We start from the raw sequence: 60,948 nt of genomic DNA on the forward strand, positions 1-60,948 counted from the left end.
TCTTTAATCATGACTTTGTCTGTGTTGTATTTGTCCATCACAGCCTGCTTGGCTGCTGGCTGGTGTGACTCAGAAGTCCCAAGGAAGGAATAGGATCAGAGCAAAAAGTTTGTGCCTAGGAGGTCTGGAGAGGATGGCTAGGGTGAGATGTGACAGGTGGAAAGACAACTTGTGGGAGGGTGGAGCTTCAAACCACACACACGGGTTTTTGGTCCAGGGAATCAGAATGCATCTTGTCCAAAATGGTGCAGCAGTGCCTACAACAGTTGCAGGGACCTAAGCACAGTTGAATTTAATCTCCTGATTTACTCCTATTTCACTGTATTCCTTGTTAGCAGGCAGTGCTCAAGCAAGATCTTAAATGTTTTCATTTTCAGGGAGCCAAGTGCACAAATATTTGCTTGCCTCTTATAAGCTGTTTTGAAGAAGTGCAAATCTAATGCACTGGACTTGATGCCAGAACCCAGGAAAACTGCAGGTCACTTTCTGCATAGCTCCCCGCCGACGTGATAATGTGAGAAAAAGCTTCCTGGTTTCCTGTACAAGCTGTGCCATGGCCAGAGAAGATGCGCTGACCTCAGGGTCAGGTATCTGGCAAACGTTAATGTTATTTAGCATTGTCTCTGCTGATCTTCATTTTCACCATTTTCAAAACAATGCTGGTTAAAATCAGGCTCTCGCCTTGCCAATGCTTTTGGAAAAAGTTTGTGCACAAATTCTACATGGGGAATCAAGTAATGATGGGTAAGAATCTGCTGGAATATTAGTGATTAGCAGCCATTTACTACAAGGTTGTATAGGAAAGTGCCATTTTAAGCACAGGAGTGAACTCGGTGAGTGGCGAATGCCCACATTTCAGTGGGCCTGCAGTGTAAGCTCCTCAACATGACTGCTCTATGTAACTAATAGAAAGATATATTTAGATTTAATGGTAGGTTAAATGATGATTATAATTTATTCCATCATTATTGTTATATTATTATATATTTTATATTGTACAACTTTTGCTTTAATCGAGGATTTGATAGTGAGCCAAAGCATCTTGAAAATTTTGCTTTATTGTGTTACGGACTTAAGAAATGGGAGTCGGAGTTGGCAGTAGCAGAAAATCCTAGAGATGTGTTTGTGCTGTTTTTCTGAAGGGAATCTTTTAGCAGGTAGAACATTCGTCTTGCACAATGCTCATCAGAGAAGACAGAACTTGAAAAAATTATACACAGAAAAAATAGCGTCTGATTGCATACAACATGTTCTGCCAGATATTCTGAGACAGCACCAGAAGGCACCACATTTCAAGTGGCAACAACATGTCATGGAAATATCTGAAAAGCCTCCTTTTCAGTAAAATATCTGTTTATCATGCACTTGTTAGCAAGGGGGCCTGTTTGTTTTTACCTTCATTTCCCCATTCTTCAGTTGGTAGGTAAATCTTCGTTTTTCAGACAGGTTCATATATTCAGTGATTTGAGAGCACAGAGAAAAGAATATAATTTCTTCTTTTTAAAACAAATTACAGATATATAAATATACAAAATTTAATTAATTTCTGCAGCAGATATGTTGATCTCCTTGATTCTTATTGATCCAGTTCCTTGTTTCATGTGTATGAGAAAATGATGATCTATTTCAACAGCTTCCTCACCTGTGTTGTTACTGGTGATGAATTAGTAGGCTGATTTCAAGGGAGATACAGAGTGTCTGAAGAAGGAGTAAGTAAAGGGCTTATATATGTTGCTTGTTACCCAGTATGGCTCATTTGACTGGTGTAGGCTTTCTGCATATCCTCAGGCATATTCCTTAGCATGTTTGTGCTTGAATGCCCTGTCTGCAAATGGGATAATAATATTTCTTATGTCTCTTTAGACAGTAATTTGCATGGGACAGAAACTGAGTCATGACATGTTGATACAGAATCCACTGGTGTGATCTACTAATACTGTTTCTTTAAATTGGTGGTAAAAACCAACTTGTACAAATAGGAAAAAATACATGTTAATTCCTCAGCTGAAGTCTTGGTACAAACTAATTTCACATACTTGAACATGTGTATTTTTTGTTGGAAATAGGCCCCACTGGTCAAAATATGATGGATTTGACAAAGTCTGCTGATATCACTTTTGAACCAAAAGTTCCAGTGCCTTTGGTACTAAATAGAAGGCTGAATAACAGGGTATTCTGCTATGTGTGTGGGGTGGCTTCCTGGAGGTATGTGGGTTGGGGCAGGAGGAAAATGAGAGGAGGAGGAATTACTGAAACTCTGAAACAGCCCATTCTCTCACCTGCAGCAATTCTTCCACTCTGATTTCCCCATACCTAAACCATGGCAAGCAGAAGACAACAATTTCACCTGGGCAGTGTATGTTGGTTGAGTTTTGGAGAAAACACTTTTCCAGGACTTCAAGCTGGCATTCAGCAGTACCTCAGAATGCCCCTGCCCTGAGAAGGGGCTCCTTTGCCTGTCAATGATAGCAAGAGGGTAGAAAGGGAGCTGACTTCATTGTTCATGTGAGACTGCTAGGCTGCAGTACTTAGAGGAACCTGAGGACAAGACCAGTAGAGATTGGTAGAGAGGGAGCTTGCCAATAGGGAGTTGCCCTCAGAAGAAAAAATGGGAAGAATGGTAGACAGGAGAAAAAGCCTGCATCTTACAGGATTTTTACACTGGCATCTTAATTCTCATGTCCAAAGCAAATGAACTGCTGAACCTTCTCCTGTTCACCCGCAGCTAACCCTTAAGTGATGAAATGACAGTGCTGAGGTAGATTGTTGCACCCTGAGAAAAGAGAGTTCTACTAAGTAACAGCAGTGATTTCAGCAAGCTGTGACATTTGAAAACAGACTAACCTGTCTGTTATTTAGAAGCAGTAGAGATGCCCTGTTATGTTTAATAGGCAACCATGGTCAGTACCTATGAGTCAACAAAAATAGTAAGGGAAGCTTCAGCTGTTGGAGCATCTTGGAAGAATGAAGAGATGTGGCACTTTGGTGATAAGATGCATGAAAAAGAGAGTGGGACAGGAAAAGTATCTCCTTAAAAGAAAATCATGTACCCAAGCAGCTTTTAGCCAGAGAAAGAATAACATTTATGTGTCTGTGAAACTCTATAGAGGCAGAACCTTGCTGTACAAACTTTTTTGCTAACAACAGTATTGTTTTAAGACACCACCTTGGTGAAGAATTCTTACTGCCCTATTTTTAGCACTGAAAATTTAAAAGATGATGTGAGTGTTTTTGAAGGACAGCTCTTCCAGCTGGATGCTGATCTTGCATTAGATGGATTTTCAGTCATTTTAGTCACCAGCAAGAGATCAGAATGTGACATGAAGAACCAAACTTTGGACAGCCAACAGAGGGAATTTTTCATACCACCAGACATTTCTGATGGTTCAAGGAAGAATGTCTGACATTTCATATCAATGAAGAGTAAACCTTTTACTATCCTGAGGGTGTACCTGTATTGCACAGGTAAGTGCACACTGTAGAAGAAGGGTGGGTAAACTAGTCTAGGCACAAAAAGTGTGGTTCTATGTATAAATGTGCTTGTTGAAATAGACTTCCAGTATCTCTATCCTATACTGCAATCTCAGTTGATTAAGACACTCTGAAGCACTGAATCTTTTAAATCTCATCATTTCATAGCCTCAGACATCTGGTAAATTCCATCTGTGCTATGGAACTATGTTATTTCAAGGTCATGCATTTCAGTAAATGATTCCTAGTGCATTTTGCTCCTGTGTGGATTCAGAGTTCTCAGAATTAACCAGACAGCACTCTGCATCCGGCTGCAGTACAGAAATTGTGGGAGAATGAATTCTAGAAAAATTGCATATGAAAATGAATCCATGGGAATGGGTCATGAAGGGTAAAAGTAAAAGAAATGAATCTGCAAGTGAGTGGCCTTACGAAAAGCGCGCTTACAGGAAATAACAGTTGGCAGTTTGCTAAAGAAATCGTATGAAGCACAAGCACACACTACCTGCGTACGAAAGGAGGGCAGGAGTTTTATTAAGACCAGAGTGCCTCAGTCATTAGCTCTTGTTTGATCTCAGTGTAAGAAGGAAACATGCAGAAAATAAAATGTAGGTCATCATAGTAAGAAGTTATACTGAAGTGGTGGTACAAGCCTTCATCATGGAAATTACACTGTAAGTTAGCAAATAAAGTAAAATGCAAGGAATGATATTTCTGAAAGTACGTAAGTAAGAAGAGGGAGTTCAAGCTCAAGTGTTGTATAATCAAGAAGCTAAGGAAAGCACTAGGGAAGGGAAAGGAACGGCTTGTTTGGTTTATTCCTTTTTATTTTTTCTTTTTTTTTTAATATACTTAACTGCAATCAAACAATTAACATTTTTTTTGCCTACACACAGAACAGTGCATTTGTTTTTGCTGAGTGACATTCCCTCTTTTTAGTACTTTTCTTTAATTCTTGTGGCCATTTGGAAGTCGTGTTTTCTCCCCCACCGTCCAGCCTCTGAAAATGTAGGACATGTGCTTTTTTGTTTCATCATCTGGGTTATTACTGAAATATTCAATAATATTAGATCAGATCAGGTCTTCTGCATAGATAGTTTTGTGGTACGATACTCGGTTTCATCAATGAATCTCTGTGTCCAGCGTTGCCACCTGCCCTGCTCCAGCTTCAGTGCTGCCATCTAACATGACACAGGGAACTAGCCTGTTTTTAGGCACATCATGAAAGACAGTATCACAAACTGTACTAAAATCAAGATATAGAATGCATACTGCTTCCTCCTACTCAAGTGTCTGTTAACGGATCATAGGAGAAAAATATTTTGATTTGATAAGATTTGTTCTTGGAGAAGAACATACAGGTGGTCAGTTACCTCCTTGTTTTCTTCCAGATTTTTACAGACAGTTTAATTATTTAGTACCTTTTACAGGAACTGAAATTAGAGTGATAGATTCATTATTCTCTACTCTTCTTTTTCTCCCTTTTAATTTATTTATCCTCTTCAGTCTTCTGTACTTCTCATCTGTCTTCTGTAAAACGCTGAGGATAACCACCAATGCCTCTAAGATTGCTCACCATGTGCATTATAAGAAATGTTGTCAGGCACAGCTGATTTAGTCCAACCTACCTAAGTAATTTTCTTGCCCTTTCTTTCTATTCAAGCCTAGCTATCACAATTAAGTGGACGTAGGAGAGCAGTACTGGTGTGGGAACTTTATGAGAGTAGTAGAAATAGGCTTTGACATTGCAGGTCTCTTGGCTGTGCTGTCTTCCCGACTCCAGGAAAGCAATAGAAGCCAACTATGATGTGCCCACAAACCCTCAGGTTTTTCACAAGGCAAAGGTTTACTGGTGCAGGTGGCAAAAGCTAACTGTCTCTTTCCATTTTGAGGCAGCAGGATCATGCAGGACTGAGAGGTGGGTGAAAATCTGGCTGTTCCCAACCTTGAGATTCGGAGGCTGGTTTGGATATCCACGTATTTCCTACACAAGAACTACCCGTTATCTTGCCTTTCTCTCATTGCTCTGTGGAAACATCATCAATGTAAGAAAGCAAATAGTCTTGTGAGTGTTAGGGGAAAATTAGAAGTTTCTTATATCCTGTACAAGAGGAAAGGAAACCAATAGTGTTTAGCCTTTTGGTAGTGAAGAATCAAACCCTCAGTTTCTGTGTCTTGCGTGGGGCAGAGGCTCTGGTCATACTGTGGTCCATAAAGTGGTTGTGTGCATTGATTAAGGTAGTTCATTTTCTGGCCAAGGAAATCCAGCTGTGGTTTGTGGAGGTGGTGGGCTCAGTGAATTTGGCTGCTTATCACCATCAGGCTGGAGGGGTCTCTCCCACAGCTTGACATGAGAGAGCAGAAGCTCGCTGGGGCATGAATGAGAGCCTGGCAGATTGTAAATTCCCCCAGGCTGCCTTCCTGGAGGTGCCATGTGCTGCCATTGAGCATGCACACTGAGACAAGCACAGGGACAGAGAGTTGCAGGTGTTAGCTCAGCTCTCAGCCTTAAACTCACTACTGGCAGGCTGATGGCAGCAAGTCAGGAGCTGCAGGGCTTGCTCAATAACTGCCTGCTCCTGAGAGATAGTGCTCAGTGTGCCCCCTGCATGGAGAAATTGTGAGCGTAGTTATCTACCAGGCAACAAGCACCATAACACAAGCTCCTCTGGGGTGCTGGAGGTCCCTGAGTCAGCAGCATCTGGCCTTGTCCTATCCCTCTGGCCCAGAGATAGGTCACAGAAGATGCCGTGAAGACCCTTGGTCTCAAGTAGCTCTCTTCAAGGGGCATGAACAGTGACTGAGGGCAGGTGTAGGACTCACCAGCCTCCGGGAATGCTCTGTTGTGGTCCTATACTGTGAGGAAGATGGAACACTGGTGACCAGAGTAGACAAAGAGATTTGTAGTGTAAGGGATTGAAGGTACCACACTTTAAGGTACACCATGGCCAACCTCACAGTAAAGAGCTTCTTTATATCTAACCTGAACTTTCCCTGTTTTAGTTTGAACCCATTACCCCTTCTCCTACGGTAACAATTAATAGAAATTGACAAGCCTATCTTACAAACTACAGCACAAAAAAGGGGGCACATAATATTTTCCTTCATAGATTAATTTCAAGCCTCAGAAAATGATGCATGTTGAAGTGTTTACTGTAGGCTATTTTACTGGAATAGGTAGATACAAAAATAGATGAACATTTATAAAAACTTACAGCTATTTGGGTGAAAATAGTTTTTCTTCTTACTCAGATAGAAACTGACAAGTGTGTCTGAGGAGAAATGGCTCATCTTTTCTAGTTTCTGGGTGCTCATTGTAAGTGTAATAATAGCTCACTTTTTTTTTTTTATACATAGGACCAATTATTGCCCATTTTATTTTGAATGTGGTCTTACATTCCTATCCCACAGAAAATCTGATTGTTTGTAACATTTCTCTCAAGCTTCTTGTTTAATGGCTTTGAGAAAGCTGTTTTCCTCCTATCTTCTTATGGTCAGTAGTAGTCCTTGGTGGGAATTGCAGCACATGGTCCTCCTTAGATCACAATATCCACACAGCACAGGGGTGGTGTTTAAGGCCTGCTTTAGCAAGGTAAATAAACAGCTGCAACCGTGAGGCACACATATAATCCTAAATTAGTGGAATAACTCAGGGTTAGTTACCTACTGTGCTGACTCATGTCCAAAGATTTTTGTAACTTTTTTTCTGTGATAAGGCTGTGAACAAGTTTTCTTTTAATTAAGTTATTATGTTCTCACACAGTGCTTTTTAGCTTTCAATATGTCACTTACTGCATATACATCCTCTAACCTTCCAAACCCACATCTTTGCCAGGCTGCCAATGTAAAATAAGGGTTATGGATCTTTCCCCCAAGCACTTCCTGAAATCTTTTTTTCCCTGTCATTATATAAAGCGCTATGGTGCTCTTTCTTTTAAGCTTGCCATCTGGATGTCATTCTTGATTTTGTCTCTTTTTAAATATGCATATTCAGGCTAGACCTGAAATGACACAGCTTCTTTCTATGTAATGGTTCTAAAAGCTGTACTTTCTTTCCCAGCCGCTTCATCAAAACTTTGTCATGTCTTCAGCATCTCCAGTCTTGGTATTTCAAGTTCTCCCTCTTTGTTATGAAACACTGCATTTTCTGCCTCCCTAGGGATATGCAAACTGGTGCTGCAAGATTTATTTTCCTGACTGCATAGATCATACACCCCCCCTTTTGAATCATCATTCCCCGCTACCTCCTGTCAGTCACAGGTTTCTTGTCTTCACCTTCTGGGTCCCCCACCACTCAGCCTTTCCCAGGTTAGCTGATCTTGAAATGAGAAATGAAACCTCCACTGTGTTGTACCCTCATCTCCATGTCTTTATTCACATATATGCCCCTTAGCTCCTGAAACCAGGGCTCATAGCAAGGGCTGCTTGTGCAGGAAAAAAAAATGCTGGGGTCTCTCCCAGAGTTTAGGTTGCAGGGAGTAGGGACTGGCACTTCTAGCGCTGGTTCGGCCCTGGCTGCCCGTGAACACTCCTCTGGAGGGTCCAGCTTCAGTATATTGACAGCAAGAGGAGCACAAGAAAACTGTTTCCGTGTATAAAATTACTATTAAGCATAGAGGTTGGAACACCCAAGCATTTGGTATTTGAGACTTTCTCCCTCTACCTATGTTTATACAGCAAAGAGAAAACTGTTCTTACTGGGATTTTGGATACAGTTATAAAACTACAAAAAAAAAAACCCAAAAAACCAAAAACCAACAACAAAAAAACCCAAACAACAAACCAAAAACAAAAACGCACAAAACCCCCAACCAACGAACCAACCAAAAAAAGCTGTTCGTTAATTGCTGTCCATGTCTTGCTTTTCTGCAATCACTATCTTGTGCTTTGCAATAATATCACTCTACTTATAAAACTGGATTTCATTACCAAAAATAAGAAATATAAAGAGTTTACCGGTAACAGTTTTTTTGCAGCAGTCTTTTTTAACATAATGTTTTTTAATCCTTTAACGTATCTGTCAGTGTTGTTTAAAACCCAAGATTTTCTTGTAGAATTCACAAGATTGGATAGCCACATCAGCAACAAGAGCTACTTGAAAGGATGTATAATGAAACCGAAACTTAAAAAAGAGAAGGGAAAACAGAAATGTTTGTTTTTCTGCCTGTCTTTAAATGAAGAAAACAGATGTTGCAGTCATTTGCATAGGGATTAGTGTGTCCTTAAAACTCACTTAAGATCTGCTTTTTGTGTCAACACCATTCCTGGCAGTGGAGTTGGCTGGTTATTGTACTAATAGCCAACTATGAGATCGTAATTTCACTTCATCATGGTCTGTACTTTTGTTTTTAATTAAGATAGAAATTATAATTGTGAACTGGGAGAAGGTCTTTCCTGCTGGCTTAATAGTCACACAGGTTCCTGATCTGACAGTGGCCAGTGAGTAAGCGATCCATAGGTGGGGGCACTACCTATGGTGGAGGACATGAGGAAAGTAACTTGGTCCTCATATCAAACCTTCAGGCTGCTAACCTTTTGTTTTCCACCGTCCCCTATGGCAGTAACTTCTGTTTGAAGAAGGTACTTCATATACCACTTCTTAAAGTGGTTTCTTCATACTGTCACTGGATGTCCTTTAGTTCTCCTATTTTGAGACTTTCCCTGTTCAACTTCTCTGCTGCTTAGGAATTTACAGACCTGTTATATCTCCCACACACTTATCTCTTTTCCAGACTGGAAAATGTTAGGCTATGTATTCTCTCCTCTGTGAGTTGTTCCTTATTTCTGATTAGCCAGGGCAATAAGGAAAAGTGTGAAAAAGTGGCTTATCAGGAGAATACTAAGCCAACAGGGTCTGCTTCCAAAATACAGTTGTGATCCTGGTGACAAAGTATCTCCCTGTCATACAGTTACCCCATCAAGTCAGAAGGTATCGGTTTGTTTCCCATGTGTCAAAACAGTCCTCCCCTCCACTGAGACAGAAGGGGTGTTGAAAGATGTTATTCATTGTGTTGGTTTTGGTTTTACAGTTCCGCTTTTTTAAGCAGAGAAATCCAGTGAAGGAATTGCAAAGTTCAGCATGACAAACTAGGACATGGTGGAATTAAGATTACGGCTACACCACTGATTTACCCCCATGTGTATATACAGTATCATGTTAGCTTGTAGTTAGCTCCACAGTAGGTTGTTTCTCTGTGGGTCTCCATTGGCCACTGAGTGAGGCAGTCAGTGCTGTAGTGGAAAGGAGGCTTCTACCTGTGGGCCCCTCACTTGGTGCAGATTTGAAATGTGTGTCGAATGCAGAAGGTCTGGGTTTCTTGGGCAAACAAGCAGCAGATTGCCTGGATTGCTGTTCCTGCCCCCCACCCCCCACCCCCCCCCCCCCAACAGCTCCAGTGTTATACAGGGCAAGTCCTTTCAGTAGAGCTTTCATAACATGGATGCTACTTCTGGTTTTGTTATTTTCTAGGTAAGAGGAACGTGTCTATGTTACAGACTTGTTGGTGTGACTACACTGTTCAGGTACATGGTAACAACGAACTGTCACTCTGTGCTGGTAAAAGGCTGTATGTTATGTATATATGTGTATGTAAAATCATATGTATCATATTTTATTGCCATATAGCTCTTCAAAAGGGGAGAGGGAGAGCAGGGGAAGAAGGAATTACCTGAAAATAGGTGTACTAGCAAAAAATTGTGCTTCGCTGTAGTATGCACAGTGGCTACCTGCCTGGTCTTTTGGATGTCCAGAAACATACTGGACAGTAAATTATTACTGAAATGGGCCAGTTATCACTAACATCAGTAGGCTGACCCCCGCCGAGGTGGCAGAGATCTAAAGGACGAAGGTGCATATACCTCTGACTCCAACCAGCGTGCTCTGTCCAGAAAAGGATGAGTAGGGGCTGTGACACCTGGCTGTGGGTGACATATGGAGGAGAGGCTGGTCTTCATCAGAACAGCCTAGATGCGTGGGAAACCCATTCGCGTGCATGGTCACAAGAATTCCTGCTGAAGTGTGGGGAACGGTTCAAGTCTCTGTGACTTTTTTACCCCCTTTCCCCTCCTGGCCCTATTAACAACGCTTTGGCTTTAAACCAAGCTGTACGTAGGGGGCAATACGACCTCCTTCCCCACTCGTGGGTATTCAGAGAGGCTCGCTAATAGCGATGCAGCACCCGGAGGCGGGACGGGAGTAGCAGGAAAGCCCGGGAGGAAATCGGTGATTCCCACTCGCTCCGTTTGGAGAGAGTGCGGAAGAGCGGGGCTGCCCCAGCCGGCCCGTTCCAAACGCAGAGCTGCGCGCCGAGCAGCCGGCCCCAGGCACTCTGCCGCCGGGCCGGGCTGGGCCGCGCTGCCCTTAGGGGCGGGGCGACCAGGGTCAGGCCCCGCCTCGCGGCGGCCATTTGTAGCGCGGCGCCCGGGCTGCGGGGTGGGCGGTGCTCGCTGGGCTTGGCGTTGCCGCTCCGCACGGCGGGGCTGTGGCTGCTCAGCACCGGCCGGGGAGGAGAAGGGAGGAGGGGGCAGCGGGAGGAAGAGCTCGCCGGACCCGGCGGCGCTGCCGCGATCGGCCCCGCTCGGCTTCCCCCATGGCCGCGGGCTGCAGGGACGGCCCGGGGCAGGAGAAGTACCGGCTGGTGGTGGTGGGCGGTGGCGGCGTGGGCAAGTCGGCGCTCACCATCCAGTTCATCCAGGTGAGGGGCCACGGAGCCCTGTGGGGGGGAAGTGCTGCGCTCCGCCCGGCCCGGCTCGGCTCGGCGCCGGGGCCTGGGCGCTGCCCGGCGCGCAGCGCGGGGGGGCCGGGGCCGTGGCGGCGGGCGGCAGCTCCCGGTGGCGCCGCAGGCTACCGGCGGTGGCGGCGGCGGGGCTCGCCGCTCTGCCGGGCGGGGAAGCGGAAAGTCAGGGGCGGGAAGGGAGGTGGCGGCGTGACCTTGAGGGGCCCTGGGCCGGGGGTGGGGTGCGACGCCCCGGGGCGGTGTGAGCCCCCCGGGAAGATTCTGGAGCCCGCTGGGAGCCTCCGTCGCGCCTCCGGGGTGGGGTGGTCGCGGCGTGGGGACCGGCGGCCTCCCGGTGGCGCGGGCGCGGTCCGGCCCCGCGCTCCGTTCGGGAGGTGGCAGCCGCGGTAAGGAGCCGGGGTCGGGGCAGCGGTGACACTTGGCGTCCGGCTCCGAAATAGCTGCCCCCGGCCGAGTCTGCCCCTCCTGTGCCGGCCCGGCGCGGGGCGAGGAAGCTCTTGCAGCCCTCCGGGAGAGGAGCGGGGTCTGCTGGGGCGAGCTGGCGGTGCCAGGTCTGAGGCGGCATCGCCCGAAGCCCCCTGAGCTCCTGCGATGAAGGCTTCAACTTCCAGACAATTGTAGTTTTCTATTCGTTTTCAGTGAAAAACATGTCAGAATAGGTCATGTAAAGTGGGTGTATCAGCCTCATGAGGAATAGCCCTTTTCCGCCCCTATTTTAGCCATACCCCTTCATTTTCATCTTCTGCCCTGTTGCTTTTAGCGTTTCTACTGCTGTCACTCATCTACCTCTGTGTGTTTAGGGTGGAAGGAGACTACTTGTGTTTTGCTTGCTGGTGTTGCTGATGACAGATCAGCAGATCAGGAGAGAATGACTTGTTCATTTCTTTAATTCCACTGAGAAAAGGCCATAATACCTATCTCTAAGATTGGCTGTTTGATAGCAAGGCAAGCTTGGTTTTTAATGTTCAGGGCAATGATCTCGAAGTAATGTTTCATTAGAACAGGTGATCTGATAGCAAATAGGCTATTTATTTTTTCAAAGTTTCTTCGCTAATGCACGCATCCATGTGATTTTAACTGTCATATTCTGGTGAGAATGTAACCTCTGCTTCATAGACGTAAGTAACCACATAGCAAACAGCACTTTCAAAATCTGGGTAAGTACTGGATACTTAAATGTTTAGAAGATCCAGTATTGTACAGGACATGAAAATTAGCTGATGCTTTAGGGGAATCAGTTATTTGCAAATCAGTTCGAATGATGCCTTTGAGATGGAATAGCAATACATGTTGTACAGGTACCTTGTGTGTTGGAGGCATGCATAGCTGGTCAGATACTGGCAAGATGCTGACTTCCTGGTCTGTTTGAAGGTGATGGGGCTGCAGTAACTGCAGTCCTCTCACTGTGTTGATGGAATTCCTTGCTACTTGTATATGGAGATAATTACTGGGGTCAACTGAAGCCAGTTTAGAGTGCCATTCACCCAAACATGGCACTGCTGCTTTAGATGGTATTGCCCAAGTCTTTCTGTGGACATCTAAACTGGCTGTGACAAAAGTGTGTGCAGCTGTGCATGGCTTCAGTTCTGAGATGCTGCTGTCTTGGAAAATGTTGCTGAATGGATTTCTGGAGTCCCTGGTGGTGTTAGAGGCTTTTGGATAATTTTAACTTCACAAAAAGAAAAAAAAAAAAAGGCTGGATTTTCTATTAAAGACATAAGGAGAAAAAAAGTGAAGTGCACACTTGATACCTTGGTATGTCCATTTATTTTAATAGCAGTATGGTTCTGTTGAGCACTGGGTAACTTCACTATTTGAGTGCTGGTGGAAATTGATTCTTTAAACTAAAAGCTTGAGATACACCCCTATGGAAATAAGAGTTTTGCCTCAAGTGCTGTGACTGACACTTGCCTTTCAGCAAATATGTGCAGAAGAGGAACCTGCATTTGCTTTGTCACATATAAGGATCTCTTCAAATTAATAGTAGAAAAAGAAATAGTTTACTTTGAAAGAGTCTTGAGGGAACAGCACTATGGTATTAAGCTGACATGTTGAGTGTAAATTTTTCATAACAAGTTATTGTCAGTTTGTATTAAGTTATCTACATCTTTTTGCCCTCTCAGCTGCTTTATCTTGAGATGAAATCTTGCCACCACAAAGTGGTGTTCAGCAGAAAATTCAGTCTTCTGAAAAATATGAGAAATAGCTGGGAAATACAGATTTTCTGAGTAGAACCTCAGGTACCTTGAAGAGTTTTGTATTGTTTCCGTACTTGCTGGGTGCTTATGAACTATAATAGATGAGGCTTGGTGTATTATTTTTATACCACAGTATTTTCCCGAGCTCTTAAAACTATGATGTTATCAAGTGGGTTGCAATGCCATGCAGCCACTTGTGTAGTTTCTGTATGGCAAGTACATTGCCAAGTGTGCTGTTTTTCTCTTAAGGCTGCGTAGAAACTGCTCCAAAATGTTTTAAAATTGATTGCAAGTGAGTCACATGCTTCATTTTTGGAATTGCTCAGGATTAAGTGACAAACTTGTAGTTGCCTTCACTAAAACATGGATCTTCCTAGCTTGCGCCACATGACAAATTGTGATGTCAGTGAAGCATTTGAATTATCTTTTGCTTCTTCGTTGCTTGTGTGTCACCAACTCAGTTTTGAAGCTTAAAAAGGCAAGTTTCTTCTTACTGATACTAGCAAATATTTCCACACTTGGTCTTGCTTTCCTATAATCCTCTATTTAATTTTCAGTAAATCAGTACTAACGTGCAGTTATTCTTGGTTTTTCTTCAGTGCTACTCATTATTTTCCAGTAAATGGGACTGTTGTGGTGATAGGATAACATGGGGGGAAGCATGTGCTGTGATTTACATTCTATCTTTGAAAGATGAAATGGGATTTGTATTAGAAAATGGGAAAACCCTTCATTTTAGATGAAATAAATGAAAACATAAGATTCTGAGGATGTAAAGAAGAACCAGTTCATCTTCTTTCTTTTGCCAGTTTTCTGGGCTTTGTGCACAACGAATCCTCTACAGCCTTGTTTAGGTGTTGGTGGGGAAACAAAGAGTTTTCATTCTTACAAGAGTTGTAATTGGCTGTGGTTGGACTCCTTATGGTAGTGCTCAGCGCGTAGTGCACTCCTGTGCATGCTGTTCTGTGTGAGAAATTATTGGGAAGATTGTTGTGCCTCCATCTGAGCTGAGACAACAATGTTTCTGTAAGGAGGCTGTGTGAGCAAACCCATGTCATACAATGAAAGCTCTTTTACATACTGGGTTCAGCATCGTTGTGCTGGTTAGCACAGTGCAGTAGGACTGGTCTGAGAGATCTAACTGGTCAAATGTTAGTGATCTTGGGCTCACTTTTCAGAATTTCATCTAACACTTCAGAGAAACTTTAGAGTACAGATTAACAGATCAAAGCTTTTAGTGGTTAGATAGCTGCTGTGTTCCTCAAAATTCTTCCTCTGGGGAAATAAACAGAGCTTGATATTGCTGTTGGTGGGCCAGGATTTCATCCTGGAAATACCAGATAATTTCCTTTAAATCAGGATATGATATATGAACTTAGTGCTGTCGAGTCAGTGCACTGTTAAGACAGGAAGTGAAGACGTTTTAATTGTAGAGGAGAGTTGATGGGCTCTGTCGCAGCTATAAACTTCAGGAAAGCAGCAGTGGATGATAGTTCAATGTTATGCCATGGTATTCTGTAAAACTGCAAGTGATAGAACTAAACATTCCTTCTGTTATTTAAAACATACACAAGTAATCCATCATGCTCAAATCCCAAGAGGCAGAAGACTTTAAAAATGCATTGCAGCCAGCTAACTGGCCTCTTAGCAGGCTGAGGTATTTGAGAGTCTGAGCTGTGCAGAGCACACAGCTGTTGCCACAATAGCTTTTCTCCAGCTGTCATGCAGAGGTCTGTCACAAAATACCCCACATTCCCTTCTAACTCAGCCTTTTGTAATATTCAGGTTTCCTTGCTCAAAGGGAGTAAAGCCTAGCCAATACCTCGTCACCCTCTGCATTTTTCTATCCTGCAGTTGCCATTTACTTCATACTTTTTTTTTTTGTTAAATTGAACAATGTGTGGCTAGTTTTAGCAGTATACAGCAAGAAAGCCACTAATGTTTTATTCTTTCAAATCTGCTCCACAAAATAGTGAATGACTTTGATCAGAATTGTTAACATTATTTGTTGTACTGGTTTTCCTCTTCATAAAACTATGGCTTTTGGTTTGTGACAGTGGTGTGTATTTTTGCATACTGAGTAGAGTTTGGTGACTTACAAGACTGTGTTGGTTAAGAATGGATGTAGGGGTTCAGTATTTGTTTTTGTTTGTTTACTGATTTCATGATTTACAAGCTTAATACTCGCTGTCAAATCTGTAAAATAAAATATTTTCCTACTGCTCTTAAACTGCCAGTAACAAGTTGTAATTCGAGCTAAGGTTACTGTTCTACTAAGTAGGGAGTAAAATGAGTTGGATGTCGACTGTTTGACTCTTTAATGTTGATATCAGAGACTTGTCTGAAAGCAAGCATATATGACTTGCTGATGGGTGGTGAGCAGCTGTTCAGACTTTTTTTTACCCTTTTTTCCTTTTGTTTTCCAAGCTACTACTTTCTCAAGACTGTTAGTTCTCATTAACTAGCAATAAAGCTAAAGGTGGGTTATCTCAAAGTATCGTTTATCTCTGATATAGCTGCTCAACAAGAAAATAGCTTGCTCTGAATTTGGTGGTAAAGCTCTAACATAGAGTAGTAAAGCAGATTGAAAAGCAACAACTGAAAATGCAGCTGGTGTTGGAGCTGGCATGCTGGATGTTTGACAGACCCCAATGTCTTAGTGTACCACTTTTGTATGCTAGGCTTGGGGCATGTGCAAATCCCTCGGCAGTTTCTAGGTATTCTGACTAACTGTTGCTGACCATCAGAAAAAAAGTTCTTCAAGTAAGCTCATAAGAAAATCAAAGGAATTAAATGCCATGAATTCCAGGCCATGGATTCATGCAGGGCTATGCTGGGGCTGGTATGCTTACATTTTGATAAAGCATGGGGCCTACTTATGGTAAGTAGTACAATGTAATTGAAGGTAGCAAAATACGGTTTAGGAGAGTGAGCAACTGATTGTTGGCATCTGTTGAGGTTAAAGGTGGGAAATAAAAATCCTAATAAAAACAAAGCACTTGTGATGCGCTCACCTGGAATAATAAGGGCTGCTTGTTTCACTTCTTGTGAAACTCGAGCTGCTTGGCTCCTTGCTTCCTAGAGCACTGCTGCCAAACAAAAGATTTGTCTCACTCCAGTTAGTTGTACATCTACAGCCTGAGAAATGTAGTAGGTGACTTCAAGCTTAAATTGCAGGCAAGAGGGAAGCACTGGTTTGCATGTTACTGTTCTGTATAGCCAGCAATGTTGTAATGCGTCGTAACTTAGCCCGCAGGGACACTGTGTATTAATGTGCGTATAGCTGAATGAACTGAGCTGGGTTCAAAAGCTGGCATAAATTTGGAGTAGTGCTTAAATTTTGAGATACTTATCATTCTGGTTTTGAGGAATTTACAGTCCTTTCCCAAAGTGAAATTCCTTTGGGATAAGTTAAACCACACTGCAGTCAGGAGGTACCTTTCCATGTGTTAACCCCTAGCAGCAGTTGCTTATACAGTGGGTAAATATTGACGTACCTTTTGGTTATCAGGTTGTCTTCTCCTGCCACTTGCACAAGAAGTACTGGCACAGCTTCCCGAATTCCTGGCTGGTATGCCCTTTGCACTCTTGGGGATGAATAGGCAGCCGCTGGCCTGTAACCCTGTTCCTCCTTCCCGTGCTGGAGGGAGAGGCTTCTAGTTTTGACTGGAGCTCCAAATTCCAGTATTCAGTAGTGGTGGTAGAGGGTGGCTCATGTAGGTAGAGCCCATATAATCAGAGAATTTTGAAGAACCTGAATGTCTCATGTTTGTATACCTTACGCAACCTGTCTGCATTTACTGAGTTACTAGCACTGAAAACGGTGTGGCCGAGCTCCTTTGATGTACCCCTAGATAAATAACAGCTTCATGAAGTGAAATGTAACAGTCTTCTGATTAGCTGCTAGGAAGATAGTTTTATTTTTTTTTGCAGACCTTCCTAACCTGTTCATTCTTCAGGTCTAGGCTGGTATGATGCAAGTGGGTAACTTCTGCGTTGGTTCTGACAATTCAGGTGGCTTACCTGCCCTGGTTTGGTAGTCTTGTCTTCAGTTATAGCCGTAAGCACCATTAAAGGAAAATGTAACATCCAGGTAAATGCACCAGTTGCTGTGAATGTGTTCTATTTCAAGAAATATGTAAACTGAGCATTAAATCTGAATTCTGGATGTATCTTTGTTCAACCAAAACAAACTTATACTGAAAGGGGTAGAGTGAACTGGGTCCCCATTGAAAAGCTTAACTGCAAGTAATACTGGTAGGCAGTTTTTGTCTGAAAAATGGTTTGCTTTACCAAGTTGCTGGAGTTTTATTTTGAAATGCTGACAAAAGGTAGTGCTAGACTTTTGCTACAAATGTAGAGTTGAGTTGGATCCTGAGTGAATGCAGTGAGTGAGGCCTTTCCTTCCAATTTGCCTTGAACTGTAGGTTGCTTTACTCAGAGAGATAAGTCCTGTAATTTTGAACAGCTTTTTCTTTATTATTTTTTCCCCTTGGCTTTTTATTTATTTTTTTCCCCCTTTTGTTCTTTGTCATTTTAATGTTCTCTCTTGCAGCTTAAGTATGGCTGCAGCTTGAGTCCAGGGTAGCCTGTATGGCACTTTGTGGAAGAAGGTAACACAAAAGAAAAGATTTCTTTCCGCTTTTTGTAACGTAATTACTTGGAGTAGATAGCAGACAAAAAGGGTGTTTACTTAATCTGTTTGCTTTGCCTTTTCTTGCTTATTCTCCTCCTCCAACACACAGTGCCTATACTTAAGCTAGTCACATCCCGATGTGTAAACTGCCTGATATGCAGCACTGCTTCTAGGTGGAACTTCAATGAGGTTAAAATGACTTTTTTTTGTTTGTTTGTTTGTAGGTTGCTTCTCTCACTAGGTTTCTTCTAAGAGGGCTGGCTGGAATGCAGTGCATGGGCTGTTTGTGATTAAGTTAAAGAAGGTCACGTATTCACATCTGAAGTGCTTGATCTTGCAACTAATCAAGCATTGTACACAATGGCTGCCTGTAATTAAAGTGAGGTCAGGGATTCTTAACTGCCACTGGAAAGGGAAAGGCTGGAGAACCTGGGCTTTAACTGCCCCTAAGGATACACAGGGCCTCAAACCTGAGCTGGGGCGGGGGGGGGGGGGTTACTGGGGAGGACTGCAGTGCATGTGTCAAGTTAGGTGGGGAAGTGCCATAAGCTCTACTTACAGGTGAAGATTCTGTTGGATGATTTAAGTTCTGTGGTGAATTTTGTTATTTGTACAAATGTGCTTGCACAGAAGCTCACAAAAGACTGTAAAGGAGAAGGTGCCTCTGGAAGAGGCTTGTGTGGAGTTCCGCAAAACCAGGCTGGAAAGTGAGGGCCATGCTGAAGCTGTCTGATCAGTGTGCTGGTGCAGCTGGAGAAACTGAAGTGAAGGCAAGTTGATCCTTTGTTTGCTTTTGAGAAGGGACCACCAGTGGGAAGACATAAGGCTAGGGAAATGTTTTTACTCTTCAAGCCTGAAAAAACAGGGCTTTGCTGTAATTGAAGGTTTAATTTGATAAACTTAGTAGTACTGTAAGGAAAAATGCTCAGAAAGTCCCCACATTGCCCCAGCAATTCACCACTATAGCTATTTACTCCATCTAGTTCACTGAAACTCCACAAGGGATCAGAGTTAAAAATAACCAGGGAATGTTTTTACCCAGGATCAGTTACCCTGTCTGGTTCGCTGTGCAGCTCAGCAAACAACTTCATCTGGCAGTCATGCTCATTTAACCAGACCTGCACCAGCTTCTCAGCTGTGCCCAGAAAGCAAACTGTAGTTTCTGGTGAATATGGGCAGGAGTGAGTTCAGACAGTAGGAATGTACGCAGAAGGGCACTCTTAAAGACAGCATGAAGTACTAGCTGCTAGGACCAGCTTGCATTAATAATTAACTGGATGTTAGCACTGACACAGAAAAATGGAAGTGTAACACTACTAACCAAAGTACTCTGCAAAGATCTTTATGCAGAAGACCTGTGAGGAGTGTTATTTCTCAGCAGATTAATCCTAGGTACACATATTCATAGCTGTCATGTGTGTCACTTTTCTAAAGTCTTTTAAGCCAGAAAATAAACTTGAGCTTCTGCACAACTTACAAGCAAATTATTTTTCCAGTCCTGTTCTGAGTTTCTTGTAACTGTAGTGACATAACTTGTTGAGTCACGAATTATATTTGCTAGGAAAAGTAGAAACTTTAAAATCACTGCAGTTACTGTTTTGAGTTTTTCTGCCAAAACTAGCTTGCTCTGCTCATATCACAGAGCATCTTCAGCATTCCTCATTTAAGCAGACAGAAATCTACGAACTTGCAAGCAAATCTGAATATTTTGCTTTTTATGTGGCAAGTAGACCATGAAATAGTAGGATGCCAGTGATTAATCTGTGAAAAATCTGGCATCTTTGGGTAGACAAGTGATCTGCTAAATTTCTTCTGTCATTAGACTTATTCTGTGTGAGGGAAGTAAGTGGGATTACAGTAACATGTACTGCATGAGGCAGGCCATTTCTAAATTGAGTGTTCCTGATAGGATTTCTGTGTTTATCTTTCTTTTTATGAAGGTCCTTTATAATTGCGTGTAAAAAGTAGTTATTGATAATATACTTGCGTATGTGCTGCCAACTCTACCACTTAAGAACAAGATCCTCTTAAAAATGTGTACAATGTTTTCCTCTATTAGCGAAGAAGTGGAAGTCTTCATTAGCAAAACTTGGTAAAAGTAGGTAGCTGTGGTGTAATTAAATGGATTCTGTCTTTGCATGACCCAGTGTTACTAAGAATGTAATAATGAGTGTATTTTAACTTTGTCTTGCAACTTTAGTCGCTGCTTAGATGTTTTTTTCACTAGCACTTTGAAGTGCTTCGGAAACATACTACCCTTGCACTTGCACCTTTATTCCACTGCCTCCCCACAGGCCTCAAACAGTGCTATGTGAATCTCAATCACATGTCCTGGTTGAGATTTCCAAGATGCAAATACACATGCTGTTTCATTCTGAGTTCCCGTACTTTGACTTTATCAGATGTTGTCCCTCCCTGTGAACCGCACACTCACCCTGCTAGGGATTATCAACTTGGGATCCTGCTTGGGGTCTTAAAGTATCATGGATGGGGGCAATATCTTCCCATGCTCAGCAGCACTCTTGTAGTGGTGCAGTGAATGCTGAAAACTTTGGTGGCAGGTTATATGCCATTATAAATAATTTCCAGACCTTCCAGTTTGAAAGTAAACCTGTGACACACACTTTACCCATACAAAGCCAGAAATGAGATGCATCTCTACATCTTAAAACTTCTCATTTAACTATTCTCAAACAGCAAGGCTTATAGAGATCTTTTACTTTGCTTACGTGTTAGGAAGTATTTTGGCCTCACAGGTTTACTTTCAAACTGGAGGGTCTGGAAAAATACTTCCTAACATGTAAGCAAGGTAAAAGAACTCTATAAGCCTTGCTGCCTGAGATTAGTTAAATGAGAAGTTTTAAAATGTGGAGATGCATCTCCTTTCTGGCTTTGTATGAGTAAAGTGTGTGTGAGTGGTGGTGTTTTGTTTGTTTTGTGGTGTGGTTATTAGTTTGTTTGTTTGTTTTGTTTCTAGAAATGAAGTGTTCTGCTTGTGACATCCTGTGGAGAGAGGGCTTTGAATAGCCTGCCTTGCTACATTTAGTGCTGGCTCTTAACAGGTTGTCACCAACCAACAGGGCTGTTGACTGCTTAGCTTTGGTTTGGATGCTTGTGCTTCCAGCTCTTTAAAGTCCAGAAGTCTCTTCCCATAAACTAAAGGAAAAAAAACATACTAAACCACTGTACAATCTTGTGTATCGTTTAATTGCTTCTCTAGCTTTCATTGCAATGTTACTTTATTTTATATGAGTGATACTAGCAACTGCTGAAGCACAGAGCCTTAAAACTCTCATCTGGTTTGATTGCTGCAATAATTAAACATATAAACTGTATACCATGCCTGGATTATGGGAAAATGAATCACCTGGAGGCGTGAATCATGAATCATGAAGTAATCATCAGAAGGGAATTGGGCTGCTCACTGTAACTTTTTGGGCACAGTTTTAGCATTAAATGTTACAGGTCTTCAGCAGGAAAGATAATTTAAGATGCTTCTCTTCTAGGAGAGCATAACTTGCTCTGTTGCATCACTTCAGCTGTTGGGGATGATGCTACAAAAATGATGACATAAACTCAGGTAATGTGGACTAACACAGTTACGCAGGTGCCTGTGTGCAGGCAGAGTGAATGAGGGACGGATGGGACAGGCAGCAGCTTCTGCAGCAGGTTAATTTAGAGCGACGGGGGGGAGTGATGGGACAGGCAGCAGCTTCTGCAGTAGGTTAACCACTGAAGAAGACGTGTGTACAACAGCATGAAGCTCTCTGCAGCAGGGGGGAAGTTAACCTGTTCCAGCTCCGCTCAAGTGGAGAATGAGACTGAAGAGTGGTTGCTGTTATCGTGTAGAGTGAGCACAAGAAGAGTTGCAAAACGCCTCCTGTGTATGATATTGATGAGTGAGTCCTGTTATCTGATCTAGAGGATGTTCAGCTGAAGCCTCTGACTTCAGACTGTATCAGGTCAGCTCATCGAGCAAGAGGTTTGATTTCTTTCTGGTTCATCTGGAAACGTCAAGGCGGCTCTGAGGCTTCAAGCTGTTGTTGTCTTCTGGCTAGTCTACAGCAGATGCCTGTACGTTTCTGAGGCTGCTATGGCTGAAAGTTAGTTTACTGCCTGTCAGTAAACTGGGTTGGCTCTTTGATCCCCTTGGGTATTAGCTCTAAGAGCAATACTTCGTGTGAGGAGACTTTGTTAAACTGAGTGTTTTATTTTATCAGGGATGTTTAAAACCTGAAAAATTTCTTGGTTTCTGTATCTGTGGCCTAAATCTAATAACTATAGAAAATGTTTCATCTCCTACAGAGTCTCTGCTTTCTTTCTATCTTGCTGGAAAGGTACACTCAAATATATTGCTGCATACACCTCAACTTCTTTGAAATTAAAGACACTTCAAAGCTCAGCTTTTGAAGTAGTTAAAGACACTTTTTTGCTGTCTAGAAGGTTTTACACCCATTGGAATGGATATAGTCTATATCAGGTAACCAAAGGACTTGATAGTTTGTGTGTGTGGAACTAATTTTTAGTCATGTATGTTCTACAAAGGTTAATGAAATTCACTAATATTTGTAAATTTGAAATTGGCCAGTATCTATGTTGGTGGGACTTCATGGGCAAAGAGCCTCAGATCTGAAGTAGCTGCCTTCTTTGTCCCAGTATTATCTGCCTTCTTCCAAGTAGGTTACATTCCACACATTTTTTAATAGTGGCTTCCCCTCCTCCATAGCTGCTTTGACTTGTTTTGTGGGAGGACTTGAATATTTTGACTGACACACAGAAGTCTTCTCCCAAAAAAGGAAACTGATAGTAGAATTATTAACTTTGAGCAGAATTTGAAAATAATGCGATCTGTGCTGACTGGATATTTGCTCAGTGGAACTGTGACCCGGGGTTTTAAAATCCCAGTGAGTTAGGGATTTTGCTCAAGGTTTAAGAGTTCGGCATCTTTGCTATTTTAAGAGCTAAAATTACACCTTGGAATTCTGTGCTCTGTGCATTCCTTCGATTTGCAAATATTCTGAAGAAAATAAACAAAAGCCCTGCATCTCTAGATGTGATCTCCTGAAAAAAGATGCTGGCTGCCTCCCTGCATAAGGGAAGGTGGTGATCTGGAAGAATTTGTTCAGGATGATTGCAGAAGATGAATAATTTAAGTTGCAGCCTCTTGCTTCGGACTAGATAATTGAGACTGAGTTTCCTAACAGCTGAACAGCTTATGTTAAAATATTTCCTGCAGTGCATGTACTTTAGGTAGCTGTTCTGCACATGAGGACTTCCATGCCAATTGAGTAGCCCCAAAAATTTAAAAGCTTTTCCCTGATGCTAGTCGTTACGAGATGCTACTGTGATAGTTTAACAGTACTCAGCTAGGTCTGAATCGTCTTTGTGTAACTTTTCCCAGAATGGATTATGATCCTTCTGGTCTCTCCTGAATCTAGAAACTACATGAAGTGTAGTTAATGAAAGGGACTGTGATTCTCCTGGGGAAAACCCCATGTCTGTGCTAGTTCTGTGGTTGCTGACTGAACATCTCTGAATTGGAGCACTGACTTTTTGCCAGCTTCCGTGCTAATACTTTTGTGTGCTAATACTTGAGTGTGTGTTGTTGCAAACCAGTGGCTGCCTGCTCTCCTGGCAGTGGGCTACCATAGCAATTCATAGGAAGATAACGTTTAGATTCGTTTTATGTCTTATCTTCAGGATCTGAGAATCATTTCCTAAACCTGAAGCATGTAGGCTGTCAGTGCCAAAATGTATTTGAAAACAATTTTGGTGTAACTCATCTTGCTTTCTAAAAAAAGCCCCCAAACCAACAACACATTAGTACAGTCTTGATTTTGTTCAGCAAGTTTGTAGTGCATATGGCCCATTTTACCAGTTTTGAGTTTTGGTCTTTACGAAAGATGGTTTTTAACACATGCACAGGAAATGAGTCTAGAAAACTTTAGAATACATTATAATGCTGGAAGAAAGCTCAAAAGAGAAACTACTTGTCTTTTCTTGGCAGCATCTGCCCTGTCCTTGTAAATAACATTAGCTTAGCTATATGTTAAAAGCTTGCAGAGCTGTGTTCAGAGGTGCATTCACATTTGGCTACGTGCAACTTAATGAATAAGATAAGGTGTTCTGTAGAGTTTCTGCTTGTCATAGTGATGTACTGCCTGTCCAGAGATGTCACCTGTGATTACTGGAATTCTGAATAGCACCAAGTAGTCCATTATTCTAAGTATGATGAAAGTTGAAGAACCTGTTTCTAATCTATACAAATGAGAGAAACTAACGTGCTTTCCTGTGGTTTCTGTGTAGAAGGCTGCCTGCCTGTGAATTCCACGCTCTGTTTTCTCTTCACTGAAGGCCTTTACCACAAGATCGCTACTTGGTAGAATATGGGAGCAGAAATAGCAGTAGGTTTCTCAAAAAAACCAACAAAACCCCCTCTGATCAAACCCCGTGCATTCTAAAACCTTCTTCTGAAGTAAACAAATTGAAGGTCTTTGTACACTGCTCACACATTTAAAGATAGTTTTCACTGCACTGCTACCTCCTTACACCTTTAAACAAAATGTTTGCATAAGTTCTTTGCTCAAGAAAACAATCAAATAATGATCATCTCTACTTATTTAAAGTCATACTTCATTGTGTGTGCCTGTTGGACCGGGGAATAATATTGCTCATTACAATTTGAATTTAGAAGTTGCGTTTTTAGAAGTTTTTTACTGAAAATGAATGCTTTTGGGTGATGGAGTATGTTCTTTCCTTCAGGACAAGATGTCTGCAGCTGTCTTCCCTACTAGTTGTATGATATTGCCACTTTTTCAAGTGTTCCTAACCTGTTAAAGTACTAAATGGCTATGGCATGCAATAAGTTTGGGTAGTTTGGTATGACTTCTTCATGTCTGTACATGTTTAGTAATTGGGCCCGGGTAATTTATCAGTTGCTCAGTTTCTATCAATGTGTATTTGCTAGCAGAGAGGAGAACTTGAACTTGTTTTGTTTCTGTTGGTTTTGTTTGGGGATTTTATAATTGCTCTGTATCATTCTGTCGAAACAACTGGGTTGTTTTCTTCTTGCACTTAGCATGTGATAGTTACCCTCCTCCCTTCCTCCCCTGCTTCCCCAGGTGTCCCTCTGTAATAGGTTTGAGGCCCTGGATCTTGAAGGAGAGGTAGGTGAGGATGTGGTGCAAGGCCTGCCTACAAGGCCACTAGGAAAAGGAGGTCGACTTCGCACCTCAAGACTGCCTCTGATAAGAAAGAGAGAAGGGTCATTGTAGTAGGTGATTCCCTTCTGAGAGGAACAGAGGGCCCGATATGCAGAGTTGACCCTCATCACAGGGAAGTGTGTAGTCTGCCTGGAGCCTGGATCAGAGCTATCACTAGAGTGCTCCCCAACCTGGTGCACCCGACAGACTACTACCCGCTGCTGGTCTTCCAGACCGGTGAGGGGGAAGTTGCTTCCTGCAGACTGAGGGGGATGAAGAAAGACTACAGGGCCTTGGGGTGGATGGTGAAAGACTCTGGGGCTCAAGTGATCTTCTCCTCACTCCTTCCATCTTCCACTGATGATGTGGGACTGAATGGGAAAACTCAGTCCATAAACAATTGGCTTCGAGACTGCTGCAGGCAGGGCTTTGGATTCTTTGATAACGGCTGGTTTTATAGGGCACCAGTCTGGACATTGGCATGTGGGAAAGGTTTATCGCACAGAGGCAAAAGGATGCTGGGGCACGAATTATGAGGGCTCATTTGGAGAGCTTTAAACTAGATTTGAAGGGGATGGGGTTGTAGCTGGGCTTGCCCCAGTGGGGCAGCACTCCAGAATTGATGAAGACTGGGAGGCCTTCTGTAATCCTAGGGTGAAATCGGTGTGCTCAGGTCGCTCCCTGAAATGTCTGTACACCAATGCGCGCAGCATGGGAAATAAGCAGGAGGAGTTAGAAACCTGTGTTAAGTCAAGAGATTATGACCGGGTGGCAATTACAGAGACGTGGTGGGACAGCTCACATGACTGGAATATAGTCATGGAGGGCTATGTCCTTTTCAGGAAAGACAGGCCAGCCAGGCGGGGTGGGGGGGTTGCTCTTTATGTGCGAGAGCAGCTACAATGCACGGAGTTCTGTCCAGGGACAGATGACAAGTGAGTTGAGAGTCTGTGGGTAAGAATTAAGGGGCAGGCTGGCAGGGGTGATACTGTTGTGGGGGTCTGTTACAGGCCACCGGATCAGGGTGAGGAAGTTGACGAGGCCTTCTATAGGCAGCTGAGAGCAGCCTCACAGTCACAGGCTGTGGTCGTCGTGGGGGATTTTAACTTCCCTGATGTTTGCTGGAAGGACTACTCGGCAACCCAGCCGCAGTCCAGGAGGTTCCTCTAGTGTATGGATGATAACTTCCTCATGCAAATGGTGGACGAGCCAACCAGGAGAGGTGCGCTGCTGGATCTCATCCTCACTAACAAGGAGGGTCTGGTTGAAGGAGTGAAGGTTGAGGGCTGCCTTGGTTGCAGCGACCACGAGATGGTGGAATTCAGGATCTTGTGTGGTAGGACCAGTAGAATAGCAAGTAGAATTGCAACCCTGGACTTTAGCAGGGCAAACTTTGGCCTTTTCAAGCAATTGCTAGGGGAAATCCCATGGGCAAGGCTGCTTGAAGGTAAAGGGGCCCAAGATAGTTGGTTGACATTCAAGGACTGCTTTTTCCGAGCTCAAGATCAGAGCATTCCAACACGCAGAAAGTCAAAGAAGAGGGCCAGGAGACCTGCGTGGCTAAATAGGGAATTGCTGGGTATGCTAAAGTGGAAGAGGAGAGTTTACAGGTCATGGAAGGAGGGGCTGGCCACTTGGGAGGAATATAAGGCTGCTGCTAGAGGATGTAGGAAGGCAGCTAGGATGACTAAGGCCTCCTTGGAATTAAAGCTGGCGAGAGGGGTCAAGGACAGCAGAAAGAGCTTTTTCAAATACATGGCAGATAAAACTAACACCAGAGGCAATGTAGGCCCGCTGATGAACGGGACGGGTGCCCTGGTGACAGAAGATACAGAGATGGCAGAGTTACTAAATGCCTTCTTTGTCTCTGTCTACTCTGCTGGAGGCAGTCCTGAAGAGCCCTGTACCTCTGAGACCTCAGATGAAGTCAGGTCAATGGAGCGCTTTTGTCTTAGTCGATGAGGAATGGGTTAGAGACCAGTTGAGCAATCTGGACATCCATAAATCCATGGGTCCAGATGGGATGCACCCGCGGGTGCTGAGGGAACTGGCGGAGGTCATTGCTAGACCGCTCTCCATCATCTTTACCAAGTCTTGGGAAACGGGAGAGGTGCCTGAGGAGTGGAGGAAAGCAAATGTCACTCCTGTCTTCAAAAAGGGCAAGAAGGAGGACCCGGGTAACTATAGACCAGTCAGCCTCACCTCCATCCCTGGGAAAGTGATGGAACACCTTATCCTTGGTGCCATCTTAAGGCATATCAAGGATAAGAGGGTTATGAGGGGCAGTCAACATGGCTTCACCGAGGGGAAGTCATGCTTGACCAATCTCATAGCCTTTCATGAGGAAATAACACAGTGGATGGATGATGGCAGAGCGGTGGATGTGGTCTACCTTGACTTCAGCAAAGCGTTTGACAGAGTCTCCCACAGCATCCTCGCAGCTAAATTGAGGAAGTGTAGTCTGGATGATCGCGTAGTGAGGTGGACTGTGAACTGGCTGAAGGAGAGAAGCCAGAGAGTTGTAGTCTATGGGTCGGAGTCTAGTTGAAGGCCTGTATCTAGTGGAGCGCCTCAAGGGTTAGTACTGGGACCACTATTATTTAATATATTCATCAATGATTTAGATGAGGGAATTGAGTGTACTATCAGCAAGTCTGCTGATGACACTAAGCTGGGAGGAGTGGCTGACACGCCAGAAGGCTGTGCTGCCATCCAGAGAGACCCGGACAGGCTGGGGAGTTGGGCAGGTAGTAACTTGATGAAATATAACAAGGGAAAGTGTAGAGTCCTGCATCTGGGCAGGAACAACCCCAGGTTCCAGTATAGGCTGGGGAACGACCTGTTAGAGAGCAGTGTAGGGGACAGGGACCTGGGGGTCCTAGTGGACAGCAGGATGACCATGAGCCAACACTGTGCCCTTGTGGCCAAGAAGGCCAATGGCATCCTGGGGTGTATTAGAAGGGGGGTGGTTAGTAGGTCAAGAGAGGTCCTCCTTCCCCTCTACTCTGCCCTCCTGAGACCTCATCTAGAATATTGTGTCCAGTTCTGGGCCCCTCAGTTCAAGAAGGACAGGGACCTGCTGGAGAGAGTCCAGCGCAGGGCAACTAAGATGATTAAGGGAGTGGAGCATCTCCCTTATGAGGAGAGACTGAGGGAGCTGGGTCCTCTATAGTTTGGAGAAGAGGAGACTGAGGGGTGACCTTATTAGTGTATATAAATATATAAAGGGGGAGTGTCACGAGGATGGAGCCAGGCTCTTCTCAGTGGCAAACAATGATAGGACAAGGGACAATGGGTACAAACTGGAACACAAGAGGTTCCACTTAAACTTGAGAAGAAACTTCTTCTCAGTGAGGGTGACAGAACACTGGAACAGGCTGCCCAGGGAGGTTGTGGAGTCTCCTTCTCTGGAGACATTCAAAACCTGCCTGGATGCATTCCTGTGTAACCTTATCTAGGTGTCCTGCTCCAGCAGGGGGATTGGACTAGATGATCTTTTGAGGTCCCTTCTAATCTCTAGCATACTGTGATCCTGTGATAGCTAATTCTTCTGGTGCTGTGCCTACTGCACTATAATACCAGCCTCCTCTTGGATTATGGTCTCCAGAAATTAGGTGAGGAATGGATGGATTGCTTTGGAGAAGTCCAAAAGGAAGCTGCAAGCACCAAAGTTACATTTCAGTAATGGCTTCCCTCCTGGAAAACTTTAAACTAGCATAGTGCAAACGATTATGGCATTTGGTAGTGGAAGTACAACTTCTCACTTTAAGATGATTAAGCAAAAAGGATCTGTCGTGTAAATTGCTAATAGCCTATGTGGAAATCTAAAACTTTCTGTGCTTTTTGCTGGATTCATACCGGTATCCTCTTTCTGAGCATCTTATCTGCTCTAAGAATATTGGTATAAGTAATTTTTTTTGTTGTTTTTTAAAGGTAAAATATGTTAGTAGTGAACAAATTACTGAGTTGCTTTTGTGGCAGTGTCTGTTCACAGAATCTGTCTTGAGGAAGGTAGCTTACTTTGCTGAAGGTGTGTTACAAGTTAGTGTTCGTAAAATCAGAGAGTGGCCTGTAGTAGAACCAACTTGTCTAAAATGGAGAAATATGACTAGCATGATTGAGTTATTTTTCATCAGCCCTTGTCCTCACTTTGATCATACTTGTACATGGTTTAGATAACCTGTTTACCAACGCTTTCCATGACCTATATTAATCTCATGCACCTGTGTTTTCCAGATAGTGGTACTTTTTGAACCAATGTCTGTAGAGGAATATTATATAGAGAAGTCAACATATATCCTCTAATGCAGGTGAAGTCAATCATGTGATCTGTCTGCTCTGTGCAGGCTGGCAGGAACTCGTAAGTTTAGAAAACAAGTTTATTTGAGAATTTATGTAAATTCCTTGTAAGAATGAGAGCACCCAGGGGACAGAAGGGAAATCACCTTGCTGGAAACCCCCACAGCGAATCTTGACTACATGCTGTTACTAAGCTTAAAAGTCTTTAGGTTTGAAGATCACACCTTTAATGAACCTAAAAATCCAAAAGCCTGCCAGTCTTGAGGATGGGATGATGAACTAGTCAACATGAGTACGTGTAGGAGAATGACATGCTTGAAATTTTTAGTGGTGTGTCCCCTCCTTATTTTCCCTTAAAAGTTGAAAGCCTCCTAAAATACAAGATTGTGCTTTACTGAAATTGGGAGTAGCAGGAGAGAGAGAGACTAATTTAATTTATCAAGGAAATTTATCAATAAAATTTATCAAATGAAATTTGATAAAGAGCTGTCCTTTAGGCTTTGCATGGATGTACACGGATGGCTCTGAAGGTTTAGCTGTGCTCCTCTTCGTAACAAATGCCAACAGAAAATAGGGCTCAAATGTGTTCAGATAAACATAGAAAAATGCAATTTTGAAGAAGAATGAGGTTAACATTTTGCTTAAGTGGATTGAGCTGAGTTCTGTTGTATGTGAACTGATAGTGTTCTGCCCTCTTGTAGGTGGGATGGGGTATTTCCCTGAAGTGAAGCATGTGAAAGAATAAGGTACCATCAACAAATGGGATTCTAAGGTCTACGTGGCTCTAGCAAATGCTTCTGGCTCAAACTGTGAATTCCCTGAACAAGGGATTGCCTGTGGATGTAGCGTTTAATGCAAATAATGTTTTTTAATCTATTATTTAGAAGCGGTTCCACCATGGGAGGTGATGCTGCTTGGTGTAAAACTGCTGCAGTTTTTCATTTGCCTTCTTTACTGCTACCATAAAGCCATACTGTAAAAACATTTGTTGACTGCATGTGGTGTTTGATTATGTAGCTGAATGTTTGCTTGCAGTTCCTTGATGTGGTTCGTAATAGATGTCAGAGTAGGTATTTGCACACAAAACTGTAGTTTGTGGCGCTGTTTGTGAAGCTGATCTTAACAGGAGACCAAGTCTGCTAATGCTTGTCTTTAGCATACCTTGTTTCTGGATTTTGATAATTGAAGGAGGGTGGTGCCTTTCAGGACACGCTTTTGTTTTTTGCCTTAGTTATAACAGAGCTGGGTTTGGGAGTAATTATAATCTCACTGAGATGAAACGGTCCTTGTGGTTGAGGTAATATATTCTCTAAAAGTATAAAGAACAGGATTAACACTTAACTGCTCAGGTCCTCTAGTTCAAAGATCATGTGAAATATTAATCTAACTTTATTAATGATGTAGATGATAAATTGTGTTGGTTATATCTATCTCTCTATTCCAAGCTCTGAGTTTCCTGTATTGTTTCCCTGCCCTGTGGTTTGGGGCGATGCTGACTCAGAGTGGTGCTACTCCTGCAGGTGCAGAGACAAAGGGGAAGAAACACTATGGTTAGTTTTATTATAACCAAATATTTTCTGGTAAATATCCTTTTTTTTTTTTTAAAGATGGTAATTGATGCTTGCTTAAAAGTGTAGACTGAATAATGAAGGGAAAAGCATTTTTAAAGAAACTTGAACATAAGCATGTTTTCATTGATACTCGCTCTCTTCGCTTTAGATTTTAAAATTGCTGAGGCTGAAATTCTAGAATTTCTTAAGAGCATTTGAATTGTGCTTACTGGGGCTTTAGGATATCTTCCTTTTCCCTTTGGATCAGCTACCAAGCTAATTTTAGCAAGACAGTGCTTGTAACCAGTTCTGCGCTATGAAATCTTGCTCACATGTCAGGATTAGCAACTGTAAAACAAGTCAGTAAGTTTCTGGTTCGTGGAATTTGAGTCTGTACACATTTCCCTGTGTGTAAGTTGTGACAGTGTTGGTCATGTTGCGCTTTTGAAGTCTCCCTTAATTGGGATGATAATGCCATTCAAGAACGTGCTTCTGTCAACCTCCCTAGTAAACATTCCTGTTGTGAATGATTTGTCTTCATGACTGCCCTGCTGCTGGGGTGTGCCTGTGTGCAGCCACTTCCTTGGTGAGAGAAAGGGGGGGCCATGCATGCATCCTCTGACTGGAAAACATCTCACTCTTGTTTGTTGTGTGATTCTGATGTTGATACAACTTCATGCACACTACAAAAAATAATTTGGGTAAAATAGGTACTGCCCAGTTTGATACCCTTCAGCTAAGAGTAAACAACTATTGTTTGGGGGTGAGGTGCACAGAAATTGTTAGGTTGTACAGAAACTTCAGGTGCTAGTCTGCAAATTCGCTGGTTTAAAAGTGAATTAATTGATTCTGAGCAACTCTGTGCTGCTGAGGCATGGATGTAAGTGTAGCACAGGCATGGGCGCAGACCTCAAAACAGAGAAATAAAGCATGGAGGCTGGAGCTACTGCAGAACAGTATGCTTGGGTTGGCTTGTGGAACGCATTGATGCCAGACAAAGTAGTAACTTCTAAGCCTTCCCAATCATGTGGCTGGTGGTTGTTGATGGGGGTTTTTTTTGGGTGGGGGGATTTTGTTGGTGTTTTTGTTTGTTTGTTTGGTGGGTTTTCTTTTTGGCTTCTATTTTGGATAAAGTTTTCTCTAAAGTTTTCTGTATTTCTTCTAGGAACTTAAGCTATCTGTCTCTGATGTCAAAGTTCCAATACACATGGCTTTGCTTCTGAAAGGTCAGAAATGAAATACTACATTTCCTATTGTAAACAATCCCCATTCACTATGCACTGTACTGCAGCTTATGACTTGATGAGAAAACCAGTCTGAATTACAGTGTTGTCAGATGTGAAGGAGCCATAACCTTTGATCTTGAAATCTGCTGCTCGTAGTAGTAGGAGAGACTTATGAACACATTCTCCAAGGACATTAAGATTTAACTTCTCTGTAAACACTGATTAGGCTGGAGGGAAAAGCATTGTACTCTACTGGTATCTGTAATGGAAAATACTCAGTATTACTTCTTTCAAAGTGGCTTGTCCAGCTGAAGCTGTGTTTCAGTTACACAAGTCCATGCTGCAGGTTCCTTGAATTCCAAATATTGGATTTCTTATCTTTTGTTCTTACAGAAACATGGAGTTTTTGAAAATAGTGATATTAATTTGAACCACTACTTAGGAAGCAGGAGTGTCTACTTAAGTAAGACTAGCCTCTGTTTAAAATACTTGTGCTTTTTGACAGGCATCATTACCTCATCACAATTTCAGGCCAACCTGCATCACTGAAATCTGTGTCAGGTATTTCTGCTTAGATACGGGCTAGGATTTCTCTGTCTTGCTTTGAGGGTGGAATAACTTACCACATTGTCCTGCTACGTTTTGTTGACAATGACCAAGTCTGCTCTTTTTTCCTTCCCTTTTGTCAGAATGGGATCTGTTGAATGCCGTGCCAAGCAGTGAAATGAAACAAAGGGACTGCTTGTGTGCAAGGAAGATCTGAACACAATCCCTGGAATGAAAAGGCTTACATAGCCTGCTGTACCTTGGAAGGGATCCCCTTCCCTCCTTTCTGTTCTCACAAATAAGTGGTTTAACTTGATACCTTAGGTTAGATACAAGGCAAAAAAATAGTCTTTTAAAGCTTTTTGTTGCTTGGCTCTAAATCCCAAAGTGAGGTTATGAGTACTTGATGTGTCTGGGTTAAAAACCTGATGCTGAAATGTCAATCTCTTGAAAAGCTTCTTTGCAGAGGGCACATTAAGGTTATGGAGCTTGTTGCTGGACTCAGGAGTGACTGGCATGTAGGTGTTCTCTTCTCCCTGGTCCCTGTGGGAGCCTATGTGCAGGTTCTGTCTGGAACTGCAAAATCTAAAAGTCAGATCGCATGGAAAAAACACTTGTTGGCCAGTACAAATTCTCCCCCTATCTGAGGTTTTACTGTTTAGCCACAAACTTCTGAGAAATGGTTCCGGGAGGCAGAAAACACATTTTCATCTAGAATACGGTGTGATGGCTGATACAGATGTACAAAAATGCTTGGTGTTGGTGTAGGTACTCCTAATTGCTGAGCTGCCATGGCTGATGGGACTGCAGCATGGAGCTCTCATGCGTTGAGTCGATCAGCATGGTTTGGTGCAGCCTTCATGCCACGTCTGTTGTGGTATAAAGACAACTTAAGAAATGCCTTGTTAAAAGTTTACATTTAGCATGTTATTACAATTTAGCATGAACTTCTTGTTGATAGCTTGCCACCTGCAAGCTGTTTAGATACTTTTTTTTCTAAGGAGAAGTTGCCTAGTATCTTGTAACTTTGAGTTTGCTACACATTTTAACATTATACGTGCATCATGCAGCTTCAGATGCTGGCACTCTTAAATGGCTTCAAGTCCATTATTTCATAGGTAGGCAACTAATTCTTTCATTATCATTTAAAATTTTCATGTCTCAAAAGATTATTGCTTTACGCATTTTACTTAGTTGAGTGAGGATTTGGGGAAAAAGCTAGTAATAATTAGCCTTTCTAATGAAAATAGGTGGCTAAACACAGCTGCCATTGCAGCATTGTTGGCACTTCTGGTTATGGCACTTTGAAAAATTAAATATAATAATTGTCTGTAGTCTGCAAAATGAGTCTAGACAGTCTAATCTCAGGCTAAAAGGTTGAATAAATACGTAATTTAGCCAAATAAAGCTATTAGAACTGTGTTTATCTTCTGACACAATAGTTCTTATTAGATATAACTGCTATTTTGTAGCTTTTCCTAAATAATTAGCTTCTAATAATCAGTCAATAAATCTTTGAAAAATAAAGTACTTCAGACTTTGCTAATGAAGCTGAATGTTTTTATGTTGGATGTTGTCCAAGGTGGTGTTCAAAAATTCCATGGAATCAGCCATGGCAATAGAAATCACCAAACAACAGCGTAATTATAGGACAGGAACTAGTGTATTGCTGTCTATGACCACAATGAACTTTCAGTATAAATGAGATGTATTAGCAGCTCTGAAAGTGTCATCTGAACTTTTAATTACCTGGGTGCTACTGATTCTGTGTCGTCTTCTTTTCTGACATAATGAATGGTATGATGAAATCTTCAGGAAGCTTTTAGTCTTTTGCTTCAGTTCCTGTTTGGCACTTTACATACATACATACATAAACCTATATGTAAGAAAAAAATTTATTTTATTTTATTTTTTATGTATATGTATTAGAGCTGGGGGGAAAAGGTGTCTTTTAGTGATATGCTGTGAGCTTTCCTAAAGTGGTTGGACATACAAAGGTGGTTTGCAGTTGGCAGTTTTTAGCAGGAAATATGAACTTGCTGGTCTCCTAATTGTGTTGCAGGCAGCAGGGATCCTTGGTGGAAGATCAGGAATGGGGATGACAAAACCTCTTTCTTCCACTAGTAGGAAGTTGCTAATGTAGTTTAATTGTATTTTGAAATACTACTGCAAATACTTAATCCAAACTTCAATCATTCTAGAGAACTATATGCTCTGGGCTTAATGTACTAGTTAACCTGGTTGTATCTCCATGTTAAACAAATGTTTTGAGAGCAAGAACATCGAGAACTTATCTTCCCTCAGGCTTTTTACCTGGCTGTTTCTGATGAACTGTGGTCCAAGCCGACATCTACTTCCCAGCTCTTGCAAACCTACGCAACTGGCAATAGTGCCTGTCTATATAGAGAACTGAAATGTAATGGCAAATGTAGGAAAAGGCTCTCGCTACTTAAAACGGATCTTTACTTCCTACTTTTAGAATTAAGGGTATTGACTTCATAAATTTTTGACCTTAGCTTGCTGTGGAGTCCCAGGGCTCAACCATTTTCAGGTACTTAAAAAAGTGAAGTAGGAGTTACCACTACTAAAATGCACTAGCTTTTCTGAAGAGAGGCTTTGTTTTACTGGCTTGTTTGGGCTAGAAAAACTTCTTACTGATTAATATAAAAGTATGGGTCCAAATGTCCATAACCTTTGCTGGACAAGCGAAACAGGCCGATTAACAAGCAATTTGTTTGCAGCTTGAACCTATTTTAAAGGTTCTGATTCGATGTGAATACCTGCACTCTCCTCAGGAGGTTTTGGGTTTTTTTGCCATGGAATTAACTTTTCCAATTTGCATTTCAATTCTTCCGGTATGTTCCTCAAGGAGCTGTGAAATGGCTTCTTTATAGGCTGTAAATGCGCTGAACATGGGCTTTTTTCATAGTCTCTAACCTGAAGTCTGTTACTGTGTTTTAGGTTTAAGTTACTGAAGTAAAGAGCTGTTTTCATTGATTGTAAGTCTTACTCTGTTACTATACTTACATTTTTAAATCAAAAGTTCTTACGTTGCATCATGTACCTTGAGGTATTCTAATGATTTCATTTGTATGTGAAAAGATATTCCAATGACTTCTGCCCCACCAGGGGATTTTTCGAGTAATCTTTCTTACTTTCTTTTCACTAATAGTTATAGTCTCCGTTATCTGGTTACACACATATCCTAAAATCAGATATGTACTTCTAAAAACACATCATAGGCTTCTTGAGGTAAAAACCTGAGTTCATCCTAAGAGCTTGTGGGAGCTGCTATGCTGAAAACTGTTTGAACCTGATAAAATTTTGTGATGAAAAGACAGTATGTAGTGAATATTTTAAACATTCCTTGAATTGCAAGTAGCCAAGACCAGGAAGATTAAGCACTTGGTGTGTTCATAGTTCTTGCACGTAGCATCTTGCACATTTTTTGCTTCATGTACTTACTGTGAAGCAAAAATGAAATTAAATGAAATAAAGACTCATCTATGCTTGCAGTATAGAGTACATTTTACAGTCAGACATGTTTCGACTTGAGAAATTACCTAGCTACCTTCAAAGAATTTTGTAGGTGCTTACTGGCCTTAAAAGGCATTAATTCAAGGCATTACAAAGAAGTCTTAACAGACAGTGAAAGGGTATGTTCTCTGATCTGCATCACCGGGAAGTAAGTATTCAAAAGGCCAAATTTTAATGCATGTATTACCTAAAACAGGTCTCTGTGAGTGTACTTGGTGTTTGGTGTGGTTTGGTTTTGAGCAATTTGAGAATTAGAAATTGGAAGCAAATATGCACAGGCTGGTGAGCTGCTAATAGAGTTGATGTACAGTGTGGAGAGCTTTAAGTGAGTAACGAAAGGAGAGGTAAGCATAGTGCAGATTCAGTTTGAATTTAAAAGATGAAAGCTGTTTTAAAACCAGTATCAGTCTGCTGGTTTTTAAAGAAGGTAGTGTTTTAAAAGGTGTTCACATGTTACGTGTATGTAACTAGCACCCACTCTATCTATAATTAGTCAGAAAATCGTAGAATCATTTAGTTTGGAAAAGACCTTTAGCATTATCAAGTTTGTGTTGAGGCCTGCACTAATGCTTTGCAAGTTAGACAACACTATGTTTAAGCTTGGCAGGGTGTTAGCAGAAAGGCATGTAAGTTTTCAACAAAGTAGCTGTAACGGTTATCCCTTAAACAGTCTGTGAACTGAGAGCCTGACATAGTTATGTTTCAAGGACACTCTCTCCAGGGAAATGTGCTGGGGGGATTCTTAGGTTTTTTCACAGAATCTTGTAATTATCTGCCCAGCAGTTAAACTCTCCAGATTTCTATGTGTAAGCCTGAGCCGTTTTGCAAGTAAAAAGAAGGGAGGTTCTTTCCTGTGCTGCTGCAACCCATGCAGGGTTGGAAAAGGTAAGCTGCTTTATTCTAAGTCGCATTTAGGGGAAGGCCAAAAAGTGTCAGGTAGTTTTTCAGGAGTGTTGAAAGGTGTAAAGATCAGATGGATGTCCCCTTTCAGAGCACAAAAGTCAGTTTCATTTTAGTCTCATCTTCCTGAGTCCTAGTCCACTGTGTGACCTGCACAATAAGTTGATCCCTCAGAACCAACTGTTAAATCCCTAAAGCGAGTTAATCCTGCTGAATTGTGGATAATATCTGTGGAATTTATTATTCTATGGATATCTAGAGAAACATCATGGAAGTGAGTGTTTTTATGGTTACAAAGTTCAAGTGTTCAATTAGGAAATATGAAAATTAAAGGTGTGTAGACAGGACTCAGGTATGTGCATTTGTCTGAAGATAGTTTATCCTCTGTGCCCTTTCTCCCCTTGCTCTCCCTACCCTAACTCATGTTTCCCAACACTTGTGAGGGAAGCAAAGTTAGTTTTGCTTTTAGGCATTTCTGGTAGTGACCACAACAAAGGCCATAAAGAAAAAAGCTGTGTTATATTTGGATACATGCGGTAAATATGCCTTTGCACTGAGCACGGATTTCTTAATAGTTTTCTGCATCTGATGTGCTCATACAGGGATCACTGTATATATGAAAGGGCAGGGAGTGGAAAGAGGAAGAGAGGAGAGTATGTGGTCACATAATAGGGCTAACTTACGTTTTGTTTAGTGTTTCCAGACCAGGCACAAGGTCTTTACAACCCATGCATTGCATAAAAAGGTTAAGGGGAAGACTTGCCTAAACTTAAGTCGGATGTTGATTTTTGCATCTTACCATATCTTAGAATTTAAGATCTGTATCTCTCCTGTCCTCAAACAGTGTGTTGGGGGGGGGTAATCTGATGGATGCACTCTGAGGCCACAAGGGGTTGTTCAAAAATATTACATTCTCTGTTGTGATTTTATTCTTTAACAGAACTACTAAGATGTGATGAAGCAGGTACTTAATAATAAATATCAGTGTTACATGTATGTGTAATGCTAGTTCTTCAGGAACAAATAAAAGAACTTTTCAACTTGTATATGAATTTCCAAAGGGTTTAATTTGTATAGGGCTCATGTCATCTGTTTTTTGCTATAACTTTCTCCATTTTAATCTTCTCCTGTCTTTGTGTCTCAGTTTTTGCTGTTCATGAAATTGTCGAGTGTTTCACATCACTGGATACTTGCAGTAACTGTAGTTACAAGTTACTATTTCCCTGGATAGCCATGACAATGCTGGCAATATACATTGGAACAGTGGGAAATAGTGTAAATGGAGGGAAGCATCAATTATTTACACATGCTGCTGTCTTAATTTATATTTTTTGGAAGAAAGGAACAGGTGCTCTTAACTGTAATTAAAATAAAGTAACTTTTAAAGGTTTGTATGAATATGGGATAATTGGAGTGGGATATACCTGGCCTTCTCTAGCATGATCCAGTGCTTTATTCAGTATCTCTGCAGTCTGGTCTTCTATCAGCATAATTCTAGGCCTTTGGTCCCCACTCTCCCCGCTGTTCAACACCAGATTACTTCCCCTTGTTCTACAAAGTGTGACTGTTTATGTCAGCAAAGCCTGTTCATTGCTGTCTCAGGTACTTCTGTTTAAAACAGTGCTGTGTTGCTGTGGGTAGCTCCTGCAGCCTTCGTGGTGTGGTTTTGTGCAGTGTCCAAGCCCTTTGCAGAGGTGGCACTGCCTGTTGACAACCCCAGGAGCATTAATCTCCTGCTCCCCCAACACCAACCAATTAGGCATGCCTGGAAACATGAGGTCCTAGTGAACCACCTGCTTTGGGGAGGTATATATTGGGTATTTAACAAGCTGGTCAAAGGCTATCTTATCAGTGGTGAGGGGGGGGTTGTGTTTGTTTTCCTGTGACCCAAGTACATGGGGCTCTGCAAAATACTAAATTTGTATGTTTTGCTGTTTCTGTTCCTTTATTTTGGAATGCATTCTGGGTTTAATTTTGCTTCAAGAAGTAAGTACAGTTTTTTCCTGCATGTTTTCCAGCCAGGCAACTCAAATATTTCAAAAGGAATTACTTGAGGGACCTCCTTTGCGGTGTAAAAGGAGGTTCTTTGATTATTCTCTTAAGGTGCTGATGCCCTAGTGCTGCTTTACTTAATTACCAGTTCTTCTGGGTGGGTTGGTTCGGGACATGGGCCAGGGTGATGCTTGAGCAAGATGGCAGGTTACTGCCACCCATTCTCTAAGAAAATGTCTGTGATGATATTGAACGTTTGAATCTCTAGTAACAGGGATGGACATGTAGATTAAAACTCCTTGGAATGGTCTCTAATCTCTCTGAAGCCTGGAGAAGGGTGCAGTATGACACTGTGGTCACGTTAGTATGGACTTGTCTCTCATGACATTCTTTCTAGGTAGAAGAGCTGAAGATGGAGGCTGTAAGATTTCCATGGGTGGCAAAGCAGTGAAGCTTTCAAACTGATTTATGCAGTCAATCATTTACATCTTAATTCATGGTCTGAGAAAACTTCTGTGGTGTACCAAGTACCTCAGACAGAAAGGTGTCCATTTATGGCCCTACTAACTGGCCAGGACACTGGAGTCTTACACTAAGGCACTGACTTTTTCTGTGACTTGGAACAAATGCCAGAAATACTCATTTAAATGAAGAAAGCTGTTTAGAACAGAACTTGGTCTGGTTTCTGTCTTTTTCTGGGTGAAATATTTCTAATCTGGTCAATGTGGTGTGTGATAGAGCTGCAGCTGGTATGGTTATTTGTTCCATACCCGTGGTGAGGACATGCCACTACAGATCATGAATTGAACTTTGTCTGTTGAGTGGGACAGCAGCAGAGAAATGTTCTTGGTGAAGCGCAGAGGAAACAAGGAAAAACGTAGAGAAAAAACGATAGTGTTAGAGATAGCCTAAAGAGAAACTGCCAAAAGAAATACTCTGTCAAGTAGCACTTACAGCCTCGGAAATGTCTTGAGATCATGCATTTTGGGTATTTGGGAACGTACTCTAGTCTAAAGCCGAAGCTTTGGCGTGTAACATTCACCAGCGTGTTTGGTTTAAGTTCTAACTTAGAAATTATAGCTAGGAAGTATTTTGAGCTATTTGCAATGCTGAAATTGTGGATGCTATTTAAATCTGGTCTGTAACTTCAGCTTGGAGGAAACCCTTCTATTTCTTTACCCTCACTTGGTTGAAACCAAAAATTTAAACATGTGGAAAAAATTTAAATAAGCAACTAGTGGCTCTTGGAAATATTAAGTATACATTTAGTAAATACAAATGAAGATTATAGACACAGGAAGGATGAATATGTATTTTGGCATGTACCACTACTTTAACTTACTCATAGTGGTGTGCTTTCATTGTGCTGGGTTGCCTTTTGTTGCACGGTCTTAAAGCTCTGTGTAAAGATAAAAGGAAGCACATTATGCAACCTCTGGACTGCAGCTTATTGCAGTTCCCTGTTGATAGTGTCTGACTTCTTTCTTGCCTTAAAACTTCAATTTTGGCACAGAAGAAATTAATGCAGTGTTTTTTCAGCTTGTGGACTGTTGATGACCTTAAAAGGCTAAATGAGAAAAGCTGCATAAAACTTGTGAAACTGGATTGTGGTTCTCCATCTTTTAATGTAAGATGTCTTTAGTTAGGTAGTTGTTTTTATTAATTTATGGAGTGGGACTCCTGAGCTTGTAAATGAGTCCAGCTAATGGAAGAATTCCCTTATGTGTATTGAAAGCAGCATAACAAAGGGGGAAGATGGTAAACTGAAAGCAGGTTTTCACATGTTCTCTTTGCCAAAAGACTTGAGTGATTGAAACAATGATTTAAGGATTACCATTACCTTAAATGGAGAAAGACTGCTAAAGCAGTGTTCAGTGTAGTAATGTCATCTGCCGAAAGTAGAAACTCCTGCTAAGGTCAGGAGACTGCGTTTGAAATGAATTTTAAGATGACAAGTATGTATATAGGAAGGGATTTTGGTGGTAGGTTGCCCAGTTGCAAGTGGTGTATGGTGTGGGGATGAGCTTTTTGGTGCTGTTGTGATTTTGTTTCGATTTTCCCCTTTTGCAAAACGGCTTGCATCCTTGGCCGGCTTTCCCATCTCTGGACTTGATTGTCTCAGCAGTCTTAGAAAGAGGAAACCTGGAAAACGTGTTGCATAATGTTTTGGGTAAATTGAATGGTTGATGAGACTACTGGGCTCAGCTTCTTGTTTCTTTTCTTGGAGGTGGGTGGAAAAGAGCCTTGATTCCATTAGTGATTAAGGGAGTGGTGTAACAGAAGAACGTGTTCAAATTACTATCTTCATAGAAGAAATTTAGTTTCTTCTAATTATTTCCTGCAGGCGATATCCAGCTGCAGTGGAGCCAACAAATTGTGACTTGGCTCCTATGATTCATCATAGAAACTCAGCTGCTCCAGGAAGAGCAGATCTGATAAACTGGCCTGTAAGGGATCACCCTAGAGTGGTGCGATGTCCATCTGAGATACCTGCTGTAGGTTTCTGGAGTTTAGTGTTTTAGCAGGGCAACTGCCTTGAAGTGTTGGGACTTGCACATACCGCTTTCATGAAGGAGACAGCAGCAGGGAAGCCTGAGTATTCACACGCTGTCGTGCATGTGTGTGCTCTTCCAATTTATCTGGACTCAGCATCAGTTTAAAACCAGTAGGTTGGCATTCATTTGCATCTGCTGGAATTTCGTTCCTGTTAGTCTTCTAAGCAGCTTTGCTGCAAACTGCTTGACCTTTACAAAGTTATGTATGCAGGTATATAGTCCTGGGCTTGTTGGGTGTGCAGGCACCTTCCTGCCGTTGCATTCAGAAGTAAAGGTATCACAGTATCACACAGTATCACAGTAGGTTAGAGATTGGAAGGGACCTCAAAAGATCATCTAGTCCAATCCCCCTGCCGGAGCAGGAACACCTAGATAAGGTTACACAGGAACGTGTCCAGGCGGGTCTTGAATGTCTCCAAAGAAGGAGATTAAAGGTACAGCCTTCTGAAGTGCTTCAGTTCTTCTATCACTGTCTTTACAGCAGTAAAGTCCGTTCCTGCTCAGACTGATAAATACTGTATCTGCTGCATCTAATTTTTGTAAATCAACCCTGACTGAATGAGGCCTGTAAGCTATGGTTGACATGCTCCCTGTGGCAAATAGTCCCAGTGCAATTTGGAAAGACTCCTTCAAAACCAGCAGCTGTTGCAGGCACATTAGTTTTGTCCAGTGCCTGGAGGTAAAACCACAGTGCTAATTGCCTTGCAAACCTCTCCTGGAGTGGCTGTGACACCAGATTTGGAAGTGCAGCTCCATGGGAGGGAAGAAATTGCACATAAGTGGCCTGTTAAATTGGGGAGCTCTGGCATCTGCTCATCCTGAATTTGAGATGTGGCTGATGCTGGATCAGGACATCTTACTCCTGTTCCATTTTTTGAGGGAGGAACCCTGTTCCATGTCTCTACAGCTAGTTTGGCATTCTCACTTTGTGTGTAGCTTCCTTTTGTTAAACAAGCAAACAAAAAACTAAACCAAAAAGGGTGGAGGGAATCACAGAAATTCCTTGGAGATTACAGAACATGCTGCAGTTCTTGACCCTTGGACAAATAATAAGGAAAATATGAAGAATTCCTCTGAGATTATTACGGTTTTCTTCTTCTGACCTCTCTCAGTGAAAAGTATTGACCTTCTTGCATAGAAACTTGCTGCTTTAGGTTGTCTACTAATACTAATTCATGAGAGTGAAGTAAATTGATTCCAAATTCTTCCTTTTATTTAAAACTTGGCACACTTTACCACTTTATGCATGTGAAGGGAGTAACTTCCGAGTGTGTGCTTTATCTTCCAGATCACAACCCTGAATTTCTAGATACACCATGTTACCTCATGGATTGGTTTGTTTTGGTTTTTTGTTTGTTTTTTTTTTTTTTTTTAATAAATGCCCCTTTCTGTTTCCTTAATGAAACATAAGACTTAAATTCCCTTTCTTGTGATCATTCCATCTAAAGTCAGATTTTGTAAATTATTTTATTTGCGTGTTCGCATAAGTGGATACCTCTTCCGTCTTTCAAAGACTGTTAAAGGCTGCAGAAGACTTGAGACCTAATTTATAGTTTATGAATAAATTAATTCCTAAAAAAATCTGTTATTAAGTTTTGGGGTTTGTTGGGTATTTTGTTTCTTTTGTGAGGGTAGGGTTTTGGGAAGGGTTGGAGGGGAGAGATTGCTTATCCTGGTGAATGTTTTAAACAAGGAGTATTTCGTATCCAGAAATGACCACATTGACTTACATGTTATTAAAGGAGTGAATTGCAACATCTCATGTGTCACAGGTATCTCTGGTGGGACAGATTGCTAAGATTTTATACTTCTTGGAGGGGAACATGGTTGTGTTTTAGTGTTATTATTAGCTAAGGGTAGCTGGTTCCACAGTAGTGCTGTTGATGCAGAGTGACTAAAACTACTGTGTAGGTGTATCCTGAGAGGAGTCTACCTAAAATGCAAAGGAGATGTGCAGAGCTGTTCAGTGTCTCTGTTCTAGGGGTCAGCAGTTTTTCAGTATGGGGCCAGATAGAATCATAGAATCCTAGAATCCTAGAATAATTAGGGTTGGAAAGGACCTTAACATCATCTAGTTCCATCCCCCCTGCCATGGGCAGGGACACCTCACACTAAACCATGTCACCCAAGGCTCTGTCCAACCTGGCCTTGAACACCGCCAGGGATGGAGCATTCACAACTTCCCTGGGCAACCCATTCCAGTGCCTCACCACCCTTACAGTAAAGAACTTCTTCCTTATATCCAATCTAAACTTCCCCTGTTTAAGTTTTAACCCATTACCTCTTGTCCTGTCACTACAGTCCCTAATGAAGAGTCCTTCCCCAGCATCCCTATATGCCCCCTTCGGATGCTGGAAGGCTGCTATGAGGTCTCCACGCAGCCTTCTCTTCTCCAGGCTGAACAGCCCCAACTTTCTCAGCCTGTCTTCATATGGGAGGTGCTCCAGTCCCCTGATCATTCTCATGGCCCTCCTCTGGACTTGTTCCAACAGTTCCATGTCCTGTTTATGTTGAGGACACCAGAACTGTACACAATACTTGTAAGTGAGGTCTTACGAGAGCAGAGTAGAGGGGCAGGGTCACCTCCTTTGACCTGCTGGCCACACTCCTTTTGATGCAGCCCAGGATACGGTTGGCTTTCTGGGCTGCAAGTGCACGCTGCCGGCTCATGTTCATTTTCTCATCGACCAGCACCCTGGATCTCAATGAAGAGATCAACAGCAACTTGTACATAGTCCTCCTGTAGCCAACTGTGTGACATTGAGTTTGTGGTATATGAGTATGGATTATGTATAGTATACATAGCTGGTGAAGTGTGCTACAACTGGTGATGTGTTCCTCCCAGTAAGGCAGCTGCAGCTGGATTGATGAGCTTTGCGGAGGAACCCATGTCCACACTGTTAGACAAGAAACCAGTGCAGATGTGCCCAAATGGTGGGAGTCAGGTGAGTGCAGTCAGGGCAGAGCACTGCAGCCAGCCCCCATGGGCAACTCCAAATTGAAACTGGACAAGAACAAATACATCTGTACTGGTAAAACTATATCTGCAAGAACTGAGTTCACTCTGTTCTGTACTGGCCGTGATGTGTCTGGAGAAGGTTAGCGGGCTAGTGCTGTATTGCGCACTTTCTTTATCTCCCCACAAGTTCACACTTGTGAACTTGACTTTGGTAAGTTTAGAGGAACAGAGTAGTGTCTTGTTGGTATCTTTGAATTTGTGTGATGGGAAAGACACTTCAGAGAGAGCTCTTAATTCTGACACGGGTGTGGAAATGCACCCTGTTTTTGGTGATGTCTTCTTAATACAAGAGCAACACCCCCTTATTTTTGCTTCCTAGGAGCCATTATGTAGTTTTAAAGCATTTCTATTTCCTTATTGGCTTACAGGACTGAGTAATGTACTCAGATAGTATGCCTTCAGTTACAGTGACGTTCATCTGGGTGTGTGCATACCCAGTGTGCTTGATTTCTGAACTGTCAGGGTATGCATATCACCAGTGCCTGCTTCATTGGGCACAAAGGGGAGGAACTTGATCCGAATTCAGTTTTGTTATGCTAACATGCTTTAGATTTGGGTGAAAATAACTTTGCTGTAGCTGCATGTGAGCTAAAATGTCATCCTTTGAAATCTAACCTTGTTGTCCTCAGATAGTATTGTTACTCCAGTATTTGATACTGGTTCACCCAGTCTGTAGAAAGATGTACCAGGATGTGCTTTGCTCTGCAGTTTGGGTGATAAACAACAGGCTGGCAGTATCTGGTAGAGCCTTGTGCTGAGGGAATGAGTGACACAGGCATTCCATGGCTTTTTCTGCTTTCAGGAGTTTTCTTTTTGAAGGGGGTGTGTGCTTAGTCATCTAAACCAGGAGAGAAATCCTGGGAACAGGAATAATCCACTAAACTTTATTCACCTTAAAAAACAAGTGCTGTTTGTGCTGTGGGGAGCTGTTGCTAGAAATTGTTATAAAATGCTAGGGAATCCCAAGAGCAGCTGGGAAAATCCTGTCACTTAGAAATTACTGGCTCTGGGAGCAGGAGAGGAAATCCTGGAAACTTTTGAGAATTCCCAGAAATTCAAAACCTTATCAGAAGTTCAGAGAAACTTAGCAGTTACTAGAGACCTAAAAAGCCACTAGAAACTGAAAGTTCTAGGAGTTACCAGAAGTCTCTAGAAAATAATACAAATTCTGTGGGAATCCAGTAAGTTCAGTGGCTCTACTAGTAATACCTACAGTTTATGGGCATTTGCTAGGAATACGGAAGCTGTTAACTGTAACTTTTGGGGTAACGTGGCAAACAGTTGTACATTGGTAAAACCTGCTCATCTTCCTGAAGCTGCCAAGCGTACGGTTTTAGCATCTTACTCTGTAAGTGTCCTATATGTGCTTGTCTTACACACAAACTTGTTTTATTTTCTGCAGTCCTATTTTGTTACGGATTATGATCCAACAATTGAAGACTCCTACACCAAGCAATGTGTGATAGATGAGAGAGCTGCGCGCTTGGACAGTAAGTAGCCTTGCTAAAGCGTGGTACTGACAGCCTGTAGCTGTTGGTGCCTGTGTTTACATCTGTATGCATAAACTGTAGCGCAGGTAAACAACTGTGCAGCATGTGGGGTTTATGTAAGTGTATGGCTTATAAAAGCTACCTACCTCTGTTTTATTAGTAAGATACCCTGGATCTGAAGTGCTTATGCCTTAAGTATGTGTGTCTATCTTTAAAGCAAATTGGACATTGTTTGAAGAATTATTCCCAAATCTGTAGTGTCTACAAAATTAGGAGCATTTATGTGACTCCTGGCAGCTACCTGGGTGGTGGAGTGAAAAGCACATCACTTGACTGTTGTGTGCAGTCTCGTCCAAGTGCAATATAAATGCTTTGCTTTAAAAGTTTCAATTCTCCCTTGCCAGTGATTTCTTTAAGGACAAATCAGCACCTCACCCAAGTCTCTATAAGCATTTTCCAGCTGTTTCAGCTGGTTGTGAATTGACCAAAGTCCACCAAGCTTTGTTATTCAGTTTGTTTGGTAGGTCTTGAATTGTTCAGTCAGTCCAAGAACTTGTTGGAGTTTTAGCAAAAATCTAATAGAATCTGTGAAAGGTGATTTCTGCTTAGTTATGATGGACAGGAGAGGCTATAGTCCTATTAGAAAGGATTTTTTTTCTTAGTCTGTACTCTTAAGAGCATTAACTATAGTAATCAGTGTTTTGCTTATGTTCAGTTCTGGATACAGCAGGACAAGAAGAATTTGGAGCTATGCGTGAACAGTACATGAGGACAGGGGAAGGTTTCCTGCTTGTTTTCTCAGTCACTGACAGAGGAAGGTAAGCCTGATGTCAAATTATTAAACAAATTGTAGTTAATCTTAAATTATTATCCTTTATAATCCTAGTGGTTATCCTTTATTGATAATCTCAAAGACAAACATTGAGTATGCGCTCACTTTTAGATTCCATGGTGTGACACTCAGCACTGATGAAAACCCATTTTAAACCAGTCACTTATTGAAAGTATCGGTCTCTTGGAATAGAGGACTTGAAAGCATACACACGTGCACAAAAAAAAAAGGCTATTCTATTCAAGCACTTCATTACAGTCCAGAATTCCGGCTTCCTGGGAGCGGCAGAAATTTAAACTAGATGTCTGATCAGTTCTTAGACATATTCCCTTGCTGTGTGCTTATCAATGTCAGGTGTCTGGCTCTGGATTTTTGAACAGGTTATCCAGTTCAGAATGTGTCTCTGCACTCTTTCGCAGTCAGTGCTCACTCTCATTCCCCTGAATTGACCAGAAGCTGCATAGCTGTTTGACTGTGGAGTTGAGATGAAACATCTTTTTAGAAGCTCACAGAGATTGGTCAGGAAGCTCCTGGTCATTGTAAGAGTAGGAAACTTCCATGTATATACAGACAATCACTTAATGTTTTGGTTGTGATCTTCCTCCATTGAGCTTACCAGATACATAGTAATAAAGAAGTGCTCAGGGATCTGTCCTTCTACTTGTTTCAAGCTGCAACAGGAGAGCAAGAAAATGATAAAAAAAGTGTCTATGATTTCCTCCCTCTTCCCTCACTTACAGATTCAGTCTAGGCTCTAATATGTTACTTCTGATCTTACTAACAGTTCTGTCAATGAGAATTAAGATAAATATTCTATGGAGCATGAGCATGTTTCCATTGAATGTGTATCTTACACTTAATGCTGCTAAATGTATAAATTTATCTTGATGTGCTATCCAGAAGAGACTGGGTCTGTGGATTTAGGACATACTGAGCACTTGTGTTAGCATAAATATTTTTGTTACAGAGAACTGTAGGGTTTTTTGAAGTCGTCTTGTAAACTCCTGGTTTGTGTGAAAATCTTAAGTTTTTGTTTGCTCTTCTGGCTAAAGGTCTGCCTTGATTTTAAGCAGGTCTTGACACATTAAACTTGCATATCGTTCTCCTCTCTGAAATCCTGCAGAGTTTTCATTTTTGTTTTGATATCCATTTGATTCGAGACTTTCCTTTCCTGTCAATGAAGTATCTGCTAGCAGTGTCTGTTCTGCTTGTGTGATGGAAAATAATTCTGAAGCAAGAAGAAACCTAGAGGACTTAGTTGGTAACTTTCAGCTCTCTCGTTGCTACAGACTTCTGAGCAGAGTATTAAAACAGCATATCTAAATGGAGTTGCAACCATGCTTAGTGGCATACCTTCCTTCTAATTCACCTTTCTTTTCATGATTGCAGTATATGGATTGTATGGATTGGCATTGTCATGGCTGACTGCATAATAATTATTTTTTTTAATGCAATTTTCTTATTGATAAATCATCTTGCTTTTAAATTTTTAGCTTGCAATCTAAGTGTAAATGGCTTCAGACTGTATGCCTGGAATTAAATACAGTGCCTGGGAGGTCTGTGCTCCAAAGGATATGTGATTGTCTGCAAGTATCTGTGATGAAGCTCGTTATGCAGTGATGTAGCTTTGATAGTGTTTACTTGAGAGCAGTTATTTATTTATCCATCCCTCTGCCTCCAGAAATCTTGTTTAGGCCAGAATTAACTTGTTTTATATACAGTTTTTGTAGCTTTCTGCTTTGCTCACTTTCCCTTAAGTACTGCAGGATTATTCCTTACTGCTTGAACAGCATCAGTACCTGGTATAACTCAGTTGATAACTGGAAAGCACTCTGATCACTTAGCCCTGCCATTTTTCTGTTTTGCAAGAAATAAAATTATCCAGCTTTGATAGCTTCCCCCAAGTTTCCCAGAAGTAGCTGTGGCGGTTGCCAGCTGAAATGCTGATCACTAGGGTCTGTAGACTGTAACTGGGATATTCTAGCTTGAGTCAGTGTTTGTAGAATGGACTGTGGTCACTTGATTCTCCGTAGCACATTGGCATCTAAGTTCTTCTAGCTCACCCCGCCTAAGCCCAGTGCATAGCACACTGCTAACTTCAGGATTTTGGTTTTAGCTTGAGCACTGAATGATTCTCTAACTGGTCATGCTGTGATGGTGAACTCTGGTGGAGAGCCTGCAGCTGTCTGTGCTTGTGTGGCATGGCAGGGCAAGTCCAAATAGGTGACTCATAATTTCTGAGCTTCTACAGAACCTGGGAATCTATGAATTAGTACACTGATGGTCTACTTCTATTTTTTTTTTTTTTACAGTTTTGAAGAAATCTATAAATTTCAGCGACAGATTCTTAGAGTGAAAGATCGTGATGAGTTTCCTATGATTCTAGTCGGTAATAAAGCAGATCTGGACCACCAAAGACAGGTAATTCACTTGCTATTAGTTACTGCTCACTTTCTTCTAGGAATTTTAGTTTTGTTCCCACTCTATTTTTGGGAGGAAGAAACAAATGAAAAATCATATCATAGTTCCAATGCAAGAAACACAATTACATTCAGTTTCTGTACTTGAAGAACTTAGAAGTGTGGTGGCATTCCACATATAGCACATCTTCTGCCTGACTCAGTGGGGTTATGTTGAGACCAAATGTATTCACATACAGGGTTGAGAGCTTTCTGTCATGACTTGATTACTCAGGCATGAACGTGTCTAATTCCTCCTCTCTGTTACTCACCATAGTGCGCTGTGCCAAGCAGAGTGCATTCCAGCACTAGCTGTAATGATCCCGAGACGTCAGTGCTGTTGCTTTTACTGTTCACTCTTGTTATGTATAAATGAGTAGCCATTTGCTGGTTTCTGTTTGGCTGCTCATCTTTTGTATTAATTGACTTAATGCTTTTAAAGTTTGAAGTACAGCAACATAATTACTGTTTTATTTAAGTACCTTAAGATTTAAGTTTTGAAACAAGTAGATTTTCAACTTCACCTCTAGTTGTAAAGAGATCTTGAAAGATTTCGTTTAGAATGATTTTGAAAAGGGGAATTAAATTTGTTTTCCCTTTTTTACTCTTGATTTGTCATGAATCAAACTGACTTGAGCTGAAATTAAAGTAATCTTACTACACCAGGAGGAAAGGAAGAGGTGTCAAACTTGTATTCTTTGTCAGCAGCTTAGTTCAGAAGTTTAGTATTTTCTCCTGAGTCAGTAAGATGAAGATGACTCTTAAAAGCTTGGTACAAACACATGATTGATTTTTATCTGAGAGTAAACTAAATTTTACTAAAATTGCTGTAATTATTTTAAGAGTTTCACAAGGAAAACACAACTCTTAACAATAAGACATTCCCAGTTTTGTGTACCGGGTCATGACTTTATTTCTGTCCACAAGTGCTCATATAGGTTATGTTAGAAAACAGTGTCTGGGAGAAGAAAAAATTTAGGCTCAAAACAAATAACATTGAAGAATTTTTAGTGGGTTACTACATTGTTGTTTAATGAATTTCTTGAATACTACATAAAACCTTCAGTACAAAAATGTTCCTGTTGAGTATGCTTTCTTGATTGTCACAACCTTTTTACCCCAGAACCTGTTTGGAAAGATCATGACAAAATCAACACCAGTGCTGAAAGATACTGTATTGAAAGAAGTTTTTACAGAAGTAGCTCACAGACTCATCAGGAGTAACTTCATGTACTCACACATGCACAGAACTCTCAGCCTATCCCTGATACAGAAGTGATACTTTCACTCTTCAGTTGCCATCATGCCCCAATCAAAATTCCTGAATTTAACCTTGCGGGTCCTGGAACTTACTGTACTTTATCTTATGCACAAATATTGGTCTGGAAGCCATGTAGGTGAAACTGAACTGCTCTGCAAACAGTAATTGATGAAGGATAAACATGCAGGTACTTTGGGAGGGAAATAACATCATTGCTGTCAGCTCCAGTTTCTGGAGGATGCCTGTGAATGTAGTTGGCAATCCTGTAGATCAATTTCTAGAAATCGTTATGAACTTTGTTATCTGTCCTCCACCTTCCTAATGTTATTGTACCACACCTGTTTCTCCCTTAAAAGAGGAAAGAGGTGCCTGTCACCTCTTCCCCTGCTAGTCCTTCTACACCTTATTCCTAGCTGCTTTTTCAGGTGATGGTGGGCTGGCACACATTCAGGCTCAAAGCAGCTGTTTTCAAATTGCTTAAATTTGCAGTTTTGCTGCTCATATCTGAACACAAATAAAAGCTCCCAAATACGTCCCCAAAAGCTCCCTTTGCTTTTTATAGCTGTTAATTGCCTTAATTGAATAGATGTTGACAAGTATAACTTTTAGTGCTGTCACTCACACAATGTACATTCAAACTGGTGGATTTGTGACTTCCATCAGAAGTTAAGGCTTAGGCAGTTGTAGCTTTAAAAGCTTAAAAAAAGGTTTGCTTAAACAGCTACTTACATCTTCTTAACTCTTCCCTGCCCCTTTCCCCCCACGTGGTGTGTTTCATTTGGCCTTAAGTAAGCCTGAAGGAATGGTTTAAGGATGCTGAGCTGACCTAATTAGTCCCCAGAAGGGAGAGGCTCCCCTCCCTCTAGACTGCACGTTTTGCTCTTTCCTTTTCTGGCCCTAGTTCTCACTTGAAGCACTTTGTGAGCTGAATCATCTCTGGATGGGGAGAGCTGGAATGGTGTTCTGGGATCTGTGTGAGTTAAATCTGCCTGCAAAGATTTGAGTGCCAGTGCTGGAAACATGGGAAGGGGTGGGGCTGTGGCTTGGAGCAGAGCAGGGAGGAGTTGGGGTGGGGGGTAGAAAGTGAGATCTTGCCTTTTGGCAGCAGCAGCAGCAAGCAGTTAGATGTTATCAGCAGTGTGTTAAATGCAGCCAGAGTTTCTGCTTCATTGGTGGGGTTGTTTCTGCTCCATCATGTGAACTCTCAATGCAGAGATCCAGTCAGCGAGTTGGACCAGCTTGCTGATCTTGGCTGAAAACTAGTCCTGCCACCAAGTCTCCCCAAGTAAGGGAAAACTTCCTCCTGACAAGCAAGGTCATCCTGCTCTGGCTGCAGGCTTGCTGCACATGCAGCTGTGATGAGAGGCCTGGGGGCAAAGACAAGAGTACTCCCTCACCTTGCCTAGGAGTGCTGGGGCAAGTAGGAAGTGTGGGGTGTCCCAGTTTCACTGTGAGAAGTGAATTTTGCATCTTCAGTCTGGTGATACGCAAGGCCTCACTCAGGTTACATGCAAAATATGGTCAGCCAGGCTAGTGTCACACTGCTGTCCTTCTACTTACCTGGCAGTTCTACAAGAAGATGTCTTACTGTCTTGTTCAGTCACAAACATACGTTTTTCAGTTTCAGAACTTAAGTAGCATTTTTAGAAATTGAGGAAGTTGGGTATGAGTTTTTAGAGTAAAACTACTTGTACTAGGCACCTGTGTTTTTCTCCTAAAAGATGGGCAAACCAGTGAAATAATAGAGAACACATGCTACCTCTGAGAGACCGGGGCTGAGATAAAGTCATTTGGTGTGTGTTTTGATCAGCAAATAATTCTCAACAGAATTAACACACAAGTCTTCCTGGAGCCAGAGTTAAACATGTGAAGAAGTTTTGGATATCTCAAGGGTCTGACCACACCTTTATGCAAGTAACTGTTCTGTAGTTGAAGGCAGTGCAGATTACTATTGTGATACCATACATTTGGGAGCAAATGATGTGTAACTACTAATTCTTGTGTGGTGGCAACTGTTCCTCAGGAAATGTATGAGCTAGGTTGTGCGGCACAAGTGCACAAACAATAGTATGATCTCGGTGAAGTGTTGGGGCATACCAAAGGTGTAGTTTAAAAGAGCGGTGACTGTAATAGACTGTAGGTCAACTCACAAGTTTTTGGGGAGAGGTGAAAGAGGAAGTTTGAAATAGTGATTTGCTACAGTGATACCTGTATAGATAAATGGAGTTAAGCAGACTTGTAATTTTGTTTCCTTTGTGGTATGGGAGGCAAAGTCCTCAATATCCACAGGTTAGTTTGACTAAGAAAAATGAGTTATTGGAGGATAAGCAAGCTTTAATCTTTAGGATGTCCTCGTATGATAAGGAATAAAGTTACCAGTGTTTCCGGATTCTCTGATCAGTCACATCTCTCATGGCTGTTAAAGTAAATGCTGCACAATAGTCTTTCTCTGAAATGGGTCAATTCTGTACAAATCAAACAGCACTGGATATTTCTACACTAAGACAATTCAGAAGAGGACCAGATGTTTTAGTAATAAACATTACTGATGGAGTAGGCTTGTCAGTGCAGGGTATGTATGACTTTTAGTAGATAACTGCTAGTTTAAACTCGGTCAAGTCTGATCATTCCCCAGATGGCAACGTTTCAAGGAAAATCCAAGTTGCAACAGGAAAGTGCTGCATGTTGCAGTTTTTGGTTTTCCATCATGACTAAAGCAGTGACCTAGTGCTAATATTGTCTGTGCTGCTAGATACCTTTAAAGCAAGGTTTTAAAGAGAGGTACATGTGTCTTCAGTTTATGCAGACAGATGATGAGCTGAGCTAATGATTCCAGGCAAGCAGCCTTGTGCTTTGACTTTGATCAGTATCAGCCTAGATGCTGGCAAATGAGCAGTTCATGTTGGCTTTGCAGACTCCCAGCTTCATAAATAGGTTGGCCTGAGCTGGTTTATTCCAGGAGGTGAATGGGTTCAAGGACCTGGGTGGTTGCCTACCCAAATTCACTAACATTTTGTTTTGGCCTTCTCTTAATGATTGTGAACTCGTATGGCAATGTGACATTAACTAATTGAGGTGGTAGGGTTTTATGGCCATATACAGTGATGCTTCTGTTCTTACAGATGGGTTGTACCTTCAGGTCTTCCCCTGGCTTGAGCTTCCCCTGATTTTGAGCTTTACAGATAACCAACAATTGGGTATCTGATGCAGCAAGTCAGTCTGAGTATATGTCAGTGCTTCATAACCACAGTTTATGTGTACCAAAGTGACCTTTTATACGAGAATGCAGACAATAGAATTGGTCAGTAGTGGACTACCCCTAGGAAAGGATTATGGTAGACCACAGTAAGCATGAACAAGCAGCACCTGTGGGTGGGATGACAGATGTACTCCTCAGGAGTGATGGAGCTCTTGGCAGGAACAGGCAATGTTTCTGAGTAGAAAGCACTGCAGGGTGACAAGGAGTTAGAAATGGATTCCTCTCAAACTTGAGGAAACACTTAGCTGTTACCTGCTGACATGAGTACAGTATGGCCCTTTGTAAGTGTCCAGGCAAAATACAGATGCAGTGTTAGGTTAGGTAGCCTTGTAGAGTTGCTTTAGGTGGAGGAAAGAATAGAAACTTCAGAAATGAATATATTTCTGACAGTTCTCAGCTACAGTAATTAAAAGGGGGGGCCGTGTGAGATACAGTCACAAGATTCTTGCACAGATACTCAGGTGTTAACTCTTTTAGTAAGAAGACTGTGAGCTTAGGGAGTTGGGAAATAAGCTTTTCTGTGTTTGACTTGCTCACTTAAATCTTCTATAATGGTGTTTAGGTTAAGAAACTTTTACCAAATGTCTGAACAGCATGAATTAATGATATCCCAAAACCCCAGCAAAATATCCTGCAACAAAAGGATAAATATCATGATTCCCATTTGTATTCAGCCTTAAGATTAGCAAAACTAAAGAGAGATTCCCTGCAGAGCCAACACACACACAGTTACTACCAGAAAATCTGTAATTCTCTACTTCTGTCAAAATAAAATACTGTGTTCTTTGAAGAAAAAAAGCTTTAGTTTTTGTTGTTTTTTTTTTCTGGTGATACTTAGTAAGCTCTGGCATCACACTTACTGAAAAGCCCGTCATGATACAGAGTTATACTCAAGAAGAGAGAGTGTAAAAAGACATAAATTCATATTTTTGTATGTTTGCACATACTGCATTTCCCTCAGAGTTGAAAAATGGAACAGGTATGTTTTGACCTCTAATTTACAGCTTGGGCACTGCGAATGTTTCTGTATTGTACCCAAAATCAAATATTTTTTTCTAAACTGACCTTGTTAAGGTCACTAAAATTCATCACACGCTACTTGACAATATACTTGTAAGACAGACTAGAGAATATAAGCAACTACAGATAGTCTAGTAAATGCAATAAGGACTTTCATTTGTATCTATAGTATTTTAAATGCAGAATATTGTGGAAGTGTAGCTTGATGTTATTACGGTGTTAGTTTGACTCGTATTTCTAACGTTCTTAAGGTACAGTAATGGAGAAAGTAGTAACCATGTACGTTTAAAGGTTGGGTTCAGTTTCTCCTCAGGCCTATGGATTCTTTTCCAATTATTTATTTTTATTACACTTTAGCCTCTCACTTTCTGGGACTAGAAAAGACTATGCAGGGATGAAGAAAAGTAAAAATGGTTAGTTTTGCAAAAACTGCCATATCTGTACTTCAACTTACTTTTTTTCTGGTGAGGCGGAGATGGAGAGAAGGTTCTGGAAACCCTAATGCAAACTTTGGGAGATTCTGCAATGTCATTGATGTGCCAGAAAGTACCTATGAATGTTTCTCAAAGTGCAGCCTTTGTAAGCTTTGGAATAAAGATACTTCAGCATCTGGGGCTAGAGAGGAAGGTGGAAGGGGGTTTGTTCTAGTTAGTGGAGCAAAAATCCTGAATATAATTCTATATGCAGACACCTATGGAGGATTGAAGGATCCCAGTCATTCTCACATTGTGCCCTGCAGTTAAAAATGGCGCTCCAGTAGTTGATCTTGGTGTTGGATTGGTTTTGAGGGTATTTTTTTGGCTTCAGCTGATGGTAATAACACTGAAATAAATGTAGAATTTTCTGAGAGTGTTTGAGATCAGCAGATGCATCCTGAGTTACTCCAGTTGGGATCTCTTTGTAGAGCTTCATGAGGGTTTAGTGAGAGCAGCTCTCAATTCAGCAGTAAATTAATGAATATAATGCCAGTGGAGGTACTAAGGACAGAAGAATCAAAGATGTTGAGATACTGTGCATGAAGGCTCTCAAACCATGTGTGTAGCTGTTAGGAAGGTATTTTACAAGTTAATAAGTACTTCTGTGCTTTCTTATTCCCATCTGTTTCTATGTAGCTTCTTATCTAAGGGAATATGTGAGTGCCTTTTCAAAGCTAAATTAAAAATAAACCTTCTTTTTGTTGTTTTGTTTTTGTTTTGTTTTTGGTTTGGTTTTTTTTGGTTCTCATCATATCAGTGTTTTACGTGCTGCTTTAACATTGTTCCTCTCTGGCCCTGTGGTGACCTTCCTGTTAAAGCTTCACATGCCTTGCACTGCTTGGGGTAGTATTCTGCTTTCTGACCTCATTGCTTTCTACTTACTTTATCCAAAAATTCACAGTGATCACCTTTGGTTTGGCCCTGTGGCTGACTTATTTCTCCTTGCTATAATGGTCCATTAGCTTCCTGCCTTCTGCTTCATCTCTTTAAATTTTATACCAGCTCTATGATGCTCATTATTTCATCTTCATCTCCCTTTTCTCTGTCATAAGGAGTCAAAAGGTAGACAGGTTTTCTTCAATATCTCTGGATAGCCTGAAAGCTTAATGGGTTTTTCAGATCTCTTGTAATTTAAGCTACATTTAAGACTGTCTGTATTAATATTTTGCTGTTCCATAAGCAGATTTTTAAATATAAAGATTCAGAAGCTAAACATCAGCACTTGCTTCTAAAATAGTCATCTGTGTTTTGGTGGGGTGTTTTTGGTGTCTAGATTTAGCTGGGACAGGGGGAGAGTGAGTGTAGCAATAGTGTTCACAGTTCCGTTAGTAATCCGGCAGATGTTAACTGAAGCACTTGCTTTGAGGAGTTAAGAGCTCTTGCCTGTGAAGAAAAACTTGGTCTTTATATGCAGAACTAGAGTGAAGATGAGGCAGCTGCAGTGAGGGAAATTCCTTGGAGGGTTGGTCTTTACTTGTTGCAGAAACTGAGAAAAAAGTCTTCACTTGCATTTGAAAAGAGGTATCATGTGGATTTGCTTCCCAGTTGCATTATGTGGGCAGTGTGGAAGCTATTCTGTGGCCAAATGAACATTATTGCTTGAGGGAAATAAATCCTTGGCAGGTATATGCAAAAGCCTTGAACTTAATGATTGGTGTCTGTTACAGGTGACGCAAGAGGAAGGTCAGCAGCTAGCACGGCAGCTCAAAGTAACATACATGGAAGCCTCAGCAAAAATCAGACTGAATGTAGACCAAGCTTTTCACGAACTTGTCAGAGTTATAAGGTATGATAACTTGACCGGGTAATTGATGCCTATACATTAATGGATAGCTACAGCACATGTTTTGAAATGCAGTGGGAAATTGCTGAGAAAATTCTGCTTGCTGTTTCCTGTGAGCTTTGACCAATCCTCTCTATTATAAAGTGTTCCTGTGTATAAGGGATAATGTTTGCATGAATGTAATATGTATTTGAAAGGTATTTTCTTCACCTTAATCTCTCCAAATTTATTGGTCACCCAGTAAGTAAGCCTGATAAACTAAATTTGGGATTGGCCTTCTGTAAAAAATGGTTTTTCTTATTAAAAAAAAAAAAAGGCAAATCTCAAAAAGCTGTGATTTAATCAGTAGTTTGAATGTCTAAGTCCATCCTCCATGAGGGTATAAACCCTATAACTTAAAATACAGTATTTATTTTTATTTAACGGAAAATGATTCCCTGAATTTAATTTGAAATATCTATTTCAGGAAGTTTCAAGAACAAGAGTGCCCTCCTTCACCAGAGCCGACACGGAAAGAAAAAGACAAGAAAGGCTGCCATTGTGTTATTTTCTGAGAATCCCAAGAACCAAGCTATCAACTGCCAGATTATTTTTTATTTTCCACCATTTTACATCACTTCTGGTATTGGTCTAGCCTTACATGTGCATGTCCTGAAAGTGGTCACCAGAATAGCCTTAGTCCAAGAAGCTGGCAAAATAGTTCTTGAAGAAGACTGTCATCCTGGGGCAGACTTCAAAGCAAAACACTAAGGCTGCTTCTTTAATACCACAGTTCCTTCCTCCTCTCCCTTAAGAGCTTGCACCTTGTGGAGTTTTATTCGCAAAGGAGATGAAACAAAACCGTGTAGGACAAGGTGTTGAAGTCACGCATAAGTTGTCTCTTGTGAATTAATTTATTTTTACTTCTGAAATTTCTGTAGCTATTACAAAGACCTATATTGAAGTATAGAGAATACTTTTTAAAAAAGGGGTGGATTGGCTTTTTTTGCCCTCAGTTAAATTAGACTTGAGTATTCAGCTAGCCTTAAGAAACCTACACTGAAGTTCATTGTCAGCAAAAATTTTCATCTCTCACTTATGCTGCAGTTTTATTTCAGTGGCCAAAACAGTCTACTGTATTTATTTTATGAATCCAGAACAGCTACAGGACAGCTACTACTACTATTAGGATATGGCCAAATACCTGAGCTCATTCTGGATTTGAGGCATTTCAGCTTAGTAAGAAATTTCACATCATTTGTTTGGAAACAAATTGCGTCTTCCTTTGTATTTTTGGGTAAGGGATTAAGGAAAACTAAAATTGTAGCTGTTTTTGTTTCATGTGATATAAAAATGAATTTGATCTTTCCATTGTCAGAGATGATTAAATGTTTTTGCTATATACTTTTATACATTATTTTCTTATCAAACTAGTTAACAAGTATTTTTATATGTTTGTAAGCAAATATGCTTTCACAGCATAACTTGTGTATATGTAAAGATGAGTATTTAATTCTCACAGTTCACTTTTAACTGACAAAATGTGGGATTTGCCAAACTGTGGTAAACTTCTCCTTACTCTTCTGTTATATCCAAGAATGGCCAAATTATGTGCCTGCCCAACACACCCATAGAGTAAAATCTAATGTTGTGTTTTAATGAATTTCAGTATCCCCTACTAAAGACTATTACATGAATTATTAAATTGTAAGACTTTTAACTGATTGTTTAGTTAAACTGTGGATGGTTGTTTAATTTTGAGTTCTGTGGATTGTGTTTAAACAATTCAAGAGTATGGTCCCTGATATTGAAATACTGAGTGGTATTGCACAGTTGTCACCTTACTGAATGTGTCCAACAGTTCTTTGAAACTTGATTATTAAGCAAACCCTTGTATAACTTCAGGTGCTAGAATTAAAGATGATCTAACCATTATAAGGGGGTAATCACATTGCCTCTTTCTGACTCTCCTCCAAAACCTGACTTTTTTAGGGGTGGGGGGAAGAAGGGCACGATGGGACCTGCTTAGGAGATAGATATGCACACCTGCACAACTTTTCTTCAAGCTTGGAAGTAAAGAAAGCCTACTTCTATTTAAATCATAATAGATGATAAAAGCTGATGTTTGTTTTGACTTGGAGTATGTAGTCAGTGGTCCAGTCAACAACTTTTCTGTCGCTATGCTCACAGTCAGGTGTTCTGCCATAAATCTGTAAATACCTGCTGAGAAAACAGTGCTTAAACAAGTTCAGTTACCTGTAGAACAGCAAAGTGTTAAACCTAGAAGTAATGCTAGTGTTGTGCATAGCAGAGAAATTTAATTATTGTTTGTGTTATTTAGATTAGGTTGTGTAATACTGTTTTAAAAGTGTGGGTAGCTTCCCCCCTCATCCCCTTTAAATAAAGTTACTGGTTGTTGAAGGGCTACTTACAAATAATGTGTAGAAGATTCAAGCAAGGAGTTAGTGGAAGTACATTTGGGAGATGGATTACGTTTTCCCAGTCAAATGTAAGAAGTTACAGCCTGTAGCAAACCCCACATGTTTTCTTTAATATGAATCATAGAATCATAGAATAGTTAGGGTTGGAAAAGACCTTAAGATCATCAAGTTCCAACCCCCCTGCCATGGGCAGGGACACCTCGCTCTAAACCATATTACCCAAGGCCTCGTCCAACCTGGCCTTGAACACTGCCAGGGATGAAGCATTCACAACCTCCCTGGACAACCTATTCCAGTGCCTCACTACCCTAACAGGAAAGCTCTCTGGAGTTAAGTCATTGACTGTGTGGTGTTAGAATGAGTTAAGGGAACAAATTGCAGCATGTGTGTTGAGGCTGAATTTCTGAGGTGCAAATACCTTCAAGTTTCATCTTTTTTATTTTTTTCTTTTCCCTTTTTTTAACCTTTCACTCATGATAGACTGGTTTTAAATTAGTAGACTGTGATACAGATAGGTCTTTTAATGTCTTTTAATATATAACTCTGTAATTCATAAAGAAGGTGGAGAGCACCACATCCTTGCTTTTCCTCATAGGGAAAACTGAATAGCTTCGAGGTGGTTGATGCTAAGCAACCTACTTGCTCTCTGCTAAGCCACATGGTAAACTGTATAAGCAAGTTAAATAGAAGTGGGACCATCAGCTTCTGCTGTGGAAGTCAGGCCTATATTCATTAACTAAGACAATGTATTCCTGTACATATGTTTTAAGGCTTCTACTGCAGAGAATTTGCAGGGAAATCTTTATGTAATGTTGTGATCTGTTTTTGAGAGTGGGTCATTTATGGCAGTCGAAGACACTGTTAGGTGCAGCTATTTTGATCCTACTCTTCAGACTTGAAGTTGATATTTAGAAAAGTCATACAGTAATAGTGATCGAGGGGGTCCTCAGTTCCAAACATCTTGAGTTGTTTCGATGATTTGGTTTTCTAATTGCTGTACCTGAAGGTAGTGGTGAAAGATGGCATTTCTCTCCTTAGCGTGGAGCTTGCAAAGTGCAAGAGGGACCTTGTCAGTCTTTCA

General features: G+C 41.4%; 1 protein-coding gene across 1 annotated transcript; it reads left to right on the forward strand.

The window, feature by feature from the left end:
• Nucleotides 1-10,992: 10,992 nt before the first annotated feature.
• RRAS2 (RAS related 2) lies at nucleotides 10,993-59,364 on the forward strand. The gene is made up of 6 exons (XM_061342496.1): nucleotides 10,993-11,165; nucleotides 46,270-46,357; nucleotides 47,073-47,175; nucleotides 49,502-49,610; nucleotides 57,332-57,450; nucleotides 57,914-59,364. The coding sequence occupies exons 1-6, from the start codon at nucleotides 11,061-11,063 to the stop codon at nucleotides 57,999-58,001; spliced, it is 612 nt and encodes a 203-aa protein (XP_061198480.1). The 5' UTR covers nucleotides 10,993-11,060; the 3' UTR covers nucleotides 58,002-59,364.
• Nucleotides 59,365-60,948: the final 1,584 nt, after the last annotated feature.

Source organism: Neopsephotus bourkii, unplaced genomic scaffold, assembly GCF_033783945.1.
Source record: "Neopsephotus bourkii isolate Nb327-2 ecotype Australia unplaced genomic scaffold, CSIRO-AGI_Nbou_v1 NB_1792, whole genome shotgun sequence".
Lineage (NCBI taxonomy): Eukaryota > Metazoa > Chordata > Aves > Psittaciformes > Psittacidae > Neopsephotus > Neopsephotus bourkii.

Coding starts and splice junctions, on each gene's coding strand:
- RRAS2 (XM_061342496.1), top strand. CDS start 11,061: ATGGCCGCGGGCTGCAGGGACGGCCCGGGGCAGGAGAAGTACCGGCTG. Junction 47,176..49,501: donor TCAGTCACTGACAGAGGAAG/GTAAGCCTGATG, acceptor TTTTTTTTACAG/TTTTGAAGAAATCTATAAAT. Junction 49,611..57,331: donor ATCTGGACCACCAAAGACAG/GTAATTCACTTG, acceptor TGTCTGTTACAG/GTGACGCAAGAGGAAGGTCA.